Source organism: Lolium rigidum, chromosome 5, assembly GCF_022539505.1.
Source record: "Lolium rigidum isolate FL_2022 chromosome 5, APGP_CSIRO_Lrig_0.1, whole genome shotgun sequence".
NCBI lineage: Eukaryota > Viridiplantae > Streptophyta > Magnoliopsida > Poales > Poaceae > Lolium > Lolium rigidum.
In genome coordinates, this window is record NC_061512.1 from 183,022,336 (window position 1) to 183,094,424 (window position 72,089).

Below are 72,089 nucleotides of genomic sequence, written 5' to 3' on the forward strand. Positions count from 1 at the left end.
TTTGATGAGTGTGATATTTTTAGTCCCCCAAGTTTTGAGGAGAAAATTTTCTTTGATGATACTTTGCCTCCTATTTATGATGATTATAATGATAGTGGTATTTTGGTGCCACCTACTATGGAGGATAAAGCTTATTATGATTATACTATGCCTCCTATATTTGATGATGAGAATAATAATGATAGTTACTTTGTTGAATTTGCTCCCACTACAATTAATAAGAATGACTATGCTTATGTTGGGAGTAGTAATTATTTTATGCATGAGACTCATGATAAGAATGCTTTATGTGATATTTCTATTGTTGAGTTTGTTCATGATGCCACTGAAAGTTATTATGAGAGAGGGAAACATGGCTATATGCATCTTATTAATATTAAGTTTCCCCTCTTTATGTTGAGAATCTTGAAGTTATTCGTGTTTTATCTTCCTATGCTTGTCACTTTGCTCCTCATGAATTTATTTGTGTACAAGATTCCTTTTCATAGGAAGTGGGTTAGGCTTAAATTTGTTTCATACTTGCTTTTTGATGCTCTCTTTGCTTCAACTCTTATTTCTTGCGAGTGCATCATTAAAATTACTGAGCCCATCTTAATGGCTATAAAGAAAGCACTTCTTGGGAGATAACCCATGCTTTTATTTTGCTAATGTTTTGTTGTGTCTTGGAAGTTGTTACTATTGTAGCAACCTCTCCTTATCTTTATTTTATTTCATTGTTGTGCCAAGTAAAGTCTTTGATAGTAGGGTTGATACTAGATTTGGATTACTTGCGTGAAACAGATTTCTTCTTGTCACGAATTTGGGCAGGGTTCTCTGTAGGTAACTCAGAAAAATCTGCCAATTTACTTGCGTGATCCTCAGATATGTACGCAACTTTCATTCAATTTGAGCATTTTCATCTGAGCAAGTCTGGTGCCTCTAAAAAATTCGTCTTTACGGACTGTTCTGTTTTGACAGATTCTGCCTTTTATTTCGCATTGCCTGTTTTGCTATGTTGAATGGATTTCTTTGTTCCATTAACTTCCAGTAGCTGTGGGCAATGTCCAGAAGTGTTAAGAATGATTGTGTCACCTCTGAATATGTGAATTTTTGATTATGCACTAACCCTCTAATGAGTTTGTTTTGAGTTTGGTGTGGAAGAAGTTTTCAAGGGTCAAGAGAGGAGGATGATACAATATGATCAAGAAGAGTGAAAAGTCTAAGTTTGGGGATGCCCCCGTAGTTCATCCCTGCATATTTTAAGAAGACTCAAGCATCTAAGCTTGGGGATGCCCAAGGCATCCCTTCTTCATCGACAAATTATCAGGTCACCTCTAGTGAAACTATATTTTTATTCCGTCACATCTTATGTACTTTACTTGGAGCGTCTGTGTGCTATTATTTTCGTTTTGCTATCTTAGTTCTCTGAATAAATTGGATCATACCTTGTTTGGGAGAGAGACACGCTCCGCTTTTTCATTTGAACACTTGTGTTCTTCGCTTTATTCTTAATGTTCATGGCGAAGGTTGAAACTGCTTCGTTCATTATTATTTGGTTGGAAACAGAAAATGCTTCATGTGGTAAATGGTATAATGTCTTGAATAATTTGATACTTGGCAATTGTTGTGCTCATATAGATCATGTTTAAGCTCTTGCATCATGTACTTTGCACCTATTAATGAAGAACTACATAGAGCTTGTTAAAATCTGGTTTGCACGATTAGTTTCTCTAGAGTATAGATATTTTCTGGTGAAGTGTTTGAACAACAAGGAAGACAGTGTAGAGTCTCATAATGTTTGCAATATGTTCATATGTGAGCTTTGCTGCACCGTTTTATACTTGAGTTTGCTTCAAACAACCTTGCTAGCCTAGCCTTGTATTGAGAGGAATTCTTCTCGTGCATCCAAATCCTTGAGCCAAAAACTATGCCATTTGTGTCCACCATACCTACCTACTACATGGTATTTCTCTGCCATTCCAAAGTAAATTACTTGAGTGCTACCTTTAAAATTCTATCCTTTGCCTTTACAATATATAGCTCATGGGAAAAATAGCCTTAAAAACTATTGTGGTGAAGAATATGTAGCTATGTATCTTATTTCTTATAAGTTGCTTGTTGAGCGGTAACCATGTTTCTGGGGACGCCACCAACTATTACACCTTTGTTGAATATCATGTGAGTTGCTATGCATGTTCATCTTGTCTGAAGTAATTAAGGGCGATTTTCATGATCAAATGGTTTGAGTATGCATATTGTTAGAGAAGAACATTGGGCCGCTAACTAAAGCCATGAATCATGGTGGAAGTTTCAGTTTGGACAACTAATCCTCAATCTCTTATGAGAATATTATCTGTTGTTGAATGCTTATGCATTAAAAGAGGAGTCCATTATCTGTTGTCTATGTTTTCCCGGTATGGATGTCTAAGTTGAGAATAATCAAAAGCGAGAAATCCAATGCGAGCTTTCTCCTTAGACCTTTGTACAGGCGGCATAGAGGTACCCCTTTGTGACACTTGGTTGAAACATATGCTATGCAATGATAATCCATGTTAATCCAAGCTAATTAGGACAACGTGCGAGCACTATTGGTATACTATGCATGAGGCTTGCAACTTATAGGATATCTTATACGTAACACATATGATTTATTACCACCGTTGACAAAATTGTTTCTATGTTTTCAAAATGAAAAGCTCTAGCACAAAAATAGTAATCCATGCTTCCCTCTGCGAAGGGCCATTCTTTTACTTTATGTTGAGTCAGTTTACCTACTTCCTTCTATCTTAGAAGCAAACACTTGTATCAACTGCGTGCATTGATTCTTATATGTTTACGTATTGCACTTGTTATATTACTTTGTGTTGACAATTATCCATGAGATAAATATGTTGAAGTTGAAAGCAATTGTTGAAACTTATATCTTCCTTTGTGTTGCTTCAAAGCTTTCTACTAAGAATTTATTGCTTTATGAGTAACTCTTATGCAAGTCTTATTGATGCTTGTCTTGAAAGTATTATTCATGAAAAGTCTTTGCTATTTGATTCAGTTGTTTATCCATTGTCTTTACCATTGCTTCGAATCGCTGCATTCATCTCATATGCTTTACAATAGTATTAATCAAGATTATGATAGCATGTCACTTCAGAAATTATCCTTGTTATCGTTTACCTACTCGAGGGCGAGTAGGAACTAAGCTTGGGGATGCTTGATACGTCCCAAACGTATCTATAATTTCTTATGTTCCATGCTACTTTTTTGATGATACTCACATGTTTTATACACATTATATGTCATTATTATACATTTTCCGGCACTAACCTATTGACGAGATGCCGAAGTGCCAGTTCCTGTTTTCTGCTGTTTTTGGTTTCAGAAATCCTAGTAAGGAAATATTCTCGGAATTGGACGAAATCAAGGCCCACGATCTTATATTTCCACGAAGCTTCCAGAACACCGAAGAGGGACCAGAGGGGAGGCCCAGGGCCCCCACACAGTATGGCGGCGCGGCCAGAGGGGGGGCGCCCCCTGGTGTGTGGGACCCCCAGACCCCTTCCGACTCCGTTTCTTCGCCTATATAAGTCGTCGTGACCTAAAACTTCGACACCAATAAGCCACGATACGAGAAAAGTTCCAGATCCGCCGCCATCGCGAAGCCAAGATTCGGGGGACAGACGCCGCCGGGATGGGGAAGTGCCCCCGGAAGGCATCTCCATCGACACCACCGCCATCTTCATCACCGCTGCTGTCTCCTATGATGAGGAGGGAGTAATTCTCCCCCGAGGCTGAGGGATCTACCGTAGCTATGTGGTTCATCTCTCTCTTTGTGATCTAGTTGAATATCATCTATGTGTTACTCTGGTGATGTTATTAAAGTAGTCTATTCCTCCTCCATGATGTAATATTGACAGTGTGTGCATCATGAAGTACTTGGTATAGGTTATGATTGTGATCTCTTGTAGATTATGGAGTTAACTATTACTATGATAGTATTGATGTGATCTATTCCCCCTTTCATAGCCGATGTTGACAGTGTGCATGCTATGTTAGTACTCGGTATAATTGCGTTGGTCTATCTTGCACTCTAAGGTTATTTAAATATGAACATCGAATTTTGTGGAGCTTGTTAACTCCGGCATTGAGGTGCTCTTGTAGCCCTACACAATTAATGGTGTTTGTCATCCAACAAGAGAGTGTAGAGTGGTTCAGTTATGTGATCAATGTTGAGAGTGTCCACTAGTGAAAGTATGATCCCTAGGCCTTGTTTCCAAGCACCGAATCTCCGTTTATTTACTGTTCTGTTGCATGTTTACTCGCTGCCATATTTTATTCAGATTGCTATTACCACTCATATACATCCATATTACTTGTACTTCACTATCTCTTCGCCGAACTAGTGCACCTATACATCTGACAAGTGTATTAGGTGTGTTGGGGACACAAGAGACTTCTTGTATCGTGATTGCAGGGTTGTTTGAGAGGGATATCTTTGTCCTCTACCTCCCTGAGTTCGATAAACCTTGGGTGATTCACTTAAGGGAAACTTGCTGCTGTTCTACAAACCTCTGCTCTTGGAGGCCCAACACTGTCTACAGGAATAGAAGCGTGCGTAGACATCATTGTGTCATCTCATCTCTATCAATCACCCCTTATCAAATTTTCTCTCTTCTTATCGATCCAAACATAATCCTTATTTTTCTTTTGTCTTACCCAAGAGCAAGTCATATAATTTCTTCATCAAAAAACAACTTATCCTAGCTATTCTTACTTACGCTTATCTTTATGTAATGAAATCACAGGAAGCCCTATTTGATAAAGAAAAAGAAAAAATGCATTCTTCAGGGTAGTATTTCGATAGTTTTCAGCAAGGCCTCATCCTCATTGTGTGAAATCGCAATGTTGATAGTCCATGGGACTTGGCAGTCATAATTTTCTTCAATACAAAGAAATTTCACAAGATTTTTAGGGAATTAATTGGAAACCTTAGAAATTTTGTTGTATAGGTTGTTTGTTTTACATGTTTGAATATCTTAGGAATATTTCTCAGTACTCCTTGGCTTATATTTTGGAGGGAATTTTATATCAACTCAAAGTTCTTTCTTCATTGTGCTTCCATGGGGTGTGAAACATTCTTTCGTGTTAATCATGTAGTTTACAATCATGTGAATACACAAGAGTATATGACATTATAGTTGTCCCATTTTCTTATTTCTACGTACAGCAATCAAGTGAAGATAAAGTGGAAATTATCTAAATCTTCACAACTTTACCATTGAAAAGAGAGATCAAATGCTTATAGTTTTAATATAGCAGAAGGACCAAGAAGAAATGTTGCTTGATGACATCAATTTCATCGGAATAAACTAAGCATGTCACCACTCACTAAAATCTATATATAAAAAGCTTTTTAATATATTATAGGAAGACAAAAAGCTTTCTTCTAAATTTATCCGCCGTAGATATTTCTCGTATAACTTGTATAAACACAAAATAAGCATAATGCAATCAAACTATAGAAATTTTTATGTGGGAATGTATGTGGCATGCACTTGTTAGATAATGCCTTCTCCAGGCGGTGTTGTGTTTATCCTGCCGTGACCTACTTTGGGTCCAGGTTTACATCTTACATAATCAAATAACTAAAGAGATGATATGGAGTCTTCTAGTATAATACACGGATCGAGATGAAGTGCATGCTTAGAGCATCTCCACTCGTCCCCCGAACAGGCCCCCGGCGAGCGTTTTTTCCATCCGGACGGCGTAATTCGGCCCAGTCGCGCCCCCGGTTCCTCGTTTTCGTCCGGATTTGGGCCTAAATCCATCCGGCGATCCCACGCCATCCCCGGCCCCCGGGAGCGCTCGGGGACTCCGGACGAAACGCAGCGCGAAACGGCGAGGAAACTTCCCGCGCGTCTGGTGGCCCCAACTTGTCGGCGAGAGAAGCCGATCGTCGTCCTCATCGCATCGTCTTCCGCGCGCTGTAAAAGCCTGCCGCCGGTCTGCATTCGCCGGCCACGCGGCGAGGTTAATGTCGTCGTCTTCCGCGCACGCATCGTCTTCCGCGCGCACTAAAGGCTGCCGCCGGTCAGCTCGCCGCGGACGCGTCGCAATCCACGCGGCATTTAATCCCCGCGCCAGCCACGCCTATATACGCCGGTCCGATCACCGCGAGGCGTACCCCGTGCTCCACTCTCCCTCCACTCTCCCTCTACTCCCAAGATGGCGTTCTACGGCGACGACGGCGCAGCCAACAACGGCTTCCCCGCCGGTCGCTGCACACGTGGGAGGGGCACCTCCTCCACCGGGCGGGGTACCCCTGCCCGCCGGACACGAGGCCTCCCGGAGGCGGCTGGCGGCTAAGTGCTGGCGGCGTTCCGATCCCGCCGCCGCCGCAGGGCCATGCCCTCGACGTCGCCATCGAGGAGGCGAGGATGACGATGACCGACGAGGAGCGCGCCGACCCGCGCCACCACCCCGACAACTACACGCGGTGGAACTCCTACTTCCTCCGGCGGTGGGAGCGGGAGCCGGCGGCCTACGACGGCCCGCCGCCTCCACCTGCGCGCAACAACGCCGTGGGCCGCCGACGGTGGTGGAGCGCGCCGGGCCGGACACTCGAGGCTGTCCTCGAGCACATCGAGGGCGGCAACTTCCGGTGCTCACGATGCCCCTCCATCGGCATCGAGGGCATCGGCGAGCCGCCGTCGGGAAGCGTCCGGCAGCCACGGCGCATGGTTGCCAGCTCGTCGTCTTCCGGATCGGCGCCGAGGTCATCCTTGGCGCCGGTGAAGAGGAGGAGGCGACGTCGCCTTCGACGCCGGTGCTCGTCAAGAAGGAGCCGGCGTCTCCGCCGGCGACCCGGAGGGCGCAGCAGCCGGCGCCCTCGTCATCCGAGAGAACAGCCTTCCGCGCCGCGAACGGCCGGAAGAAGAAGACGAAGAAAGAGGCCGCCGCCGCAAGCCAGCTCGCCGAGGAGGAGGCGAGCGCGCGGAGGACGCCGCGATGGCGGAGGCGATCGCCGGATCGCTGCACGACATGGAGGAGGAGACGCGCGGACGACGCCGCCTGCGGACTGGGCCGGGCGCGGCCGGGAGCGCCGGGAGGAGGAGCAGCAGCGGCGGCTGCCGGACCTGGCCGCCGCACGCCAACTCGCCGCCCGCGCCACTCCAACCGCCAACGACGACTTCGCGCGGTACCGCCGTCCTGCGACACCTCCATCCGGCGTCGCTCGTCCCCGTCGTCGACCTCGAGTCCTCCGACGACGGCCGGTACAAGCCATCCCGGGGTGGGGAGACGCCGGCCGGGGCAGCAGCAGCCGGGCCGCGCAGCCGAAGGCCAACGACGACGGCTCCGACGACGACGGCGACGGCGACTACACGGTGTTCTACCGCCATTTCGGCATGTAGAGCGCCGTGTTTTAAAATTAGCGTTTACATTCCCTAGCCGAATTCGAAATATAGTCGGATTCGGCCTCTATGTATGAACTCCTCCCGTTTTAGTCTAAATATCATTAAATTTAGTCTATATTCACCCGAATTTAGCCGTAGTTTGTCAAGTTTCCGTTTTTAAAATTCGCATCGTCGACTTCGCCCGGGCACGCGGCTGGGAAACTACTACTCCCCACGCCAAATCTTCCTCCAATCCGGACGAAAATTTCGCCGGATTTGGGCGTGGGGAGCGCCAACGAGTGGGGATGCTCTTAGAGATTACAAAAAAAATCTATAAAGAATGCTTAGAGATAATGGGTTTAACATGATAACTTCTTCCCCTCCCTCGCTCCATGGTTATTATGTTACTCTTCATGTAGATGTATATTACCCTATTTTGTCTAAAATACAAGCCTTGCATAATTTTATCATTTGAATATTTTTAAGTTCGATCGTGTATAATATATAGAATTATTACCATCCAAACATTAATTTGGTATGACTAAATCTATCTTCAAAATAAATGTATAATGTACAGTCATTTTTATGTGAAGCGCCAGTTTTGCGTAAAAAACTGATTGTCATGGATTTACATTGCAGACTGTTTTGTCCTAAAAGAACCTTTACATTTTGGATCCGTGCAATAGTATATGGCCTCATAGGAATGGCAGATATACACGACAATGCCATGTAAAACCAGTGCTTGGATGCTTGGCTTGTTGCCTAGGAGGTTCCATTGGGAGTAAACAAGAGAGTCCCACATAGAAGAAATCACTAATCACATAGATTCTCCTAATAACCAAACCTATCACCTCAGGACACAAAGTACAAGATTCCAGGCACCAAGCCACCAACGACTCGGCGCACAACACCAGCCACGAGCTGTGTTTTTTAGGAGATAGGGCCTGGCTTTTCATGCTTGTCAACAGCAGCAATTCCTGAGACAGTGAGAGAGGAGAGGGGAGGACTATGTCCAAGTTGCCCTGCTTTTTGTCTTGTGTCTCGCCGGTAACCCACTTGCATATATAGTTTTATCGATGAATTGTGAATGGTTAGTCGTCATCGGCCACACAAAGGAAGAAATGCTCTTGTCTGATGACACCGCGCTCACCGATTCCCATCCGCATTCGAATGGATATAAGCTCTTTACGTGTCCTAGAGGGTAAAGCTCCCATAATTGGAGCATATCAGCAGGAAAATCACTGTCCACCTTTCGATTTGAGTCACTTTTCTTAACCCTGTGAGAGTTATGAGCGGGGTACTTATCTCTAAGCATAACTGGAGTGTCATGCAAGCATGTATTGATGCATATCCATTCGTCCGCGGAATGGTGTGTGTGTTCCCGGTGGTTACGGCTCTTTTAGTTTGAGTTTGCTAACCCAGTGCATGTATACTACGTACCACTTCCCTTCCAAAATGTAACATGTTTTACTAGGTTACAAGAGCATCTCCACCGGCGCTCCCGATAGCGGTCTCAATAGCATTTTAGGGGTCGGTAGTGAAAATGGGCTCACACCGGTGCAAACGGCGCCGGCCAATTTTGGAGCTCAATAGAATCGCCGGCAACCCCGTGCCGGCCCCTTCACCAAGGGCGCGAATCGGGCGCGCCGGCACCTCGCGGCACGTCTGAAAACGAGTGTGGGCTCCGCCTGGCAGCCAGACACACCGTTTTTCCACCTCCTACACACACCCAAGATGACTCCCACCCCTCTAGATCGCCACCATCGCCGTCGCCGCCGCGCCCACTCTGCTTGCAATAGACACCGCCGACCGTCTAGGAACCGCCGTCCATCGACACGGCCACCACCCCCTCGAGTGGCGGCTGTTGTTTCGCCCAGAACAGAGCTTGCCGCCACCGCGATAGTATCGCCCCGCCCGCAAGGTGTTCGTTCGATTGCCACGATGGACAGCAACGATGAGATGATTGTGCAGCTGTTCATGGAGGAGCAGAATGCTCAGGCTGTTCGGCAGCAACAGCAGTAGCTGATTCTGACAAACATGTTGCGCGTTCGCCAGGCTTTCTTCATTGTGCCTCGGCGCGACGGCTCAAAGCCAGGCAAGAGGAGGAACATCAACCGGCATCGTGAAGCCGACGCAATGCTGCTTGACACCGACTACTTCAACGACGACGCGACTCATTCACCGAAGGAATTTCAGCGCCAGTTTAGGATGAACAAGGACCTGTTCTTGAAGATTGTCCACGTCGTCAGGGAGTACGACACGTACTTCATGGCCAAGAAAGATTGCACATGTTTGTGGGGCTTCACCTCAATTCAGAAATGCACTGCTGCAATGCGCTGTCTTGCATACGGAGCTCCTCCAGATACAACCAATGACTACCTACGGATGGCAGAGTCGACATGCACAGAGACTCTCTACAGGTTCTGTCGAGCCGTCATAGCGGTGTTTGGTAAAGACTATTTGAGAGCACCAAGAGCAGATGATACAGCTCGAATCCTGCAGAAGAATGCAGCAAGAGGATTTCCTGGGATGCTCGGAAGCATTGACTGTATGCATTGAGGCTGGAAGAATTGCCCTTTCGCTTGGCAGGGGATCTACAAGGGTCATACTGGTGAGTGCAGTGTCATTCTTGAGGTGGTGACAGACCAGGAGCTTTGGATTTGGCATGCATTTTTTGGCATGGTAGGAACAAACAATGATATCAACGTGCTGCAACGCTCTCCGGTGTTTGCCAGGCTAGCTGAGGGACAAACTCCTGCCGTGAACTTTGAGGTAAACGGCCACGCATACAACAAGGGGTACTATCTAGCTGATGGTATCAATCCGACGTATGCTATATTTGTGAAGACAATTTCCTCTCCATCAAACGAGATGGAAGCCTATTTTGCAACATGCCAGGAAGCAGCTCGCAAGGATGTTGAGCATGCTTTTGGGGTGCTTCAGCAGCGTTTCTCCATTGTTAGGTACCCTGCTCTCACTTGGTCCGAGACACAGATGTGGGAGGTGATGAACGCCTGTGTGATCATCCACAACATGATCATTGAGAGCGAACGTGACGCACCTGCAGGATGATCATCCATTTGATTATCAAGGGCCACTAGCTGAGGTAGAGCATGTGCCCCAAGAATTTGCTGCTTTTCTTCATATGCACAATGAAATTCGAGATGCGGGTGTTCATGCACAGCTGAAGACGGATCTAGCTGCGCATTTGTGGGCGAGGAGAGGAGCAGCCAACAATGCATGATTTTATTTCTATTTGTTTGCCTGGACGAATAATTTAAGTACTATTTGTTTGTTGGGTTGTACGAATAATTTAAGTACTATTTGTTTGTTGGTTTGTATGAATAATTTAAGTACTATTTGTTTGATTGATTGTATGAATAATTTAATTCTATTTGTGTGATTCTATGAATAAAATGTGATTGATATGTTGTTTCAAAATATTGTAAAAAGAAAAGAAAACTTGGGGGCCGCCGTTTGGGAGGCGCCGGTGTGGGAACAGCGTCCCTAAATGGAGGATGCACTGCCGACGCCCCCCATACAGCAGTGTCGGTGGCCTGCCGGCGACTATTTGGGAGCCGTCGGTGGAGATGCTCTAAGATACTAAGGTAGCATATCATACTATGCTTTTTGGGAAAGAAAAAAAGATAACATACAACGTCTAAACAATTTAAAACAGAGGTAACGCATCCGAATAACCAGGATCAGTTCATCTAACGGTTCAACGAATACCACTAGAATTTCCGACGGATCATTGCTTCCGACAAGAGAAATTTTATGTCATATAGTAGTATTAGTTATACTAGAGGATCTGCAATTTTACTTTTGCACAACGATACAAGTTCTGGTGAGTTAACATGGGACCTCTAAAAACGGATTAAGTAATCAACAGATGCACTGCACGATTGCAGCCCCAAGAGAATATAGATGCATCTTTCTTTTTCTGGTCGCTCTCTCGCTAGTGTTTCTTGTCCCAGTCGTGGACTTAGGAGTAGAAAGAGACGCGCGAGCCAACTTGAGCCCCTCGTCTTGTGATTAAGACGGCGCTCAACATATACTCCGTTAACTGTATAATATACAGACCAGTAAAATTTATTTTTCGCCGTGGATTGCATTGTGAGGTGTAACTTGTAGTGACAAGGTAAGGAAATCAAGCAAGCAAGAAGGTTCTAGAGTAATTCCATCGGACAAGGTACCGGTGCATATTTTATTTGTGGTCATATTGCTTGTCGTAAGGACACTGGCGAGGCAGAAGCAACACCAACAAGCTGAGAGCTTCCCGACCTACACGTCTATTTTGAATTTTACAATTCGATCGCTTCGACAAGAGAATTCTGCGTTTTTCCTTCTTTCTAAACGACAACCTCTTGATTGTTGTTTGCCATGGTACTTTTTTTCTAGTATTTTCACCTGCTGATTTCGATTGTTGTACTGTGTTTATTTGAATAGTTGCTAAAATAATTCCTCAAATGTCTGCTGGTAATTGAGAGGGTAAATCTAACTTGTAGATAGACTATTAGTATATATGTTCTCCTCGACTGATTTTCTTCTTCTAATTATTGGTCGATCGATATCCTTCTTTGTTTCCCTCATCTATTGCTTAGGGCTTTAACATACTAATTAGAATCCCAATAACAAGTTCAAGAAACAAACAACTACAAGCCTAATTACAACTTAACATGAAATAATTAAGTAAAAATATTAAATTTAAATTTTAAAATCGTGCATATGTATACTATTACTCATCCATGTGCAAATGTGCAATTGCACAAATATCTGCTAAGATCAAACAACTACAAGCCCCGTTACAAGTTAACATGCAAAAAATTAAATAAAGGAATATTACATATATAATTTAAAATTGCACACTATGCAGATTAAAAAATCACAGGTGCAATTACATACTATTTAATATTCAAACGCGGTTACACGAAGGTTTTATCTCCCATTACAATTTGTGTCAACTGCAGGTCTGCAGTTCACATACTACTACTTTTAGAAATTGCATTCTACTGTGTAATTGCATGCTACCTGGCATACTTATGTGGCAACTGGACTAAAGAGTTCATCTGCACTTGCTTGCTAATGTACAATTGTGTACTCCCTTTGTCCACAAATAAGTGTATATGCGGATTTTTCAAGATAAATTATCAAGTGGAGTGAAAAATGCATTGGGAAAATGCATCTCTCCTCTTTAATTCTTTCACCACCAATAAGCTAAGTGCATGTATAAAAACAATGAGGATATGTGCACCATATTATTGTGTTCAGTGGCGGAGGCAGAACTTAAACTCTACGTTGTCATTTTAAATTTATGATGTCAAACACATATATTTTGACCTATTTTAAATATGTTTGTACTATTTTTATACCAAAATACAAAGGATTTGCCAGAAACCTGTGTGGTCAATTGACCACACATGCCACAATGTGGCTACGCCACTGATTGTGTTTGATTTCCATACGATGAGAGGGAAGCAATTAAAATGCATTGAAAAGATAGGAGTACACTCTTTTGTGAATAAAGTTTAGAGTTAGATGTCCACTTATTTGAGGATGGAGAGAGTACTATTTAATGCCCCAACAAATAGATAAAGTAACAAGAAAATATCTCTGAAAAGAAATGAGAAGCGCACTAACAAAGAGAAAAGCATCCCAACAAAAAGGCCAAACATCTTTCTTAAAGAAAAGGTCAAATAACAAAACCGACTCAGCCCAACAAAAGAAGCCCAAAAGATGACAACCAAACGGACAAAAATAAAACCACACACGAAAATTATCAATCGAGAGCTACTCCCTCCGATCCCTTATAATTGACTTGGATTTTGTACTAAATCCGAGTCAATTAAATGAGATTGGGGTAGTTTAATTCTCAGCTAGCTGACAGTTTTTTTTTCTTGTGCGAAATACTCATCAAATCCAACTTCTATTTGTGGCATTGAAATTTTATGTAGATGAGGAAATGGCGAAGCGAGGTAGTGGTGAAGAGAGCCATTGAAGTGGTTGCCTGAAACATTCTGTAGATGAGGAAATGGTCTGTAGATGCAGTTAGCTTTTCGATAAAGGATGCTTTCATTACTTTTATAAGCAATTACATCCAGCCTCTGCATAACCAGGATGCACACAGCCGTTTATGTTGTCTCAGGTTCGAAAGTGATAAAAACAAAAAACTAGGCGAGATACACATCAAGATGAAACATATAACGCCTAAGAAGTAGGTGGGGCATCTATCCGTAGACTATGCTGCCACCCATGTTGGGAAAAAGTATCCCTCGCCGCAGCCTCCAACCGTGTACAGACCTCCGTAAACAGGTCTCGGTTCTCCACTCGCTGAAGAGGTAACCACGAACGGAGAATACCTGTACATCTGTAGATGACCTGCAACAAAGAGCAATCTTTATCATTAAAAATCTTGTCGTTTCTACATATCCAAAGCGCCCAGATAACTGCTAGCGCCCCCACCCTAAGAAGCAACTTAAACCTTGAATCAACACCATGGAGCCAATTACCAAATACATTGGCAACACTAGTCGGAGGATACAGGGTAGACGCTACTTGTATGACTGACCATATAGATCTCGCGAACTGGCACTGGAAGAACAAATGCTTGATTGTTTCGTCCTGTTGACAGAAAACACATCGAGTACTTCCATGCCAATTACGCTTAACAAGATTATCTTTGGTGAGGATTACTCTCGACGAAGATACCATCCAAAAATTTTAATTTTTAATGGTATCTTCATCTTCCAAATCTTTTTATTATTATCAACTGGTAGATCGAAAGAAGGATCGCGTTGTAGAAAGATTTCACAGAGAAAGCACCGTTGGCATGAAGGTTCCATCTAAATTCGTCCGGTTCGTCCGATAATTGAATATCCCCGAGCCGTTGAATTAAGGTATTCCATGCCGCAAGTCTTTGTCCAAGTAAAACCCGTCCGAACGTCACATTCGGGGTGAGGTAGCCATTACAGTAGCAATGGTATCACCTTGACGACGAACAATCCTATAAAGAGCTGGATACTGTTCACTTAGGGGTGCGTTGTCAAGCCAAGCATCTTCCCAGAAACGTATTTGTGCTCCATTTCTGATTGAGAAAGTGCCATGGCGAAAAATTTCATTTTTAGTCGCCATTAGCCCGGCCCAGAAGTGAGAATCCCCTGGTTTCCAAACCATTTGGGATAATGTCTTCGAACCGATATACTTTCGCCGAAGGATAGTCTGCCAAGTCCCATCCTCAGTGAGGAGCTTAAACAGCCATTTTCCCAATAGGGCCGAATTCTTGACTTCCAAATCATGAACTCCAAGCCCACCTTGGTCTTTGGGACTACAAACTATACTCCACTTAACCAGTCGATATTTCTTTTCTCACTCGTCCCCTTGCCAAAAGAATCCGGATCGATAATAATCGAGTTTATGCAGGATTCCTTTTGGTAAGATGAAAAATGATAACATATACAGTACCATGTTTGTGAGTACCGAATTAATGAGTATCAATCTTCCACCTAGGGACAGACAACTTGCCTTTCCAGCTACTAAGGCGTTTTTGTAGTCTTTCTTCCACTAATTTCCATTCCGCGATTGTAAGTCTCCGATAATGAATCGGAATACCCAAATAACGAATCGGAAATTGGCCTTGCCCACAACCAAACAACTCTGCGTACGAGTCGCATCATTTTGGGCATCACCGAAGCGAACAATTCACTCTTATGGAAATTGATTTTCAATCCCGACAATTGCTCAAAGGCCGCCAAGATTAATTTCAAGTTTTGAGCTTTTTCAAGATCATGATCCATAAATAGAATTGTATCATCGGCGTATTGAAGTATAGATAAGCCACCATCAACTAGATGTGGAATCACACCTTCAATCTGGCCATCAGCCTTAGCCCGCTCTATGAGTATAGCCAGAATATCCGCTACAATGTTAAACAACATCGGTGATAACGGATCCCCTTGGCGTAACCCTTTTCGTGTTTGGAAATAGTGACCGGTGTCATCATTGACCCGGATTGCGACACTACCACCATACACAAAATCATTTATCAGAGCGCGCCACTCGGAGAAAAACCTTTCATCCCGAGTGTTTGCCTGTAGAAACGACCACTTAACTTTATCATACGCCTTTTCAAAATCTAGTTTCAAAATAACCCCATTTAATTTCTTAGAATGCATTTCATGTACCGTCTCATGCAAGACCGCCACTCCATCAAGGATGTTTCTTCCTTGCATGAAGGCCGTCTGTGATGGCTGGACAACATGATCCGCGACCGTATTAAGTCTAATGGTGGCCACTTTCGTGAAAATCTTGAAACTTACATTTAATAGGCAGATAGGTCTATATTGTTGAATCCTTTCTGCCTCATTAACTTTCGGTAACAAGATTACTTCACCAAAATTTAGATGAAATAATTCTAGTTGTCCGAGTGTAGGTCACCGAACAAATCTAGAAGGTCCGATTTAATCGTGTCCCGTAAAGTTTGATAAAACTCAGCTGGGAAACCATCAGGACCCGGTGCTTTATTGCATTCCATTTGGAAAACTGCCTTCTGAACCTCTTCCTCAGTATAAGGTGCGGTTAGTAGACCATTTTCCTCAACGGAAACTTGGGGTATATCGGCCGTTAAATCCTCATTAAGAGAGAAAGTACTTTCCTCCGAAGGACCAAACAAGCCTTTATAATAATTAGTAATGTACGATTTGAGCTGCTCATGGCCTTCAATCACCCCTTCATCTTGAGTAAGAGAATGGATACGTTTTTTCCGATGTCTTCCATTGGCTAAAGCATGGAAATATCGCGTATTTGAATCTCCCTCTAAAATGAACTGGGCTTTGAGATGCAGTTAGCTGTATTTGAATCTGTTTCTCCAACTAGCATTTGTGCAATTGCGTCAGATGATGCTCGGAAGCAACACCACAGTCTAGTGTCCGAACGGAGGTCACTCACAAGATTACAATTCATGATCTATCTCAAGTACCTAGCTCCTGAGAGTAGGCCAAACCAAGGACTACAGATCGACCTCTGTCACTTGAGACTAGAGGTCTACAGCAAGACACATTTTTTGGATAAGGTACAGAAAGACACATTTTTTTTGGATAAAAGTACAGCAAGAAACATAATGACACAGTGCATACTAACACATGATAATTATTCTCCTCAAGTTCACAACAAGCAATCCTTATCCTTCATAGACAGTTTCACTTTCACCAGATCATCTCACAATTCACCCATGCAACATCAGTTTCATTCAGAGTTCAGATATCTCCCTCTCTCACTTATTCAGCTACTACATGGTACTCTCAGTATTCAGATCTGCCAGTTGAAGGCAACGGGGCTCCTCACCCGGTGCTTCCTGTTCTCCCAGGAAATGTGGCCGAAGTCCCATGTCCCGGCCGGCCTCACCTTTCCCTGCGCCTGGACGCTGAACTCCACCGTGTAGCTCCGCTTCTCGTTCTTCCTGATGAACTCCAGCGTCGTCGGCGTCACGGTAACCGCCACGCCCTCCGGCGCCGCGAACGTCACGTTGTACGTCTCCGGCTTCGCCGACACCTTGGTCACCGTCCTCGTCAGCGTGCGGATGCCCCCGTCGGCGCTGAACACCACCACGAAAGACGGGTAGTTGACGTTGGCCACGCCCCCGGGGATCCTCGACCTCGCGCCGCACCCGGTGCTCATCTCCGGCGCGAACTGCCGCATCTGCTTCGCCGTGTAGTTGAGGGTGCAGAGGAAGTCCACGTAGTCCTGCGTGCCAGCGTCGTACACCAGGCCCGGGTCCATGGCGAGCCGCGGAAGGACTAGCCCCGCCCCGGCTGACAGCGGCGTCGCGTCCATCGCGGCGCCGCCGAAGACGGTGCCGCTGTCGACGATGTCCCTTCCGTTCTTGTCGAGCGGGCCGGCGGTCGTCATCAGCGCCGACCGCACCATCGCCGGCGTCCAGTCGCCGTGCACCTTCTTGATCAGCGCCGCCGCGCCGGCGACATGCGGGCACGCCATGGACGTCCCGGAGACGATGTTGAACTCGACTCTCCGCGTGTCATTGTCCCAGCTCGACGGCGGCGCGTCGCCCGACCAGGCCGCCAGGATGTTCACGCCCGGCGCGACGAGGTCCGGCTTCAGGATCTCAGGGGCCAACACGCTGGGGCCCCGCGAAGAGAACCCGGCCACTATCGGCGCCCGGTTCTCGCCGGTCACCGTCTCGCAGGCGAAGGCGAACGACGCCACCGGGTACGGCGACGACGCCATGTAGTCGTTCAGCTTCTTTTCGGCAGTGTGGCTGATCATGACCCCGGGGAGCGTGAAGGTAAGGGCCAAGACGGCATCCGAGAACCGGTTCGTCCCGTCCGGGGACACCATCCCTGCTCCGCCGGCTTTCTCCACGTAGAAGCCGGTCCGGGGTCCTGCCATCCGCGTGCACACCACCACCTTGCCCATGACCTTGTCGAGCGTCAGGTCATCCTCGCCGCAGGAGCTGTACACGAGCTGGAGCATGCTCGTGCCCTTGGACTTCAATGTGTACAGGGACTGGCCCGTCAGCTCCACACCATTGCCGAGCCTGAGTGTCGCCGGGAACACCCGGTCCGTGGTGGTGGCGCCGACGGTGGTCATCCATGGCGCGACGTTGGACACGGAAGACGCCTCGGGACCGCTGTTGCCACCGGCGAGGACGACGAACACGCCCCTGCGAACTGCGCCGAATGTGGCGACGGCGAGGGCGTCGTTGTAGAAGGGATCGTCAGCGCGGCCGCCAAGGGAGATGGAGATGAGGTCCACGCCGTCACTCACCGCGGCGTCGATCGCCGCCGTGACCGCCGAGTCGGGGCATCCTACAAGCGGGTCCGGGACGCACGCCTTGTACATGGCGATCCTCGCATTGCGCGCCACGCCGCTCGCCCTCCCGCCCGAGAAGCCGTACAGATCGGCCCGGGGAACCTCCGCGCCGGCGGCCGTCGATGACACGTGCGTGCCATGCCCTTCGATGTCCCTCGGGCTCGGGTCGTTGATGGTGAAGGACTTGGCGCCGACCAGCTTGTTGTTGCAGGATAAGGTGGCGTTGAAACCCGCGGCGTCGACGCAGTTGCCCCTCCATGTGGAACGAACGGGGCCGAGGCCGGTGTCGTTGAAGCTGGCGCGTTCCGGCCAGATGCCGGTGTCGATGAAGCCGATGATGATGCCGTCGCCGAACTCCGAGTCCGGCCAGGCGCCGAAGTCGTCGTGGAGGCCCATGAACCAGGGCGACCTCGTGGTCTGGGTGTGGTACACGGCCCTGTCCTTGTACACGTGGGTCACGCCGGGGACGGTCGACATGCGCCGGGCCTCGCCGTCGGTGAGGCTGACGGTGAAACCGTGCATGACGGTGCCGTAGGTGTACAGGATGCGGTCCGTGGCGGTGGTGGCACGAGGTGAGTAGGTGTCCACCATGGACGCGTACCAACGCTCGAGGGTGGCGAACTTGGATGGCTTGGCCAGGTGGTTGGTTTGGACGATGTAGGTGTGGTCCGAGCTCCAAGGACGATCAGGCTTGGGCTCGGCAATGGAGTTCTTGGGCTCTGGGATGATGGCTGAGTGTGTGGACTGGACAAGGACGAGAACTAGCAGGGAGTAGAGCGAGAGGAGGGAGATCATTGAAGCCATTGTTGATGTGTGTGACTGATCTTGTGGTGGAGGAATGCATGAGCGTGGTACGGCTTTTTATAGAGCGTGAGCCTGGTTGGGCAACCGGCAACCTGCGACGCCACCGTACAACAGGCAGGAGACTTCATCGCTGAGAGAAAAAATATTTCATCACCCACACATGCATGTGAGAGGCTCATCTTTTGCAGTATAGCTTTTGGAATTTTGCAGCCACTGATGTGCCTGCATTGCCATGTCAAGCTATCTTCATGGGGTCTCAGCTAGTGGGAGCTAATTTTGATTTTGGCCGGGAACAATTTTGATTTTGGACGACGACGAAACGTCCTTCCAAACCAAACAAGGAATGAAACGGCCTCCACTCTCCTTTTGTCTCTTCCTAAAATCAGAACTTTCTTGTCTCCACTGAGGTACACTAATATCCCAATTTTCAGTTAACATTCTAACTTAGTATCAGGGATGAAATCAACTGCCCCTCACAGAGTACCAGTAGTACCACATGAGAGCAGACAAGGCAGTTTCGGTCCCTAAATACAGACACCAAAATGTTTCACTGCAGCTCTCGTGAAATTCAGGTTGAGATCACAGTCATCCAAAACAGAGACCTAGTGGATGCTACTTGTGAGTTTTCTTCATGCACAATTCTCAGATAGTGGGAGCTAAATGCAGCAGCGAAACAAAACTGAATGGTGTATGTTTGCCCAAGAACAACTTTGATTTCGGACGGCGATGCATGAAACGTCCTTCCAAAACCAAACAAGGAATGAAACGGCCTCCACTCTCCTTTTGTATTTCCTAAAATCACAACTTTCTTGTCTCCACGCTGAGGTTTTTTTGATTTTCAGTTAAGATTCTAACTTTGTATCAGGGATGATATCAACTGCCTCTCACAGAGTACCAGCAGTAGCACATGAGAGCAGACAAGGCAGTTTCAGTCGCTAAATACAGACACCAAATGTTTCACTACAGCTCTGGTGAAATTCAAAATGAGATCACAGTCATCCAAAACAGAGATCATGTGGATGCTACTTGTGGGGTTTCTTCATGCACAATTCTCAGCTAGTGGGAGCTAAATGCAGCAGCTAAACAAAACTGAATGGTGTTAATTTTAATATTTGCCCAAGAACAACTTTGATTTCGGACGGCGATGCAATGAAACGTCCTTCCAAAACCAAACAAGGAATGAAACGTGAAAGAGTAATAATCAACTGTATGTATGCATACTGTATTCGTCCTCGTGGGGTTCAGTTATATAGAAGAGTTACACACGAGGGAGGAGAGGAGAGTACAGTTGAGATCCAGCTAAGTAGGATCATGCACAACGTGCGATATGCACAACGTGTGCGGGAGAGGTGGAGAGAATAGCTGCTGTAGAATCGGTCTTCAGTGGAGTCCGTTATCACATGTCTAACATCCCCCCGCAGTCACATCGTCGGCCCGACGAACGGTGAGACTGGTACGGAACTCGTTGAAGACAGCAGTAGGAAGGCCCTTGGTGAATATATCGGCAAACTGAGAAGTAGTTGGAACATGCAACACCCTGAATTCGCCCAAAGCCACTTTATCCCTGACGAAATGGATGTCGATCTCGATGTGCTTGGTCCGCTTATGCTGAACAGGGTTAGCAGACATGTAGACAGCAGAGACATTATCACAGTACACAACCGTACACCGAGTAACAGGTCGATGAAGTTCCTGCATTACCTGTCGAAGCCAACAACACTCTGCAACAACATGGGCAACAGCTCGGTATTCAGCCTCAGCACTGGAGCGGGACACGGTAAGTTGCCTTTTGGAGGACCAGGAAATCAGATTATCGCCGAGAAAGACGCAGAACCCTGATGTCGAGCGACGGGTGTCGGGACAACCCGCCCAATCCGCATCAGAGTAGGCCACAAGGGAGGAATCGGAGGTGGGAGTGATGGAGAGGCCGTGATCAAGAGTGCCTTTGACATAGAGATTTGAGAGAAGATATGATAGTCTGAAGTAGAATGGTGGAGGATGCCGTGAGCACTATGTCGTCTACATAGAGAAGTAAATAAGCAGTGCCGGCCGAGGAATGATGGATAAAAAGAGAAGTGTCGCAGCGAGATGATGTGAAACCGGCGGAGGTGATGAAGTGGGCAAAACGCTGAAACCAAGCACGTGGTGCTTGCTTTAGACCGTATAGGGATTTTTGGAGAAGACAAACATGATCGGGGAGAGCAGAATCTTCAAATCCCTTGGGCTGCTGACAGTAGACTAGTTCGTTGAGGGTGCCGTGAAGGAAGGCGTTTTTAACGTCCATTTGATGGACGGGCCAGTGAGAGGAAACGGCAATGGAAAGGACAAGTCGAATGGTGGACGGCTTAACGACGGGGCTGAAAGTTTCGTCGTAATCGATGCCATGTTCTTGGCTAAAACCGCGAACAACCCAACGCGCTTTGTAGCGAGCGAGAGTACCATCGGAGTTGTATTTGTGGCGATATACCCATTTGCCGCTAACGATATTGGCACCGGGAGGAGATGGAACGAGACGCCATGTATCGTTGAGGAGAAGGGCATCGAACTCTTCACGCATAGCGCGAGCCCAATGAGGATCCTGGAGAGCAGAGCGGTAAGTGCGAGGGATAGGTGAGATGGAGGGGGTGGTGATGAAATTCAGATGCTTGCGGGGAAGCTGAAAACCAGATTTGGCGCGTGTGCGCATGGGATGAGGATTGGCTGGAGGTTGCACGGGAATGGCATGAGAGGGGATCACCGGAGACGGAGTGGGGTGATCGGAAGATGAGGCAGAAGAGGCGGGCGCCGGAGAAGTAATAATCAACTGTATGTATGCATACTGTATTCGTCCTCGTGGGGTTCAGTTATATAGAAGAGTTACACACGAGGGAGGAGAGGAGAGTACAGTTGAGATCCAGCTAAGTAGGATCATGCACAACGTGCGATATGCACAACGTGTGCGGGAGAGGTGGAGAGAATAGCTGCTGTAGAATCGGTCTTCAGTGGAGTCCGTTATCACATGTCTAACAAAACGGCCTCCACTCTCCTTTTATCTCTTCCTAAAATCACAACTTTCATGTCTCCACCGAGGTACACTAATATCCCAATTTCCAGTTAACATTCTAACTTAGTGTCAGTGAGGAAATCAACTGCCTCTCGCAGAGTACCAGCATTAGCACATGAGAGCAGACAATGCAGTTTCAGTCCCTAAATACAGACACCAAATGTTTCACTACAGCTCTGGTGGAATTCAGGATGAGATCACAGTCATCCAAAACAAATACCTATGTAAAAATAAAAATAAAAACCATTCCAAGATGTACGTATGGCACAGTGGGTGTTTAGATGGATTAAGATTTTAAAATGGGTATAGATACAAGCTCTGCATTGTCTTGAACAATGTGACCTTAGCCATATTTTACAGTTACAGGGTATCGGAGATGAATCTGCACAGTTATGTTATGACCATTAGCTACCAGGTTTCTACTTTGGCATGCACGGGCATAACTTTTACATCTCATCAAGTCGCCACTGGGCTACATTTCACGGATCGGGTCAGCGTTAGTAGCAGGACTGTGATTTACGTCGTTGAGGCGATTGAATTGGTTTGCGTCATTCATATTAGCAGATGAAGAGCTACCCAGCAACACAATCAGCAGTGAAACACAATTTTCGTTTTGATTTTGGACGGCGATGAAACGGCCTTCCAACCCAAAACAAGGAATGAAACTGCCTGCATTACCCTTTTGTCTCTTCTTAAATATCCAACTTTCTTGTCTCCATTGACGTACACTAATTAAACACACACACAAAAAAATTAAGATCCGCAGGAGCCAATTTTAAAGATAAAAACACCTCCACAACACCAACATAGAATTTGTTTTGTTTGACAACGGCAGAAAGAACGAATATTTAAAAATAAATAGACTAGTCAGAAAATTCGATACAATTGGGCTTAAATAGAATTTAATAATGCTCGGCATGTTTTTTACTTATTTTCCAGCAAACCCATGTATAAAATCAAATAGTGAACAACAAGGTCCCAGAAAAATAGCTACTCTATAAATAACAACATGAAATAAGTCCCAATAGAAAAACCTGGAATTTCAAATTCACATCATAAACCAAAGGGTGACTTGAATAACAAAGAGGAAATCTTTTTTTATGGAAAACAAAGTTCCAAATATCTCCACAAAACATGGAGCTAAGAATAAAAATAGGTTCAAAATAATCAACCTGGAGATAGTTGAAATGTAGGGTATCCCCAAGATTATGGTTTTCCTAGCTCTTGTATTTTTCATCTCCCATCATCTCCATTTTTTTAATCAAACCTTAAGAAGATTTTACCCTCCCAGAAACTTTTATTGCCTACAAAATGTTTAGTTTTCCAAAAAGATTATAATTATAACATCAAATATTTAGCAATAATTTATAATGAAGGCTCCTTAATTCTAAATAGTGGGTCACATACAAAATTGAGCTTCATGTCACACAAACATTGGAAAAAACAATAGAAAAAATAAAGTGAACTTAAAATTATATTTTCAGCAACCCTTGGCACAAACTTGATTCTAAAATAGAACTTTCACTTGTGTGAAAAAAGTATAAAAAAAAGATACATGTATGCAAAAAAAATCCATGTTCTCATAAGATGCTAAATTTTTTGAACACTAACAATTATGTTGGAGATTTTCGCAAACAAGTAACTAGTTTGTAAATTCTTGTGCTAAAGTTGATTATTTGAATAACATTATTATGGCAACCAATATAAGTTAAACAAAAGAAGATTTTTTTTAGTTTTTCGGGTATTTTATAATGATGAAATATTTGCATAGATTCCATAGGCATGAACAAAACGTTCAAGGTCGACCTCTAACTATCGAATGCTCATCTTTCAAATGGTAACTTTAATTTTCTATCCCAATTTTTCAATGTAATAATGGTAGCTAAATTTATAAAATATAAAGACCCCAATTTTTTTAATACAATCAAGGTAATAAAGATTTTGAACCAAAGTAGAGCACGCCCAAACAGAGAACATGCAACAAAGAAGTGTTGCTCTCTTCCTATTTATTAGTTTTCATACATGAATAAACTGAAATAATAGAGTGGATACTGATGTATCTCAAACGTAGACACTTGCAATGTAGCTAAATTGAAACATAGGGAGACCTCTATATCCTCTTCTCTTCGTAATAGTTGCAAGAATTAGAAACAAACATAGAAATATAATTTGCGCTAGAATCTTCATGAGAAAAAGCAATTGCAAACTACAAATATAATCCTAAGCACATGCACAGTTCTCATCTAATACTAAAAGAATGTAAGGCATACCCCCCCCCCCCAAAAAAATATGTGGGACGACACATCCCTAAAGTACCTCAATTTATTTTTCCCGTCGGATATGTCGTGGTATTATCGATACCAGCACAAAAGTGTACCATGGTAGGTGACAGGCAAGAGCGGCATGATTTGATGACGTGGTTGAATGGACGCATGTACTTTTTAATTGCGTTGTGGATTCTACATGACCTTCACGGTGGACCCAATGCGGGTGATTGGTCAACCGCGTCATATTGACGGGTAAGCCCGCGTCATACTGATTGGTAAGCCCTACCAAGAAAGTTGAAGGATTGGCTTGTCAGTTTTTAATAGCTGACCTAGCATAGCTGTATTCTCCAACAACTCCATTTCCCTTCAATCCTGAAAGGACAAGATGTCGCCTAGAGGGGGGCTGAATAGGCGTTTTAAAAACTCTTACGAATTTGGCTTGTAAGAATGCGGAATTAAACTAACGTTTAGTTTACAAGCACAAATCCTAAATATGCTAGGCTCATCTAAGTGAAACAACAACAACTAGAGCTAAGCAAGATAGACACAAGATATATGTAGCACAAGTGATAGCAAGATATATGTACTTCAAGCACGATGGCTATCACAAGGAAAGTAAGCTCGGGTATAGAAATAACCGAGGCACGCGGAGACGAAGATGTATTCCCGTGTTCCCTTCCTTTGCAAGAAGGTCACGTTTGGAGAGGTGGAGGTCCCACGAAGGATTTCTGATGTCTACGCACGCTTCTATTCCTGTAGACAGTGTTGGGCCTCCAAAAGCAGAGGTTTGTAGAACAGCAGCAAGTTTTCCTTAAGTGGATCACCCAAGGTTTATCGAACTCGGGGAGGTAGAGGTCAAAGATATCCCTCTCAAGCAACCCTGCAATTAAGATACAAGAAGTCTCTTGTGTCCCCAACACACCTAATACACTTGTCAGATGTATAGGTGCACTAGTTCGGCGAAGAGATAGTAAAACACAGGTGGTATAGATGGTGGTAATATTGCAGGAAGTAAAGATGCAAGAAAACAAGAAACAAGCGATGTTTGCAGTATTTGGAAACAAGGCCTAGGGATCATACTTTCACTAGTGGACACTCTCAACATTGATCACATAATAAATAAATAACTTCTCCTCACTTGTGCTACATACACTCTCTTGTTGGATAACAAACAGCATTCATTGTGTAGGGCTACAAGAGCTCCCTCAAGCCGGAGTTAACAAGCTCCACAACATTCGGAGTTCATATTTAAGTAACCTCTAGAGCATAATAGACCGTTGCAATTTAGACCGAGTACTAACATAGCATACACACTGTCACCTTTAAGCTATGAAAGGGGGAATAGATCACATCAATACTATCATAGTAATAGTTAACTCCATAATCTACAAGAGATTACAATCATAACCTACGCCAAGTACTACATGATGCACACACCGTCACCTTTACATCATGAAGGAGGAATAGACTACTTTAATAACATCACTAGAGTAGCACATATATTAATAGTGATACAAAGCTCATCATATGGATCTCAATCGTGCAAGACAGTTCATGAGATCATTGACAGTTCATGAGATCATTGTACTGAGGTACATGAGAGAGAGATTAACCACATAGCTACCGGTAGAGCCCTTAGCCTCGAGGGAGAACTACTCCCTCCTCATCATGGGAGACAGCAGCGGCGGTGAAGATGGCGGTGATGTCGATGGAGATGCCTTCCGGGGGCAATTCCCCATCCCGGCGGCGTGCCGGAACAGAGACTTCTGTCCCCCGAATCTTGGCTTCGCGATGGTGGCGGCTACGTAACTTTTCTCGTCCCGTGGCTTATTCCTTTAGGATTTTCGCGACGGAGGCTTTATATAGGCGGAAGGGCAGCCTCGGAGGAGTCCTGGTGGAGCCAGACCATAGGGGGGCGCCCCCCCTTGGCCGCGCCGCCAGGTGGGGTGGGGCCCCCAGGGCTCCCCCTGGCCCCTCTTCGGTGCTCTGGAAGCTTCCGGGAAAAATAAGATACTGGACGTTGATTTCGCCCAATTCCGAGAATATTTCCTTTGTAGGATTTCTGAAACCAAAAACAGCAGAAAACAGGAACGGGCACTTCGGCATCTCGTTAATAGGTTAGTTCCGGAAAATGCATAAAAACGATATAAAGTATGAACAAAACATGTAGGTATTGTCATAAAACTAGCATGGAACATAAGAAATTATAGATACATTGGAGACGTATCAAGCATCCCCAAGCTTGGTTCCTGCTCGCCCTCGAGTAGGTAAACGATAACAAGGATAATTTCTGAAGTGACATGCTACCAACATAATCTTGATCAACATTATTGTAAAGCATATGAGATGAATGAAGTGATTCAAAGCAATGGTAAAGATGATGATTAAACAACTGAATCATATAGCAAAGACTTTTCATGAATAGTACTTTCAAGACAAACATCAATAAGTCTTTCATAAGAGTTAACTCATAAAGCAATAGATTCAAAGTAGAAGGCATTGAAGCAACACAGAGGATGATTAAGTTTCAGCAATTGCTTTCAACTTGCAACATGTATATCCATGGATAGTTGTCAACATAAAGCAATATAACAAGTGCAATAGGTAAACATGTAAGAATCAATGCACACAGTTGACACAAGTGTTTGCTTCTAAGATAGAAAGAAGTAGGTAAACCGACTCAACATAAAGTAGAAGAATGGCCCTTCGCAGAGGGAAGCATGGATTACTATTTTTGTGCTAGAGCTTTTATTTTGAAAACATAGAAACAATTTTGTCAACGGTAGTAATAATTCATATGTGTTATGCATAATACATCTTATAAGTTGCAAGTCTCATGCATAGAATACCAATAGTGCTCGAACCTTGTCCTAATTAGCTTGGATTAACATGGATTATCATTGCATAATATATGTTTCAACCAAGTGTCACAAAAGGGTACCTCTATGCCACCTGTACAAAGGTCCAAGGAGATAAATCGCATTTGATTTCTCGTTTTTAATAGATCTCAACATGGACATCCATACCGGGACAACATAGAAAACAGATAATGGACTCCTCTTTTAATGCATAAGCATTCAACAACAGATAATATTCTCATAAGAGATTGAGGATTAGTTGTCCAAACTGAAACTTCCACCATGATTCATGGCTTTAGTTAGCGGCCCAATGTTCTTCTCTAACAATATGCATACTCAAACCATTTGATCACGAAAATCGCCCTTACTTCAGACAAGACGAACATGCATAGCAACTCACATGATATCCAACAAAGGTGTAATAGTTGATGTCGTCCCCGTAAACATGGTTACCGCTCAACAAGCAACTTATAAGAAATAAGATACATAGCAACATATTCAATACCACAATAGTTTTTAAGGCTATTTTCCCATGAGCTATGTATTGCAAAGACAAGGAATGAAATTTTAAAGGTAGCACTCAAGTAATGTACTTTGGAATGGCAGAAAAATACCATGTAGTAGGTAGGTATGATGGACACAAATGGCATAGTTTTTGGCTCAAGGATTTGGATGCACGAGAAGTATTCCCTCTCAGTACAAGGCTTTGGCTAACAAGGTTGTTTGAAGCAAACTCAAGTATAAACCGGTACAGCAAAACTTACATAAGAACATATTGCAAGCATTATAAGACTCTACACTGTCTTCCTTGTTGTTCAAACACCTTAACCGAGAAAATATCTAGACTTAGAGAGACCAATCATGCAAACCAAATTTTAACAAGCTCTATGTAGTTCTTCATTAGTAGGTGCAAAGTACATGATGCAAGAGCTTAAACATGATCTATATGAGCACAACAATTGCCAAGTATCAAATTATTCAAGACATTATACCAATTACCACATGAAGCATTTTCTGTTTCCAACCATATAACAATGAACGAAGCAGTTTCAACCTTCACCATGAACATTAAAAGTAGCACTAAGAACACATGTGTTCATATGCAACAGCGGAGCGTGTCTCTCTCCCATACAAAGAATGCTAGGATCTGATTTTATTCAAACAAAAACAAAAACAAAAAGCAAACAAACGCTCCAAGTAAAGCACATAAGATGTGACTGAATAAAAATATAATTTCACTAGAGGTGACCTGATAAGTTGTCGATGAAGAAGGGGATGCCTTGGGAATCCCCAAGCTTAGATGCTTGAGTCTTCTTGAAATATGCAGGGATGAACCACGGGGACATCCCCAAGCTTAGACTTTTCACTCTTCTTGATCATAGTATATCATCCTCCTCTCTTGATCCTTGAAAACTTCCTCCACACCAAACTCGAAACAAACTCATTAGAGGGTTAGTGCATAATTGAAAATTCATATATTCAGAGGAGACATAATCATTCTTAACACTTCTAGACATTGCACAAAGCTACTGAAAGTTAATGGAACAAAGAAATCCATTCAACATAGCAAAAGAGGCAATGCGAAATAAAAGGCAGAATCTGTCAAAACAGAACAGTCCGTAAAGACAAATTTTTCTGGGGCACTTAACTTGCTCAGATGAAAAAGCTCAAATTGAATGAAAGTTGCGTACATATCGGAGGATCACGCACGTAAATTGGCAGATTTTTCTGAGTTACCTACAGACGGGACTGCTCAATTTCGTGACAGTAAGAAATCTGTTTCTGCGCAGTAATCCAAATCTAGTATCAACCCTACTATCAAAGACTTTACTTGGCACAACAATGAAATAAAATAAAGATAAGGAGAGGTTGCTACAGTAGTAACAACTTCCAAGACACAACAAAACAGTAGCAAAATAAAAACATGGGTTATCTCCCAAGAAGTGCTTTCTTTATAGCCATTAAGATGGGCTCAGCAATTTTAATGATGCTCGCGCAAGAAATAAGAGTTGAAGTAAAAGAGAGCATCAAGAAGCAAATTTAAAACACATTTAAGTCTAACCCACTTCCTATGAAAAGGAATCTTGTAAATAAACAAGTCATGTAAGCATGCAACAAGCATAGAAAGGCAACACAAGCGCAATTTCAATATTCTCAACATAAAGAGGGGAAACTTAATATTATTAAGATGCATATAACCATGTTTCCCTCTCTCTAATAACTTTCAGTGGCATCATGAACAAACTCAACAGTATAAGTGTCACATGAAGCATTCTTATTCACATGCATAAAAGTATCATTACTCTCCACATAAGCATAATCAATTTTATTAGTAATAGTGGGAGTAAAACTACCATAACCATCATTGTAATCATCATAAATTGCAGGCATGGTATAATCATAATAACCTTTATCCTCCATAGTAGGTGGCACCAAAATACCACTATCATTATAATCATCATAAATAGGAGGTAAAGTATCATCAAAGAAAATTTTCTCCTCAAAACTTGGGGGACTAAAAATATTATTTTCATCAAAACCAGCTTCCCCAAGCTTAGAATTTTCCATAGCATTAGCAACAATGGTGTTCAAAGCATTCATACTAATAACATTCCCATTAGTATGCATATAAAGTTCCATGGGTTTTTTAATTCTCTCTTCAAACACACCATGTCCTAATTTAAGATAAAGTTCATAAAGATCTCTCATTTTGTTGTTGTTTTCCATTAAGCCTAACTAGTGAAAACAAGAAACAAAAAGATATAATTGCAGGATCTAAAGGAAATATCTTCGAGCACTCACACACCGGCAACAGTGCTAGGAAATAACTTAGTAGTCGGAGGATGTGAATACCTTTTACCTTACCTTCCCGGCAACGGCGCCAGAAAATAGTTTGATGTCTACGCACGCTTCTATTCCTGTAGACAGTGTTGGGCCTCCAAGAGCAGAGGTTTTTAGAACAGCAGCAAGTTTCCCTTAAGTGGATCACCCAAGGTTTATCGAACTCAGGGAGGTAGAGGTCAAAGATATCCCTCTCAAGCAACCCTGCAGTTAAGATACAAGAAGTCTATTGTGTCCCCAACACACCTAATACACTTGTCAGATGTATAGGTGCACTAGTTCGGCGAAGAGATAGTAAAACACATGTGGTATAGATGGTGGTAATATTGCAGGAAGTAAAGATGCAGTAAAACAATAAACAAGCGATGTTTGCAGTATTTGGAAACAAGGCCTAGGGATCATACTTTCACTAGTGGACACTCTCAAGATTGATCACATAATAAATAAATAACTTCTCCTCACTTGTGCTACATACACTCTCTTGTTGGATAACAAACACCATTCATTGTGTAGGGCTACAAGAGCTCCCTCAAGCCGGAGTTAACAAGCTCCACAACATTCGGAGTTCATATTTAAGTAACCTCTAGAGCATAATAGACCGTTGCAATTTAGACCGAGTACTAACATAGCATACACACTCGTCACCTTTAAGCTATGAAAGGGGGAATAGATCACATCAATACTATCATAGTAATAGTTAACTCCATAATCTACATGAGATTACAATCATAACCTACGCCAAGTACTACATGATGCACACACCGTCACCTTTACATCATGAAGGAGGAATAGACTACTCTAATAACATCACTAGAGTAGCACATATATTAATAGTGATACAAAGCTCATCATATGGATCTCAATCGTGCAAGACAGTTCATGAGATCATTGTATTGAGGTACATGAGAGAGAGATTAACCACATAGCTACCGGTAGAGCCCTTAGCCTCGAGGGAGAACTACTCCCTCCTCATCATGGGAGACAGCAGCGGCGGTGAAGATGGCGGTGATGTCGATGGAGATGCCTTCCGGGGGCAATTCCCCGTCCCGGCGGCGTGCCGGAACAGAGACTTCTGTCCCCCGAATCTTGGCTTCGCGATGGTGGCGGCTACGTAACTTTTCTCGTCCCGTGGCTTATTCCTTTAGGGTTTTCGCGACGAAGGCTTTATATAGGCGGAAGGGCAGCCTCGGAGGAGTCCTGGTGGAGCCAGACCATAGGGGGGCGCCCCCCCTTGGCCGCGCCGCCAGGTGGGGTGGGGCCCCCAGGGCTCCCCCCTGGCCCCTCTTCGGTGCTCTGGAACTTCCGGGAAAAATAAGATACTGGACGTTGATTTCGTCCAATTCCGAGAATATTTCCTTTGTAGGATTTCTGAAACCAAAAACAGCAGAAAACAGGAACGGGCACTTCGGCATCTCGTTAATAGGTTAGTTCCGGAAAATGCATAAAAACGATATAAAGTATGAACAAAACATGTAGGTATTGTCATAAAACTAGCATGGAACATAAGAAATTATAGATACATTGGAGACGTATCAATTCCCCAACGGCACGAAGGCTCACCTTCTTCTCGGAGCCAAACCCGCAAAGGATAAAGACCCTTTCCTTATGGTTAGCTTTTCCTCCACTCCGGAGATGGCAAGCTCCACAACCACTTCACAAGCTCCACGAAGGAGAAGCCCGGGCCTCTTCACAATCTTCCACGAAGAGGTCACCGAGACAGCCACCAAGCCAACTAGGAGGTCACCCTCCAAGAGTAACAAGCTCACGGTCTCTCACTCGAACTAATCGTGGTAGAGAGCTCAACACTATGCAATGATGCAAAGCAAGAACACTAGAGGTGTTCAAATCCTTCACACTCAAGTCCCACCAAAGCAACAAATGTTAGGGTGAGATTAGAGAGGAAGAACAAAGAGGAAATCAACAAATGACTCCAAGATCTAGATCTAAAGAGTTCCCCTCACTTAGAGGAGAGATGGATTGGTGGGGGTTGTAGATCTAGATCTCCTCTCTTAGATCCCCCAAGAATGAGCAAGAATCATGGGGGGAATCAAGAGATAGGGCAAGTTCTTCAAAGTCAACAATGGAGGAGAGAGAGTGGAAGAACTTATGCAGCCCAAGGTGGAAGAAAGCCTATTTATAGTATAGGGAGAAATATAACCGTTGGGTGAGTTACAGCTCAGCACAGTCGAGGAGGCTGGTCAACCGGGCCTGGGGCCGGACCGTTCGGTCCAGGTGCCGGTCAGACCGGGCCACAGGCCGGACCCGGCCGGTCCAAACCGGGCCTGTGACCGGGCCATGACCGGGACACTTCTGTGTCTTACAGTACATGGCCCCGGTTGGAACCGGGCCATCCGGTGGGACGGTCGGTCACGCCGGGCGAGAAACCGGGCCAACAGGAAAACATGTTATACAAAAACCGTGATAACTTTTGTGTCCGGACCCCGATTGTCATGAAACCAATTTTGTTGAAAAGATAACGACGAATAGAACCCCAACAAAATTGGAAATATGACAATTTTGTTGAAAATATGGAGACTCCTCACAGGATATTTTTAGATGTTTTTAGAGAGGGAGTCTCCCACCGTCAAGAAACGGTGAAGACGTCCAAACTCAAAAACGCAATAGAAGATGCATGCGAATTTCGTTTGGATGAACTTGGGCTTGTTCTAAAGCTAGCAACAAGCTCAAGAACCTCTCAGAGAGAAACACCAAGAAGCAATAGGGATATGCAAAGTATGCAAAGGATTGAGCTCCCTAAGACGATGTGATCAAGTTACCCAACCGAAAGTCCCTCTTGATAGTGCGGCTATCTATCCTATAATCCGGTCTCCCATCAACCACCTTGAGACCGGTAAAAGGAAAACCTATCAAGGCCATACCTTTGCCTTGCGCATCCCGCTTGATCTTGATGATAACTCTCCAAGCTCCACTCAAGCCGGAATGCCTCACTTGATCATTGTTGCTTCGTGAAGACTCACAAATGCTCCCCCATACACTATGATGGGAAATATCCATTGAGCACATCTTCACATGTCCATTATCACCAAATGGACGGCAAACTTCAAGCATATGATCCTCTCGAGATGATCAACTTGAAGTTGCCCAACTCAACCTTGATGACGATCATAACTTGACGTCATCCTCTCATGGGCTATATGAGATCTCACTTTTGATGCATGCCCATGGAAAGATACCTAACACACATAGACAACACAAGGGAACATATATGATGGGTTAGTTCATAAAGGATGATTGACACGGCTTACCATACCACATGACTTCTCGTGGCACATTCTTCACATGCTTCATGTGTTGACCAAACTTGAATCTATTCTTCACTCTTTGTATTGGTCAACCTTGTATCTTCTCATGCTCTATCATACTATCTTGAGGTGTATAAAGAATTCTTCATTTGTTTGCATGCTCTAAACCTTAGTCAACCATAGCTCAACTTATGAGACTATCATGACACCGACTTAGAGCCATAACTTGAATTCTTCACTTGGAATCAAGCTCTCAAGATCTTGATCATTCATTGCTTATCACATAAGCTAGAGCATGGCTAATATTGAGTTCCACATAAGAACTCTATCTTCATTTCTTCTTCTTGATCATATCACATATATATCTTCAAATCGATGATCTTGATACCAATACACAAGGTATATCTTTATCTTCATGGCATCCATACCATACTTGAATCCAACACATGGAATACAAGTTGTACCTATGGAATATTTCTTCATATAAACTCAATGAAAACATTAGTCCATAGGGGTTGTCATTAATTACCAAAACCACACATAGGGCAATATACCCTTACAAATCCCTCTTTGGAGGACAACTTAAGTGGGTGCGGTGGGCGAGGCATTAGTGCATTTTTTGGCTTATGAATTTCTATTTAATATAACATTTACGTTCTTGATCAAGATCGATCTGGGTTTTCACATTTGGGAAAAAACTCGTTTTTACATAGTTCATCACCCTCTCATAATCTCAATACTAGTTTGCGCCCGATGCTATTGAATATTGATGATGACCTGCAATGGAATGATGTTAGCCCGAACCCAGTGCTTTAGTGGAATGGCGACCTTCCACCATGTCGCTACGTTGCGTGCAACAGGTATAGGCCATCTGACACTGGATGCAGGTTCCTTGGATGCAGAGTTGAGGTTGTGATTTGCAATTTCGTGATATGACAAGATCAGAGCATAACTCTCCGCATCTTAAGAGTGCGTTGCCTGCTCTGTGAAATCGAGTAAAAATATAACACAAAAGCAAACTTCCAAGAAAAGATCCTCCAGTGATATGTAATCAGCGACAAAGCACATGATGAGGCAAAGAAGTGGATGAAGATTATTACTAAATTAAGAAAAGTATATTATTGTGGGGAGGAATGCATGAGATGTGGATGATGAGGATGAGGATGATAGTGTGAACGGGAGTGTTTATCAAGTAGTATCGAGTATTTAGACATGCATTTTTATTAATATATGATGTATGAAGGATGAGAGCGACCAAGCATACCCAGTTTTAGATATCAACCTAATTACACCCTCTGATTCATAATAAGTTAACTAATTTGAATCAAAACCCCGATACTTATTATGAATCGGAAGGACTAAAAGAATCCCCGACCTATCATATAAATATGGGAATCCCTAACCAATTTCCACCCTCGAACTCTCTGGTGCGATGCACACCTCTGTGACACCCTTGACCTCGACTCAAGGCAGTTTTTCGACGACCATTGTGGGCATGGCACATGTCTAATGACCTCGACCGAGGCGGAGTGCACCCCTCGAAAAACCTCGACCGTAGTGGCATCTAACTATATATCCACCATCGATGGACCGCGCTGTCTGCCTCGAACACACCTCTGGTTGTACTAGCAGGACCCTAATCATTAAAATTGGCCATTTGTTTCAAATAAATTAGGTTTATTTTATGTTGGGTGATGATTAAATAGCCCTTGTCTAAACAGTTCGCAATATATGGATCCCGTCTGTTGGTAATTGGTTAGTCTATATGTTGCCCACGATGTTATTTGAGTTGGTCGATGACAATGTCAGTTTCCGATTCTTTATATTATCTTTAAACCGACTATGATAAACGCGAAGAACAACTGATGACAAGGTACCTAGTTCTACTATGTCCTGCCCTCTAAAATATGAGGTAAGCTGGTGAGACTTCATCAAAGTTGTAATAACATGTACATATATGTATGCAAAATAATATTGGTTTCAGATCCATATGCCACGTACATCCTTCACTATATATGACATGAAATCAACATCATGCAAGTCTTACATGGGCAGGAGTGTGTTTAGTAACTTGGTAACTAAGTTAATATTTCTTGGTATGTATTATCTATAACATATATCCTGATAAGCAAGTGGCTAGCCTGGCACCATCGATATTTAGCTGGGGCTAGGCCTCCATCGAAAAAAAACTATGGAGATTTGTTAAAAACAAAGTGAATATTACTTGGTAACCAAGTGACATAGTACTGTATATGCTCGGGCAAGTAGGTGACTAACCTCACAACTATTGACAATTTTTTTTTCGCGAAACGACTTTATAAACACATAATATGTCAAGATCGTACATGTTAATTTTATGTTTGATTTTTTTAATTTTAAAAAACCTTCAGAAATCATTTTAAAAACCTAAAGCATAGCATGTGCATATTCTTCTGGTGCAAAAACGCCTCGTCGGTGAAAATTGTTCTTTTTTTTGACAATCAATACGACATATATTTATAGTAACAAATAGTACGTGGTAATGAGACACCAGCTGACTTCAGCTAGTACAAAATAAAGTACGAAAGAAATCAACAAATTTTGAGGTCTTCAAACTCTTTCTTCTTTCATGATATAATCTTGTAGTTTTCTCGAGGCAACCGAAGATACAAACCAAACCACGGACCTAAAAATAGCAACGATGATTCTTTCATAATTTGAATTTGAGCCGCAATGCCAAGGCTTACCGCTCAAGGAGCGGGAACTGCCATTCTAACTCTTCTTGGGGGATTTCATCCACAAACTTCATGCACACGCGCAACCATTGAAGTAGTCAATGGCTATTGGCAAGAGTACGAACACTAGCATGTCAGCAGGAGCACTTATTCGGGAGCACAGGGAGTGTTTGTCGCTGCGTCATGCATATATATTCCGCACGTATCGTCGGTGATGATGGCGGAAGCAATGACAATGCGTCATGGACTAACTCTCGCGAACTCTATAGGATGTAATATGATTGAAGCCGAATCAGATTCATCTGAAGTGATCAGCTAGCGGAGAAGAAATTTGGAATGAAGCCACAACGGTTTTTTCGGACTATTTTGCTTTTGCAGCTCAGATCAGGAAGGTTGATTTCAGGTATTGCTCAAGAGAGATAAACAAAGCGGTTCATGAAATAGCTAAGATCTATTATATAGATAAGTCTTCTTGTAATTGGGTCAATGAGTCCCGTAGTTTCATTTTGCAAACTCTCCTAGATGATGTAACTATACTTTGATCTTGGAGCAGCAAGTTTCAGATGCACTATTTTTCTTACCGAAGTGCCTAAGGGCTTGTTTGGTACTAGTGTTTTAGTGGGAATTAGTGGGGATAATACTCTAGAGTATTGGGTGAATCACTTTTGTCACCCAATTCCCACAAAACTCCAACCCCAATCCGCTAGGTAGGGGTAGAGTATTGGGGATTGAAAAAATTACACTAAACTTTGGGGAAAAGTGGGGATAAGTGGGGATTAAACTCGCTCATACTCTAGCACCAAACATGTATTGGGGATAAGTGGGGATTTGAAGTTTGGAGCGGATCATCCCTGCTAATCCCCACTAAAACTCTAGTACCAAACAAGCCTTAAGGAGGCTGGAAGATTTTTAATGAGGCGGCTTGCTAACTTAATATATTATATGTTTACCTTAAAAATACTACTAATATGTCAGGGAAAAACAACTGAACAGCTAAAAGGGTTCTTGTTTGATGCACAGCTGAACCACATGGACTGCTGTCCCAGCCTATTTGACTAGTCAACCAACTCTCAAGTGGGTCCCATATCGCCGTTTCACTTCCCGCCTACTCATCTTCTCCCAAACGCCAAATCCCCATCCCTGCCGCTCGCAATCCCTAGCCAGCCATGGAGCCGCCGCCGGAGGCAACCGCCCCTCGCCGGCTCGCCGTCGCCGACCTCCTCCTCATCCGCCTTCCCACAACTGGTGCATCCTCCCTCTTCTCCTCCTCCCCCTCTCCTCCCCGCGCCACCTCCACCTCGCAGCCCCGCAAAAAGCCCAAGCTTTCCCCTCCGAATCCTGCCCCTACCACGGCCCCCTTCGCGCCAATCCCCCACCCCGTCCTCCTCGCCGGCACCCTCTCCCTCCCTCCCGCCTCCTGCTCCGACGGCTGCCGCAACCACTGCCTATCCCTGGCCGACCCATCGACCGCCGTCTCGGTCTGCTGCTACCTCCTCGACTTCGACCCCGCCGCCATCGGCCGCGAGATCCTCATCCTTGCCTGGAACTACCTCCCATCCATCCGCCACAACGAAGCCGGCGTGCTGGAGGTGGTCCGGTGGCGCCTGGCCGAGGTGTCCGGCCCGGCCCCCGGCCCGAGCTTCCTAACGTCGATTCTGCTTAACTGCGTGGATGCGGAGCCTGATCCGGCCACCCGCGGCCGCGCTTTCGGGGTGGTGACGTCGGTGAGCGTGGTGTTCAGCGTGCCGCATACTGCACAGAAGAGTAAGGCCGGCGACCTGGTCGGGTTCATAGCAGAGATGATGTGCTGTGGGTGCCGCCAGTGCAAGGCATCGCAGCCGGAATCCGGGCAGGATCACAAGTTTGAGGTGGAGAAGTTTGTCTACTTTGTGGATTTGACGAGCAGGTGGCGGCCCGTGCTGGCGAGGCTGATTGGGAGGCCGGTCTCTGTCACGGGGCTAAGGAAGAAAATGGTTTCTGTTGGGAAGAAGGGCTCGTACACCATGCTGGTGTCATCTGCAAACACCATGGTGGCATGGTGCCCATCCTATGCAGGCGTTCCACAGTCGGATGAGTTGCCAGGGAAGTGCGCTGGAGTGTACTGTGGGATTGTCTCTGGAATTTACATGCATGGCATGTTGGTCGAGCTGGATGGGATCGCGTGGCTGCTAATTGATGATAAGCAGCTTGTGCCGCCGCATTCTCTTCGGATCGGTGCTGTTGTACGTTGCTAATTTACAGTTTTGAACACTTTTTTTTGCAAATTATTCATCTTTTTCTTTAAATAGTATTAGATTCCAGTGTAACTGTTCTTGTCCTCTTCTGTAGATTTCTGTGAAGAAACTCCGGTTGGTTCGTCTAAAATTTGCTTGGACGACAGTTGTTCTACTTGGAACATGCAGTAAAACTAGCATCACTATAAATTCTTTCTCCCTGATGGACTCCAAGTAAGATGAAACTTTTCGCATATCAGTAATTCAGTATGTTATGTTACTGGAATTACTCAACAGTTTTTGCTGTTGCTGCAGATTTCATATGAGGGCAGAGAACAAGGGTCTGTCGGGGAAGTACCTTAACTCTTTGGATCTGTCTGCTAGATTTTGGTATGGACTTATGATACTAGTTCTACTTCTCTCAGATACTTTAACCATGATTGACAAGAATACAAGATACATATTTTTTTTTTCTCATCTCATGGTATGGCCTTTTTGTTCCATCATTTTCCAGGACATTACTTTTGACATCATGCTTTAAGCAGAAATTCAAGTTAGGCTACGAGAAAGAGATTTGGGGCTCAAAAAATGTAACTTTCGCTAATTTTTACTGCATTGTATAAAAGTTTATAGACCAGAGTAAATAATATACCACTCCGTTGCATTTGCGGCTAATTTGTTTAACTGAAACTCTTGAACTGCAAGGTATTAACAGAAGCAAGGATTGGCTCACATCTATGCTGCTAAAGTTCTCTCTTCAAGGGGATTTGAACCTCAGGCATGTTCAGCAGTTGTACATGTGTTTCAATGAACCATATCCGAAGAATTATGTCGTGTGTCCACATACTTGATAGTCTGATTGTATTGTTGCTTTGTTTTGCATTAACTGATCTTGGTTTCACAGCATGCAAAGTAAATTATCTCACCTTTCTTACTGCCTTTTAAAATTGTCGCAACATATATTTGCTCTACTAGCTCAGTTTTCTTGACAATATTTTCCCCTGAAACACATGTATGAGTCATGATAACTATGGGCATCTTTTGACTCACACCTCATATGGCTTATACAACACCCAGGGCTTGATAGGATACCATGCTAACAAGATGCATCTTCTTTTCTGGAAGCTCATCTCGAAAGAACCTCTGGGTTAAGTGTGCTTAGCCCGGAGTAATTTGGGGATGGGTGGCCTCCCGGGAAGTTTCGCTGGCTGTGCAAGGTTTACACGAATTAGACATAATCTTGAATATTTCTTCTGTAGGTAAATTCTGGATTGTGTCCGGCCTACTCATAGGATGTGAACTGATTCGTCTTTTCTGGAAGTAACACGGCTCTTAGGCATTAGCGTGTTTCTTTTGTTATTATTTCTTCGATTATAGTTTGGTACTTACATGGTAATAGAACTGAATGTTGCTCTACTGCTCATTGTATTAACCCTTTGTTATGTTTTAAAGCCTATTTTCCTTGTGGTTTACTTACCTGAATCTGATTGCGCAGCATGATGTCCTTGTGAAATTCTGCAATCATAATTGTGACATTAAAAGCTCAGGATCAAACTTGGAAGCCTGTAAATTGGTAATAGTTCTCCTTTAATTGTATGCAGTATACATGAAACTAAATTTTGTTTTTATTTCGTTTATCCATCTAACCATTTCTTTTTGGTTAGGTAATACCCTTTGCTAATTTCATCTGCAAGTGTGAATCATTGTGGATATCAATAATGCTCAAATGTTGGAACGGTATGGAAAAAGTGGGTAACAACCAGGGACTTAACCAGTTTCTATGTGATGGGCTTCCTTATCCTGGTACCACCAAAAGGATAATTTCAACTGCGGATCTGGGCTTTGTATTAGTGGGTAGCATGAAGGTGACTTCAAAAATTTGATGACACCTGCTTCAAAAATTATGATGTTGGTTTTTATTCAGTCCACAAATACTAGAAGTACCATTCATGGAACGTGTCCTACATTTTTTTTAACGATTTCTAAAACTCCAGCATTCTTCACTGCTTTCATGTCGCCAATCGGAGGTGGCAACCCACTTAATTAATTTATTTGGTTAGAAGTAGAGACTTAATTTTTCTTGCATCTTATGGGGCATCCCTGAAGCTTGCTATAAACAGTCCATTGATTATAGTTGGCAGATGCTTTTACTTGTGCAGCCTTATTGTTGGATATAATTTGCATGTTGACAAGCTTATAAGGGTCACTTCTTTTGAGCTTATGCTTATGAAGAAGCCGGCTTATGGATTTCGGTGGGGAGAAACTCCAGTGTGGAGAAGCTCGAGAAACTGTTTTGGACCCTTCTTTTCAGCTTATGAAAATTGAGCTTATCTTTTGTATTGTGTTGTGTAAAGACTGTAAAGCCCCTAAAATTGCATCCATACAAACAGAACAAATTTGCAATGCTTACAGTCAAACAACGATATGTGCAGGTTTTTGAATTGCATTAAACATGATCAAATTGCATCCATACAAACATAGTACCGGCCCAAGTTTTGCAAAAACTAGGCCGAATGTCGACCGGCGGCGGTGGCTGGGCCGAGATGTCGACCGGCGTTGCGGAAGAGCGGGGGCGGTAGCGGGAGAGGCTGCGAGCGGCGGCGGCGGGGTAGGCGGTGGTGGAGCGGTGGCGGCGAGGACAAGGTTGGTCGGGGACGAGCTGGATGTCGTCGGTGGGTAAAGGCAAGATCGAGGCCGCGGCGGAGAGCAGCGACTGCAGGAAGCCGCGGATCTGGGGGAGTGGCGGAGGAGCGGCAGCGTGGAGGAGCGGGGTTGGCCGAAAAGGAGAAGGAGATCCGGCGGCAGGAGCGAGGAACCCTGTGTCGCTATGTCCAGATCTTCGATGCTGGAATCGCTATGTGCGATGCGGGAGCAGTTCCCCTGGAATCGTTATTTTTTTTCTTTGATTTAAGATGGCTGAACCGTTATGTTGTGGAGGGGCATTCTGCTGTAAATAGAATTTCAAACAGGGGCAATTTACTACACCGTTTCGCTTTGCTAACTCAGAAGCTCGGGAAACTGGTGCTGGGGAGATTCTGCAATTGCACTACAACATGGCTTCCCGGTGAAAATAAGCTCGCAGGAAGCCAGATACTTCTTTTCAGCTTCAGCGGTTCCCGACCCCGAAGCCATATAGGAAGCCCAAAAGAAGTCAGCCTAAACAGATTATGTCAATTGATTTGATGATACAATGTTGCCAAGTGTTTTGTTTACTTAGGCTTTTGAAGTTTTTAGAGTTATAGCAAATAAAAGTTGCTAATTTTGATTAGAAAAAAGAATTATACATTTTTCCTTTTTGGATGATCTATCATTATTTACACAAACTGCAGAAAAAGTTAGTTACGTAGATGCCTCGTTTTCATGACCTAGTGTTGAGATCTTGGATTATTACATTTTGTGACCACATCTTTTATGAACACAGATATCTTCACTGCCAAGGAGGCTCCAGTTGGTTGATGACACAGGATGCATAGATATTGTTGTACCTGATCTTCCGCCAAATGTTTGCTTAGATGGCATCTATGAGGTGATGGTCATAATTTACTTACAATATCCACAAAGTGATGCATTTTGTGTATTAATTTCATTATCGATTGACTGCATGTGCATGTCACTCACTTGAACGTCAGAACTAAGACCATACTGTTCATTTGTTAAGAAATATGGCATATGTTTGAACTCTGTCCTGTACAATTGCCTTGATCTTGTTAGGCAGGTTGATGATTCATGAATTCTAACTATATTAGCAGCACAGCAAAATGCTGATACTGCTATTGCCATGTACCAGTAGGGTTCACCGAAGCAACACAATATGCAGTACAATGAAATGATACACTTTCAACTGTAGGGTTTCTTGGCTTACGTGTTGGCTTATTATATAATTAGAGAACTCAATAGCCTTACATTGTACAGCTGAATAACTCTTTAACATCTACGGTTTCTGTAGTTGTGTTTTCTGTACTGATTTTTTTCACATTTATGTACACTGAAATGAAGAAGTGTAGTAGAACTGGCGCTATTGATATTACTCAATAACCAACCTTTTGAGTTTGTTAGGCTATTTCACACATTCATTCAACCATTTTTTGTGTGTTATATATATTCAACATCCTGATTTTCCTATTGCCACCAGATAAATGATTGCAAACTAGCCCTTGAAGGTCCAGTGGCTTACCTAGATCATTATGGTGTTTCTGATCCACTATCCTGCAAGGCTGTGTTTCAGAACCTCTCATTCCGAAAAAAATTGCATCATCTCAAGATCTTTGTTATAGTCAACTGGAGTGAATTGAGTCGCATTGGCCCTTCCTCAGAAATTTCTTCGCAAACTAATAATCGTGGCAGGCTGTTTCACCTGCTGAAATTGTCGCACATTTTTCCAGCAATCAATAACGTGAGCACTTCTTTCGCTATCCATTGAAAATCTCGAGGTTTTTAGCATCATCATGCTCATAAGTAACGATGTTCCCATTTTGCAATTTTCCTCTTGCAGCATCAGGACACTCAAGGTCCTAGCATGTATGCTGAGGCTATGATACTGCCGTACAATTTGAAGTTTACTGGGCAAGATGATTGCATTGAGCATGCTGAGAGCTTTAGAATGTCCAGCACTCGTTCACTTTGTGATTCCAAAGTGCCTATGGAGAAACCATGTTATATTCCATGTTCCCTAAGCTTCAGAACCACCAGTCTATCTGGCACTCTAGTGTCTAGCTATTCCTGTGGATCTGATGGTACTATTCTAATTGATACTAGTTGTGAAGAACAAGGTTGCCCATCAAGGATTTTATTGGAGTTCAAGGAGGGGCGTTTACTGGAGTATCAGGTGTAGTTTTTATATGAAGCTTATTTACAACATTTAGCCCTAGTTTATTGCTAGATTTACTGATTTATCTGATCAAACTGCAGTTACTGCGGATTGGTGGCTACTATCTGCTCGAATGTCCTAGTGATAGTTCAAGTTTTGCCATAAAAGGCTGTGGATGTTTTCAATGCGGCAAAATTTCATTAGATTCTCAAGATAAACTTTGGAGCCTTGCCATTTCCTTCAACGGAAATGGAAACATTAAGCAGGGTATTGTAGATCAGTATACTGGGGAGGTGGATCAACCATTTTCCAGAAATACCTTCCATAATGAGATAAGATTAGTACAATCTTGGAATAACTTCCATCAGCATTTGGATTTTCTATTGAAGTTTTATTGTGAAGCAGTGAGCGGAGAGATGGAAGAATATAATGCCTTGTGTTCTGTATTAAATGGATTGTGCTCTTACTCAATTGAAGTGATTACTGTCTCTTCATGCACTGATATTATGATGCGTGAAAAGCCTTTTGGTTCTTCTAACTTGCAAAGTGAAAAACTTGTCCAAGGAGATTTAATATCATTACACGGGAAAGTAGAAAATATCCATTCACATGACTGTAAGGATCGGCGACTTACACCTGGTAATGAGGTGCACAACATATGTATCCATCTTGCTGATGATAATCAAACGGTAAATGACTAGGTTATCATTTGAAATGAATGCTCAATTTGGCATTCTATTTAATGAACTTCATTGCAGGTGCGGCTCCGTGGATACTTAAGCAAACATTGTTATCCTGTTGGCATAGGACGAGGGGCATCAGTGACATTCCACCGCGTCCTCTTGACACGGTGTGTTGTGCTCCTTCCTTTCCTGGCTTTCCATTATCATGTTAAGTTGGCTGTAAGAAAATTTCGTCTATGCAGAATTGTGGCTTGCCTGCATAATTGGCATGGGAACTTAGCTACGAACATAAAAGGGCCTCTGCATCTGCATGTTTTGTACTAGATGTTAGGTTGCACACATCCTTAGTAGAGTGGAGTTGCACTCCTTTGTCAGTAGAAAGATATGCATTTCTTATTCATACTTTGATTGCCCTCACTGAGGGTGTAGTCAGTAGCTATACTTGGCAATTTTGTATTATTTCCAAGGTAAGTAAGCCCCGTAGAATGGGAATTAGTGTATGCAGGATCTTCGTATGCAGCTAGTGTGAGAGCTGACATGAATTTCAGTGTAGATGACCTATTTATTGTCAACCAATAAAACAAGTTGATGCATTATTCCTCCAAAACTATAAAGTTATTGTTTTCAAGTCTTACTTGCTAAAGGCGACGAATAATAATGATTGATGATCCATGTTATTACTGATAATAGAGCTGATGGTCTTTCCGCATAATGTTTAACTGAAAGTGAATCTTATGAAATGCTGCAGCATATTCTGTGTTGTGCAAATTTGAAGTGACATATTCTGTGCTGTCTAAAGTTTTTTTTTTTTTTTTGCTACAGACATGAACTGTTGTTAACCCCAGTAACATATATTCAAGTTACATCCATCAGTCACACTGAACTGAATAGAGAACGTGCTACTTCTCCACTCATGCCTGGTGGCTTAAAGGACAGTTCACTGAGCACAGTTTTGCCGTGTCCGATCTTACGCGAGAAGCATTTTAAAGACAGTAGGCCCATGCAGTTTCAGTGCAGGGTAGGTTATATTTGGCTTGTATTTTGGCCCATTTGTATGTCTCAGCTGTACCATGTTTGCCAACATCTACATTTGACGGGCAGTGAATAAATTATAGTTTAGTCATAGTTTATGGTTTTAGGCTCGATAATTCCCTCATTTGACGTCTCATTTCTTTATACAGGTAGTTACCATCCATTTGTTGGTGTTGGACAGTTGTTTACATGACTTGCAAACTTCAGAAGCAGCTAACAAGAGTAAAATACTAGCAGTACAAGTTCCAGTAGCTGGGTTTATTGTTGGTAAGAGATAGTATTTTTATATCCTAAATCAAATTTGTTAATTTATGCAGAGGGATTTTTGCTTTTATGTTTTATGTACTTGGAGAATCATGTATAAAAATGGTACTTCTCCTTTTGAACAGATAATGGAACATCTTTATGCTGTTGTTGGGCTGATGATGCAAGGGCTGAACTTTTGCTCAGGCTCCAGGAAATCGCTGCCTTAGATGCTTCTGCTGGTTTGAAGTTTTCAAAAGATAGAAAGAAGGCAAACTTACAACAGACTTTTGGTTCTTGCCTACTAAAAATGCTGAAGAAGCACAAAAATGTCATTGTAAAAAACTATGGAATTCCTCCGGACACCTCATGCCGAGACTTGGAACTATCTTCTGGTATTGGTCACGTCTTAAATAGCCTGGAACAGAAACTGCTGAAATTTATCATCCTCAACGCTTGTTGCAAGGGAACTCTGGTGAGTTTATGCTTTTTTAATCAGTTATTGGTTGAGTTATTTGTCAGTTGCATAGGATGTTTGCAGCCAGTTATTTTTAGAGAACATAAGGGCACTGTACACCTAGTGTTATTGTGGAAGATTATGCCCTTGTATTGTGCGGTTATAGGTTGTTGTAAATTTTATGGATCCACTACTTCAGTCTTGCCAGATGCTTTTGTATGTTGCCTGGTCTCTCTTACTAGCAACTTAGAAAGCTGCTGCATGGTTAGCTTACTCAGGCGTTGAGTGATTGAATATATTATTACTCTACTAGGATTGCCAGAAGGGAGTGTGGTTTAATGAGTTTTTATACCTTTGCAGAATGTTATCGCATCAGCTCTCGATCCAAACGCAATAAATGCATCAAATGTAGGGTTTCCTGATGTATATCCAGTACAGAACATGCAGAATTTTTGGATTAATGAATCATTTCAAGTGGATCCTTTGGAAGAGGCCAGAAGATTGCTTACCACTTTGAAGAACAGTTGATGTTATTTTGACCAGTGAACTGTGAGGTATTCAGATCCCTGATCAAGAAACAAATGGAAAATTCCTTTTTATAATTGTGAAGAATGCAAGAGGGGCGGGTAGTTCATCGTTGGGTCAATACCCAGTCTGACCCCCGATATTTTAGTCATCAGGGTGGCGGCGGCTTCCAGTTTGGTGAACACATTGAGTTGCAAGTATGTAGCGAGAACCATGTGGTCCTGCAGGGAATAAATGATTCTTTTTGGTAGGAGGGGGTGGTATTTGACTACGTTAACAAATGGACGGGTGAGTAAAGCTGATTCCATTCTTTTTTTTGAGGGAAAAGCTGATTCCATTCTGTGGTTGTCACTTGGAAGATGTCATGATGATATAGCCCATGGCGAAAGTTGTTTTTGCTGGTAGTTAAGTTCTCTGATAGTCATTGTATCTGGTGCCAAATTATGATGCCAAGGGAAGAGTTGTATAGTTACTGCTTATTCCTTTAGGCAGTCGATGATGTACACTTCTGTTAAGTGTTAATATAATGAAACCAGGCTATTATCCTGGTCTGTTCATGTTTATACACCTTGCGCAAGCTGATGAAATTGTGCCAACCAAAGACCAAAGTGCTAGTTCAGATAAGAAATAGCCTCCTTTTGCAGGTTTGGAAACGCAAGAAGATGGTTCCTAGAGTGAAGACTTTTGCATGGAGACTGTTACGAAATTTATGTTTGGAAACGCAAGAAGACGGATCTTGATTCTTGATCGTTAAATCATGAGGCTTCGCTGCGTTTCAAAATTCAGGTTCCTCCTCGCTGGATGACGTCTCGAAGGCGTCCGTGGGTGACAGCGAGTGCACCAGCTTCTGGCTGGATGACTGGCTTGACACATGAATCACTTTCAAATCTGGGATTGAAAATTTACGAGGCGTACTAATAGGGTGTGCCTAAGTCTTAGTTGACTGAGACTTAACTTATGTCTCAGTCAAGTTACATCAGTGTGGACCTAAACAAAGTACAAACAACAGTAAACACGAATCTTCAAACATGAACTAAATCCAACGATGGAGACTGTTTAAGTGTATAAGTAGATTGCCTAGCCCTTTCCATCAGTTCGGATTTTTGGTTCAAGTGGCTAGTGCATGAAGCTTAACATGGTATCAGGGCCCTAGGTCTCGAGTTCAAATCCTGACTTTCATAATTTATTCTAAATTGCCTGGCCTCCAGCTGCCTCTTTGCCTCTCTATGCGTGTTGTTGTCTTCTCGTCTCCCCGTCACACGTGAGAGGGGGTGTTAAGTGTATAAGTAAATTGCCTAGCCAAGCTGCGTCTCAGCTAGCTGAAACTTAGCAGCCGTGTGCAGCGAATGTGTTCCAATTCTGTATGTTGTTTCATTGTGTTTCTAAACCTATCGTGGTGTTTCCATATTTCTGTTTTCAAACATGAATCACTTTCAAATCTGGGATTGAAAATTTATGAGATGTACTAATAAGTACCAGCCGTGTGCAGCCATAGCCCATATAGCACAACGTGCATGCAAAACGGCATAAAGTAATCAGAGCACCACAATACTATCAGCATCAGCTAGAGAATCCACGCACGAAGCAGTCTCAAAGTAATAATCCTAGTAGAGTAATTAAAGCGCATCAATAAGGCACGGGGGTATAGGGTGCACGATGCGATTCGCGCGACGCGTCTCTGCAAGCGTGGCAATGAAGAAGAGGAGGAGGAGGAGTCCCAAGAAGAGGAGCGAGAGCAGGGAGAGCAGGAGCGCGGCGCCGATGACACCGATGGCGGCGGTCGGAAGATGCGGCAGGAAGCGGTCGTGGTTCAAGGACTTGAGAAGCAGCGACACAAGTGCGCCGGAGACGCACATGAGCGCGACGCCGGCGCAGCCGAGGACGCACGCCATTGCCGGCCACCTGCTCCGCTCTTCAGGCTCCGCCGGCGGCGGCTGGTGGTGCTCCTGCCCACCGTCGGCCATCGTAGTTGGCTGGCTAGGTCGGGTGTAACAGATTGTTTGGTTTGATCTGAGGATTGATTAGGTTGGTGACTATTTAGATGGGTGCGTACGTAAGGTTTTACTGTGGCGCGTGAAATCTGCAGCGATAGTTTGGATAGGTGGTTGCTGCAGTACAACCTATACTTCAGGGATCTAAGCTGGACGATCAGGCTCATGACGGCCCTCAACATCTTCAATTCATGACCACCGTTGTGCTACTGTCTTGGATCGTTTTTGGAGTATACAAAAACACAGGCTTTAGCTTGTGTTCGAGAAGAAAAAAAAGACCAAAGCTATGCTACAGGTTTAGCTCTGGATCCGCACAACTGCACATCAAACCATCAGGTGCGGCTTTTTTTTTTAGATGAAACCACCAGGTGTTGCCTACTCCAGGAACGACATTCTCATATCCATGGAATTCCAGGCACAAAGATCTTTACAGATGCTTCATGGACGCAAATGTGGCATCAGGGCAGCCCTCTGTCGCAGGTGTAGATTTAGGGGCTGTTTGGTTTAGGGGTTATCGTCAAGTGGATAGGGATAGCCACTAAAAAAATGGCTACCATCCGTTTGGTTTGGAGGGTGGCAGGGGATAGGGGTAACCAGATTTCACAAATTTGGCTCAAAACGGTGGCTCAGCGCCTCAGCCCATCCGCCAAAAAGTGCTGGATGTGGCCAACCACTTCTGGCTCCGCTGCTAGCCTTACCCTGCGCTCGCTTACCAGAGGCAGGACCGCTCCGGATGGCGGCAGCGACAAGGAACTGAAACGCGGCACCGCAAGACCAGAGGCGCCCGCTGCTGCCCCTGGCCGCCCGTCCTCCGGCCACGCACAGCCCACCGCCGCCATGCCCGCTCGCAGCCGCGAAAGCCTGGTCAAGCCCGCCCGGGCAGTCGCGCTTGGCCGTCGTCGCCGCACCATGGCCGTGCTTCCCGCTCGTCTTGGCCACCGCCGTCGCGCCATGGGCGTGCCCGCTGCTGCGCTTGGCCGGGGAGCCCTTCCCGCTGCCGATCCTTGGCCGCCCCCCTCCCCAGCCCCGTCGGGGTGCTCTGCCACAACGCCAAGAGCATGAGGGCGAGGGGGTCGTCGGTGAGCACGGGCCGCGCGGCGGCGGCGCTTGGCCGCGAGCTTGGGGACGCGGCGGCGGCGCATGTCCGTGGAGCTTGGGGACGCGGTGCTCGGCTCCTAGCAGGGGGCGCGGCGGAGGCACTCTGCGGTGGCGAGCACGGGCCACGCGGTGGCGGTGCATGACCGTGGAGCAAGGGGTCGCGGCCCCTATGGCGCGGACGCGGTGGCGGGATCCAGGCGAGTCCCGCGCCGGCGGAGGCACTCTGCGGTGGCGGGCTCCAGGCGAGCCCCGCGCCGGCGGTGGCCGCCTCGAAGGAAGAACTCGCCCGTGCGCCGCCCGACCTCACTCGTGGGACCCGGTTCACCACTTTCTAAGATTTTTTTGTTATCCTGACATGTGGGACCCAGTCATCACTGCAATCTAGCCACATCTCATCCCTCCAACCAAACAAGAAATTGGTTATCCCTAACCACATCTCATTTTACCAACCAAACACAGAAATTGGCTATCCCTAACCATGTGGTTGGGGATATCCTCAACCCCTAAAGGATACCCTCTGAACCAAACAGCCCCTAAGAACCCACTGTGCCCATTTCCAAGCAAAGCTTGCTGCTAGGATTCAGGTCCAGGATATGCCTTTCTCCTGCATGTGTTTCGCTCTCCTTCAGATATGTAAAATCTCAGAATTCAGCGATGCCTTACAAGACATGCATTTGTAAAATGTTGTTCAACTTAATGGGAAATCTTTATGTTAAAAAAAACTGATGAATTATGGAAGGGCCAGCACTAGGCCGTGACCCCCTGACAAATGCAAATTGTATGGAACGGCATCATGTTCAAGTGTAGCATGCAGGAAGGTACCAATAAATTTGATCTTATGTCCAATTTACTCATTTCCACGAATGAATGGTCAAGAAGTCAAAGCAACTCCTACTAGTGATGATAAATCCAGTAGCAAAGATGCACACAAGGAACATACCAGAGAACCTCTGACCGCAAGCATAGTGGCATAACTTCACGTTCATACAGAAAAAGCTTATTCGCGAACTTGGACCAAAATTGATTTCAGTTTGCTACCACATACCAAAAGCCTAAATCACATATTCAAAGCCCCAGACTGGGGGGAATTGAACATCACAGAGAGAGCCCCAGGAGAACCTTCGGTACATAATATATGGCATTCCGATCCCATGCACGACCAACAACTATCCAGTCAAAGTTCAGGGCTCGACCCTTTCTTGAACAGCTTGATTTGGTCGCCGTAGTAGTACGCGCTGCCAACCATCAGAGCAACCGTTACGCCTTGAGCAACCACACGGGCCCTCATCAGCTTCTGTCCTAGTCGAGAATTCCCGTACCGGAAGCTGACTAGACCAGCAGTCAGGACACCGGCAGTGACCAATGCACCTGAAATAAGAGGAATTTGAGTGAGGTTATCCATAGACAAATCAATACCGACACTAGTATTCCAGCCACGTTTCCATTTGCTCTGACATGGATATAGTTAAAGTAGAACACAGAAAGGGAGGGGCAAACATGAAGCAACGCTATACTTCTAGTTCAATAAAAAACATATGAAGTGGACTCAGTAAATGATCGCAGGATCCAAAATATGCAAGTTGACATTCAATTATTGAATGTTTAAAGGAGATTTGAGCAAAGCAAGGCATGAAAAGATCATAAGTGATTCTAAAGGTCATAGGGATATCATCTAAATCGAGACTTGAAGCCTAGCTGATATAGCTTACAACACCAGTGGTTGCCCAATAAGCTGAACCGTGATAAATGCCACAAAAAAGTTTTGTAAACACCAGCCTGTATGTTCTATCTTCTATGACCAGCCACCTCTTGAAGAAGCTTCATGTATAAGCCAGAAAATAGACATGTCAGCCACAGGCAGTAAGGCTCTTTCAACTTATGAAGGCATTTTCAACTTCAAAGTGGTTGGTTCTGGTGATGCTCAAGGAGGCGAGAGTGTGATGAACACTATCCTTGGCACTTTTGAGCTCTGATTTCCCTTGACTGGATCGGTTAACTATTTTCATTTATACCAAACAGTCCAATGACCATGCCATTGCCTGAATTATCATACACCCTAGCAAGTGAATACTTCCACTATTCCATAACCCGCTTTACATATTTTGGTAACATGAGTTTAAGTGACTTTACAATCTAGAACTCGATGAACAATGAACCAAGTCACACCCTATAAGACTAAGAATATCTGAAACATACAAAAATCAAGCTGATAAGTCCCTTGAACATGTGCTGTGCTGACTGCTCAGCATATTATTCTTGCCATACATCCACATTGAGCTGGATCACCTCAGCTGAACTTAAGGCTCCGCTGTCTGCCCCTAGACTTGTATCTTAGAGCGATAAAAGGCATAATAGTAGAAAAGGAAAAAAACTACCCATGAGTCATGACACAGCAATATACATTCGATCTACTTGATGAACTATTCAAATCCAACAAAGCAATTCGACAAACCCAACACATATAGCATGACAAAACGGCCAGTCGTTATCCTTTAGTCCTATGCTACATTGATACCAATACGACTATAATACTTTATAGTCTATATCCAATTTTCCATTAACCTGTAAGCGTGATTGCCCATGAAATTCAAGCAGAACTCCTAAACATCAACGGGAAGTTGCCCCTGTAATTTCAAACCGATCGAGTTCACGCGTCATTCCAACTTACAGGAAAATTTGCAGTTCCATCAATTCATCACAGATTCGTACACAGCACATGATCAAATGCCAAGATACTAACAGCATTTCATGATTTAAGAAGATATTGTACCAGCACATTTCACCAATCGTTCTGTTTTACACGATCTTAACTCTTCACAGCTGCTGATTCATCAAACGAGATTTTTCTCAATCCTAGTATCATTAACAGCCCCCATTCATGCCGAAAGATCCCAACAGCAACAAACACCATACAAGAATCACTAGTACCAAGCATAAAAGGGATATAACTACCCATGAGTCACGACACTGCGATATGCATTTAATCAGTTAATGAACCATTCAAATCCAACAAAGAAAATGTTGAGGAACACTATAAATATAGCATGACAAACTACTGTTATCCTACCCTGTACATTTAGAACTATCCTATTATTAGTCCGCGATTCATAGAGGGCCACCAAAAACCAATTGTTAATTTTTAATCCTGTGCTAAATCGATAACGATACAACTATAACACTGTACAGTTTATATACATTTTTCCATTAACCTGTAAGCGTGGTTGACCATGGAGTTCAAGCAAAACTCCAAAACATCAACAGGAAGTTGCCCCTGTACTTTCAAACAGACCAAGTTCACGCATCACTCCAACTTAGAGGCAAAATTTGCAGTTCCACCAATTCAACACAGATTCATAGCGCGCTTAACAAACAAGCATACACAGCAAATGATAAAATGCTAGGAAACCAACAAGATTTCATGGTTTAAGAAAATATAGCACGGGCGCAGCTCAGCAATCGTTCTGTTTTACACGACCATAACTCTTCACAGCTGCTGATCCGTAAAAGCAGTTTTTTCTTCTTCTTAATCCTAGCATCACTAACAAAATATACACGATCCTTAGGAACCAATAGCCAAGATTCGTTACCCCCCGGCCCCATTCATGCCGAAAGATCCCAACAGCAACAATCACTAGTACGAAGCAGGCACGCACAATTCACCATAAATTCGAACGGAATCTACAAGACCACGAGGCAACCCGGCCGAGCCCAGGACAAGGCGACCGATCCACGATCCTACCAGTTCCCAGAGCACTCTGTAACACAGCGAGGGCGCGCGACGCGTACCGATGGGGACGAAGGGGTTCTTGACGGGCTTCTTCCCCTCGAACGGGAACTCGTCGAACTGCGGCATCGGCGGCGGCCGCGCGGTGCCTCCCGCGGCGGCGCCTGAGCCCTTCTCCATTCGCGTCGCCTGGGAGGAAAAAGGAGGACGCTTTGGGGAACAGCGGTTTGCAGGAAGGCTGGTTTGGCCCGCTTGCACGGTTCAGCCGGTCTTTGGTTGGTCTGGGGTCGATGTACAGCCGTCGGATCGAGATCTGAGGGTGGAGGTTTTTTGGGGTTAGTTGGCGAGTGGAAATGTGCGTGTGCGGTGCTAAACGTGCCAACCGTGCGCACTTTATTGACAGGGGCTGATTGCGACCCAGAAACCTCTGAAGAAACTTGCTTTGAAAATGTTTGAGGAATTTCGTCAGTATTAGTATTGATTTTGGCTGAGAGTTCTCTTAGATTTTGTTGGAAGTTCAACACAGGTAATAGAAGTAAGACTATTTATACTAGGAGTAACTTCACTAGTAACTAAGTGTCTAATTCACAAAATTTGCTTATGTGGCAGTGAGTTAATGAGGAGAGAGGAGGATAGAGTAACATAGCTAGTTATGGTAACATCACACTTTTCAAGATACAATGAGTCTACAAACTAATTAATGAAGATATCTATGATACTACTACTTTAGCAGTCACAAGATTATTGTCTCTGTTTTGTGCACAGTGGTGCTCATCAGTGAAAGTGATAATCTGGAATCTACTTGATCTTGTTGTCTTTGCTGCATACAATAGCCAGGGACAGTTCTCCCAACCACACTTTGCCCTCACTCTATCAACCTCTGACTTCACAAATTTGATGCTTCTCTTGGTAACAAGTCCATATTTCTTCAGTGCCTTAACTAGCTGACCCTTGCTTCTAAACACCATAGTCAAGAGAAAGTGAGGAATTTCAGTTGCACTGTTGTACCTTGGGTACTTGCTTTTCCTCCTAACAGTTTGCCCATCTGAATCTTCATCATATGAAAAATCTTCATCAGATGAATCAAAATCCCAGTCTTTCTCTTCTTCTTCTTCTTCTTCTTCTTCTTCTTCTGTTCTTCCATGTTTGCAACAAGCTCAATTGGAATTGGAGCTTTAGATTCCATTCCAATCCAACTCTTTGTATCTTTCATCCTCTTCTTGAATTTCCTAGCATGCCTTCTGAGCTCCACAACCTCTAAATTCTCTCCACTATCTTCACTGTGTGGCACATATTCAGGGTCTGAATCAGAAGCTTCACTGTCAGTTTGCACTTGCTCTCCTGCATTTTCCATTGCATCTGCCACTTGCTCTGCTCCTGATGGATTCACAACTTGAGAAAGAGGATCCTGAAAATACATGCCTTGATCAGTACCAACATTTCTTCTTCTTGATGTATCAGGTTTAGCTGGACTCCTCCTAACCTCAGTGACAACACCACGGTCATTTGTAACAAATACATTCTCCTCATCATTTGAACTTTCAGCAGGTTCAACAGCAATGACAGCATCTGGTTCATCTTCACTCATATGCAGCAGCAGTTCATCTTCTTCAAAGTCACTCCCACTTCTGTTGTCCTCAGTATCTTCCTCTCCATGATATTCTACATAAACATCTGCTATTCCTCCAACACAAATGTAATCTGCCATCCTCATACATCCACTGTCATTATACAAGAAACACTAGTCCATCTGACAGAGTTTTACTAGGCACCAGGAAATGAAACTTCATTGATTCCTTCAGCTGAATATGGTCTTTCAAATACCCTTTCAATTCTTGTAGTGACAACTTATCCCTCTCAATCTCGGACATTGCTTCATCTCCACCAACATAATCCACATTGGGACCAATGCGGACGAACTCGCCACCAATGTGGAATCTGACGAGCAAAATCTCCATAGGGTCCATGTTACAACTAAAATAAACATAAAGTATTCACTATTCGGCACTCTTACGAACAAAATCAACCAGAAATTCGACCAAAATCTACAAAAATTCCTACCTTTACCCACAAAAGAAACCCCGCCCAAAATTCGCGCATAAAACCCTAACCCTACCGACTATTAGAGACTATTCCATACGGCTACTGGAGGCGGAGGAGGTCGGAGACATTACCTGGAACGCCTCAATGCGCCGCGCCGTCACGATCGTTGCCGCCGTCGATCAACTGCCCGTCGCCATGGCCGTCGTAGAAGCCAAGGAAGAATACCAGACGACGCCACGACTGACCTGGGTGGGCTGCTTGCTGCGCTATATGGCGACGACAAATGGGCCTGACTCACGCGGCCCAATTTATTTTGGCCCAGATGCGCATCCGCTCGCTCACTTGTCTCTTCCGAACCCAAATCCCAGCCACGTCACCGAACCCCGTTTGGCAAAGGGACTCAGGGTCCTAAATAGACCAGGATTAGAGAGCTGAGAGTACAAATTTCAGGGATTTCGACTTTGGGGTTTGATTTAGCTTCTGCCTACAACTTCAAGGTTTAAAATGGACCCTTTCCTTCAAAGAATGGAGTAAAGGAAAGTCCAAGAAATTTTCTTTAATCTTGCTTTTAAAGAAAAAAAATCACATGGATTGTGCAATTGACCTGGACGTCCTTTTAGAATTCCTACCTCAACCCGTTCATGGTTTGGTGTCAACCCAAGCACACCGTGGAACCAACCCGACAAAAACTGCCTGTCGAGTTTTAGCGCTCTGCTCGGTTTGAAACCATCCAAACATTCTTCAATCTACAACACGAGAAGCTGTGCATGAGGGGATTGGTGCACCATCCCTATGCAACTCTACTGATCTGCTCCTATCTAGTCTTCCTCATGTTGATGGGATCATGTGAAGAAGAGGTAAGTGAGGACGAGTGTGCATCAAACTTGAGTTGTGCATGGGGATTAGTGCGCCATGCCACGGTGGTTCCTGGCGTTCTTGCTACTCTGTTGCACCGGCGTATGTAATTTTGTTCCTGCTCTGTGATGGCGAGCTCGGCTCTCGTAGAGGTGGGGCTTTATCAGGTGGTGCGGCGGGTTGAAACCGTGTAACCAGTCGAAACCAAACCTTCTAAACCGCCGATTTTATGTTGGTTTGCAGGAACCCATCCAAAACCAGCTAAACCAGCGATGCACACCCTTATTCCTACCCATGAAGTACGGGACATGATCTTTAGAGGTATACTAATGCCCTAGTTATACCTTTTCATCTGGATTGACTATGAGTCATTAATGTTTATTATGATTCTTTTGTTTTTTTCCTATTCATGCGAACTAATCACATAATTTTATAAGGAACAAAGTATATTCCCCCTCCACACTGTCAAACATTTTACTTGGCACATATTCCCCCTATTCTTTACTTGGCTCACTAAATCTCTCTAAACTAGGAGTAATGGTCTATTTAACCGACTCGCCCGGCTCAAAAGGCTATTCCAAATCTTGAGTTAATGGGGTTAAATGGACCATTACTGATAGTGTAGGGCGGTCTAGTGAGTCAAGTAAAGTTTATGGAGAATCAAGGTGGAAAGTTTAGGGGGTAGGGGATAAACTTGTTCTTTAAAAATTCAGTGTGTTTCTTAGTCCTCTATTTTGCAGATATATTCATATCTTTTTTTTTTTTTGAACAAGGGAAGGGTCTGGAAGGACCCAGCTGCTGCATTAATTTGAAGCGGTGGGTTTACATATTACATGGAGGATCTCATAAAAACTAGAAAAATAAGTACAGTCCTCAAATATTGCAAAAAGGGCCCTAAATTCGAGCTGAAGATTGCAATTGGGTCCTTCTCCAACGATCTCATTTTGTAGGGCACAGCCACCTACGCCGCCGCCGGGGACAACACCACTTGGGGCGGGGTAGATGATGGATGCTGAAGATGAGGGGCCTCCGCGTTGGCCAGCCGACCTGGAGGTTGAAGAAACCATGGCAGCTGATAAAGAATGGAAGAGATGCTAGCGCCATGGCCTGGAGTGGCTGCCTTGCCAGCCAGAAGATGCAGCGGCATGACCGCAAAGGTTGTATTTGTGCCGCTGGGGATGAACTCCAAAAAGGATATGTAGCTTCGACCGATTCCCAGGGAGCTTCAGATCCATACCGATTGGGATCGATTTCCTCTCTAGCAGCTCTTCCCATCATCAAGACGGCAAGACATAGAAAGGCAATCCCCAAATCGCCTAGAAAAGCATCTCCCACGATCTTATTTTGGAAGCCCTTGCCAGATCCGCTCCCCATCCTTTGCCTCCACCATGGAGGACAGCCAGAGGAGGTCGCTGACGACTCTGTATCGCGGCTCGTGCGCAGCAACGAGGGGCTCCGAGATAACGACATATTATTGTCGGAGATTCCTGAGCTCAACCTCCTCACCTGCAGCAACTCCTGCCACCAGAGCAGCGCATCAATGAGGACGAAGCTCAGGACGCTCCAGATTGAGCCGGAGAGATCTGGAAGCCTACTCCCAAACGCCATAGAGGACCAACCACAAAAACTAAGCCTAATATCTACACTACTAGGACCGGCACCTCGCCTCAGCCAACTCCTGACGGCATCGCCACCAAGGAGAGCCTCGGGTTGGTCCGGAATGGAGAAGGGGACTCTCAAACTACTGTAGCGATGAAAGAGAAGAGGAGAAAGGAAATGAGCCCTCCCCACATTCATATCTTATTTATATATTTCATTTCCATTCCAACGTTTTCAAAATCATGCACACCAAAGAGACCTTAAATGGAACTTAATGATTTTGTAACATGGAGTCACTCAAGTGTATGGTTCATGTACCAAAACAAAGTGGGTGGAACAAAGTGGTTTCACCTTATTAAAACACATACCATCAATATGCAAAACTAGTATGTTCATCTTGCTTTGCTCAGGTTGTGGTCTTGCCGGTTGTCGGTGCCAACAATTCTAGATGAGACAAAAAAAAGGTGGGAGGAGGAGGCAAGGAAGCTCTTAGTATCCTTTCTTACCATGTCGCAACGTTCTCCCAAGTCCGCTCCAAGAGACTCATGAGACCGTGAGAAGTAATTAGGGGACCGTTGATAAAAATTAATACTTCCCAATGCTCTCGGTAAAAAGTTAATTTGGTTAAGCAAAACAAATTTTTAGATCACATAAGGAACCAGTAGAAGTAGAGAAGAAACCAACCACAAGTTATGGTCAACAGAACAAATATGAGCCAAAAACTAAACCCGTGTAGTATAATGGTACATCTTTTCTACACAAAATAGTTGAATTGCGAGTAGTATGATTCTGCATGTGAAAACACTAAGTTATGTCCTGGTACTTGGTGTGTTCGTATTCGCTTAAAATTATAGTATTATAACAAACTCAGGCAATGGTGTAACAATCCAAGGAAAAACCCCTATTAGATTTGTTTGTTCTTTTCTTTTTGTGCATCATCATGATATCATGCATCATATCATCCACAAGATTTTATCAAATAATATTATTTTAAATAAAACTATTTTGTGTGTTCCCTCTCATATGGTTTTAATAAAACCTCTCTTGTCTTTTCATTTAACAAACCCTAAAACAAAGCTATTAAAACAAAATAAAATTATTTCAATATTTTTTTATTTCAAAATAAATCTTGTTTTGATTTAGTTGAAAAAAGGTTTTCAGAACCAGTTTTAAAATCAAAGAGAAAACAATTTTCTAAATTAATATCTAACCCTAACCCTGGCCTGCTCCTCTTCCTCTCTCAGCCCAGCTCACCCCGGTGGCCCATCTCTTCTCCTTTCCTTCTTTCCCGGTCCAGCCCATCTCCCCAGCGGCCCATACCCCTTCGGCCTCGTTCTTTTCCCCTCCATCCTGGTCAAGCTCGACAACGACGGGAGCACACACATGGCGTGCGCTGCCCGTGGTCCTCCACCTCTCTCTCTCTCGCCTCAACCTCTCCCTCCTCCCTTTTAATCCATCTCCAAACCCTAGCGTCTCCCCTCTCTTCTCCCCCATCCTCGCGCCGCCACCCCTCTCCCCTATCTCTTTTCTCCGTGATCAAGCGAAGAATAGAAAACCCCACTGCCACCATCGTCTTAACCATGGCGCGACCACTACAGACCGCCCCTCGCCGAGATAAAACCATCGGGAGATGCGCCTCATCCTCCTCTTCAACCTGGTACAATGAATCGAGCCGGGAGAGCTCCAATTGACTGCGAATTCGCCTATTCCATCTCCGACCTGCCGACGAACTTCTTCGATTCTGGCCACCTCCGACCTCCCCCGACCATGCCGAGCCCCTCTCCACATTCCTGCTAACCTCCTCTTCCTCCCGAGACTCATCTCCGTCTCCCTCTTCCTTTGTATCGTGCTCCCATCGTTGCCGTTGCCCGCCGCCGCAGGTAACTGTCGTCGTTGTCGCTCCGGTACCTCCCCGGCTCCAAGTCTTCCATGGCTAGACGCCCCATGTTCTTGCGCTTCGAACGCACCCCCTCCCGCGCCCCGATTCAGGCGGAATCGTGAGATCGATGCCGGACCTGCGAGCTCCGCCATGGCTGTTCTTCCCAGATCTTCCGCGCCGGCCTAGTTGAAAATGTTGCGCACATCAGGCGCATAGCGCAGCTGGTTCGGCCTTTGGTCGCTTGCCCAGTAGATCCCGAGTTCACTTCCCATGGGATGTGAATTAACCAACCTTTTTCTGTTCCTTTTCACCAGATCTGGCACCTACTAGGCCTTGGCCCATTTCTCTCCCGGTGTAGACGTCGCCCGCGTGCATCATCCTGCTATCTGTCGCTGTTTCGGCCAGGTCCGGGGCCCAGTTCGTCCCCTGCCGTCCCTTTATCTTTTGTTTTTGCAGAAAATGTTTAAGTCTTGCGAAATTCATATCTTATATCTGTTTGCATCTCGCACCATGTTGTGCTGTGACAGTTTGTGCTTGTCGCCTAACATATATGCGGAGTATTTTGGGATTCTAAATATGTTTTCCCCCCTTTGTTTAATATTGAAGTACCTCACCCTTGCCATGCTACTGCCATGTTAACCAACATTTAACTTTGTCGGTATAAAATGCAACTCCAACCTAATTTTCTTGTTCGGGGCTCCGATCACGCTTAAATTTGATAAGTTGCATCGCATCATAACTTCCATGCCATGCATACCATCTTCATCATGCCAGTTCTTCATCCGTAGTAGTAAGATTTGCATTCGTTGTTTTCTCCAGTATTTGCTTCTTCCCGGATAGAATCACGAAGTGTTGATGTGAGATACGACGAGTTCTCCGAAGAAGTTCTTCTGCAACTTTTCACAGGCGAGCCCACCTCCTTCACCTATTTTACAGTTTCCTGCTCCTTGTTCTCTTGCTATCCATAAGTTGCGATTCTGTTGGTCACGTGTACTATTCCACTGTTACCCATATGAGCCGTGTCAAATATCCGCTACCTATCGTCGTTGTTTGTTGATTGAGCCTTGCGAGTTGTAGCGCATATTAGGGATCTGCTGTTATCTCTATATCTGTTGGGTTGTTGGGAGGTTATCACATGCTATATCGGTTGTTGGAGATACTCATTTACTTAATTGTTAAAAACTAAAATTGTAAGAAGTGGCATCTGTGAGCTCCTTTGCGAAAGCATCGAATCTTTGTCTCGCTAATATTCCCTAGGACCCGAGTTCTTGTTATCTGTTCCGAGATTGAGCGCACTACCCTACATGGGGGAGTGGGACCCCCATCACCACTACCTTTCCTCGAGTCTGTTTGTTGGGAGCCACAACTTTGGTTTTATTTGCTCATATGCACGATATGCACGGTTTACTTCTTGTTGCCTTCGGGTGTTTATATTCTGTACTGTACTCATATTGCGGATAGACTTATCATGTGCCTGGTCGTTAGTGCCCGCCTGGACTATGTTGCAAACCTCTGGGTCCGTATCGGAGTACGGCCGAACTTTGTCACGGGTAGCTTAGTTGGGTGGCTCCCATTAAACTTTCTCTTGCATCGGGAACGGTCTTGTTGTGAGATTCCACCTGTAGTAAGTGGGTTCGAACATGCGTATGGTTACATTTGGGCAACCCCTGCAGGGTGTACATCTTATCGATAAGCCGTGTCCGCGGTTATGGACGACTTGGAATTGTATGGCTTGATCATAGAACAACTTACACCTTATACTTGTTGTTAATAATTTGTTAATAACTTACTTAGTAATATAGCATTACTTCAATCAATATCTAATAAAACTTGTCCACCGTTGAGTGCCTTTTACATTGCTTCTTCGCTTTGTTGAAGGGGATATGTGTAATCAGCTGGGTTATGATTGTGTAGCCTTTAGTTGTTACCTTATGCGCTCTCTTATCTTCTCTGATTAGACGAATGTTGTAGCATGTCTCTATGGGTTAGTACAAGCCTTGCTGCCGTTAAACTCCACCATATAGCCGGGCGATGTTTATACCGCCCACCAGCGAGCACTGCTGGTCTTGTCTCACAAGTACGTGCCAATGGTACTTACCCTCGCATTTCTTTCTCTTTTGTCTTTTCTCTCCCTTTTGTCGGCAACCCTTGGTCCGACTTTCGCAGGTTTGAGATGACAACATTAGCAAGGTTACCCTTCTGGCTTGGTCTGGGCAGGGATATGGACGCCACTGGTTATCTTCAGGACTTTTAGTCCAATCTGCATCTTGTCCATACTCGGATGTATTCGATCTTCTGTATGATTTGGATCTTTGTATTGTATATTTGTATCTTGACTCATTGGAGTCGTTGTTGTAATATAAGTTTCTTGTGGGCCCTATTTGTAAACCTGTTGTAATGTTCCTGCTCGTGGTAATTCCTCTGGCATCACGTGTGTGTGATTCGTCGCACATGTCGTGTCGGAGGGCGTCTCAGAATTGATACATGCGGATTTTGGCGGAATCGCTAGAATCCTCATGGTACCGGTTGCGGGGAATCACAAATGGTTATTGACTTTGCCTAAGTAGACATTTGGTAACAACATACATGTTGTTGTTTTATCTTTTATAACCCTAAAGCCTATGCCGAGATTTTGTGCTTTATGTTTTCTTTATTTTTGTTCTAAACATTTGAAATCAGCTATCTTGCTGCATCTTTGTCATTCTTTTTTGTTCCTCTTCACATAATGAAGTAACATTCTCCCACAATTCGTACCCGAGAACATACCCCGTGCACGGTGCACCCTAATGTCGAAAACCTATTTTTGCATGTACTAAAACTTGCTGAAAATAATCAACTGTATAGACATCATCTAACATGCAACAGTATTTCAATTACAAGTTCAACTTACATCATGAGAAAAAACATTTCAGCTCTAGTCATGTTAACGGGCCCAATTCATAGGCCAACTTCAATTGTTTCATGAGCTATGAGTAAAATTTATGATTTTTTTACATGGTAGATAATAGTATGTCAATGTATTCAATTATTTAAGTTCTTTTGGTAGAATTATAATCATGGGTTTGGATGCACCAGCTGCACGATAACTTCCAGTTCACGGCATGAGACCACACATGACCGAATTACAACAGAGTCCAGCAAGTCTCCACACAAAAGATAAATATAAATGCAACCTGTTTCTTTAAAAAACAGATGTATTAAAAAATTGTATTGCCAATCCATCACTGGTACTAATTTGTTAGTGGTACAATGATAATCATTCGAAGCGTGTATTCGGGTACTACATTTTTAGTACATAGTTTATCCCCGGTGTCCTTCAATCCTCCATGTACCTAATGTTGCATAATAGCTTGGCCAGATTTTTTGTTAGTGGCTGAACTAATCTCGCTAGATCAAAAACTAACGTTATACTCTTTATATGCTAGACCATTAGTGTTAGAAGAATAGTAAATTGTATTCCAATGAATAAAAAATCAGTATACATACATGCACAACACATGTACAATAGTACAGGTGCAGTAAATGTTGGAGATATGCCCAAGAGGCAATAATAAATGGTTATTATATATCTTTGTGTTTATGATAATGTTTATATATCATGCTATAATTGTATTAACCGAAACATTAGTACATGTGTGATATGTAGACAAACAAAGAAGTCCCTAGTATGCCTCTTAAACTAGCTTGTTGATTAATGGATGATTAGTTTCATAATCATGAACATTGGATGTTATTAATAATAAGGTTATATCATTATATGAATGATGTAATGGACACACCCAAATAAGCGTAGCATAAGATCTCGTCATTAAGTTATTTGCTATAAGCTTTCGATACATAGTTACCTAGTCCTTATGACCATGAGATCATGTAAATCACTTATACCGGAAAGGTACTTTGATTACATCAAACGCCACTTGCGTAAATGGGTGGTTATAAAGGTGGGATTAAGTATCCGGAAAGTATGAGTTGAGGCATATGGATCAACAGTGGGATTTGTCCATCCCGATGACGGATAGATATACTCCGGGCCCTCTCGGTGGAATGTCGTCTAATGTCTTGCAAGCATATGAATAAGTTCATAAGAGACCACATACCACGGTACGAGTAAAGAGTACTTGTCGAGAGACGAGGATGAACAAGGTATAGAGTGATACCGAAGATCAAACCTCGGACAAGTAAAATATCGCGTGACAAAGGGAATTGGTATCGTATGTGAATGGTTCATTCGATCACTAAAGTCATCGTTGAATATGTGGGAGCCATTATGGATCTCCGGATCCCGCTATTGGTTATTGGTCGGAGTGAGTACTCAACCATGTCCGCATAGTTCACGAACCGTAGGGTGACACACTTAAAGTTGGATGTTGAAATGGTAGAACTTGAATATGGAATGGAGTTCGAATATTTGTTCGGAGTCCCGGATGAGATCCCGGACATCACGAGGAGTTCCGGAATGGTCCGGAGAATAAGATTCATATATAGGAAGTCATATTCCAAGTTTGGAAATGATCCGGTGCATTTATGGCAGGTTCTAGAAGGTTCTAGAAAAATCCGGAAGAAATCACCATGGAAAGTAGAGTCCCGGAGGGACTCCACCTTGCATGACCAGCCAACCCTAAAGGGGAGGAGTCCAAGGTGGACTCCCCTAGGGTGGCCGGCCAACCCACCTCAAGGAAAGGTGGGAGTCCCACCTTGGGTAGGACTCCCTCCTTGAGTAGGTTTCCCACATATGGGAGGTTTTAGTGTTGGGGTCTTATTCGAAGACTTGGACTAGAACTCTTGGTGCTTCCACCTATATAATGAGGGGCATAGGAGAGGGGGCTGATCACTTCAAGCCTCAGCCTTGGCCGCACCCCTTAGAGGGCCGGCGCCCAACCCCCTCTCTCCCCAAACCCTAGCGGTCTCTCTCCTCCACCACATCCCGCACGCTTAAGCGAAGCTCCGCCGGATTTCTCCACCACCACCGACACCACGCCGTCGTGCCGTCGGATTCAAGAGGAGCTACTACTTCCGCTGCCCGCTGGAACGGGGAGGTGGACGTCGTCTTCATCAACAACCGAACGTGTGACCGAGTACGGAGGTGCTGCCCGTTCGTGGCGCCGGAAGCGATCGTGATCAAGATCTTCTACGCGCTTTTGCAAGCGGCAAGTGAACGTCTACCGCAGCAACAAGAGCCTCATCTTGTAGGCTTTGGAATCTCTTCAAGGGTGAGACTCGATACCCCCTCGTTGCTACCATCTTCTAGATTGCATCTTGGCTTGGATTGCGTGTTCGCGGTAGGAATTTTTTTGTTTTCTATGCAACGTTATCCTTCAGTGGTATCAGAGCCGTGTCTATGCATAGATGGTTGCACGAGTAGAACACAATGGTTTTGTGGGCGTTGATGCTCTTGTTATCTTTAGTTTGAGTACTTTGCATCTTTGCGGTATAGTGGGATGAAGCGGCTCGGACTAACTTTACATGACCGCGTTCATGAGACTTGTTCCTCGTTCGACATGCAACTTGTATTGCATAAGAGGCTTTGCGGGTGTCCTGTCTCTCCTACTATAGTGAAGATTCAATTTACTCTTCTATTGACAACATTAGTATCAACGTTGTGGTCCATGTTCGTAGGTAGATTAGATCTCTCTCGAAAACCCTAAACCACGTAAAATATGCAAACCAAATTAGAGACGTCTAACTTGTTTTTGCAGGGTTTGGTGATGTGATATGGCCATAATGTGATGATGAATATGTATGAGATGATCATTATTGTATTGTGGCAACCGGAAGGAGCCTTATGGTTGTCTTTAATTTTCATGTTGAGTAGTATTTCAAAGTAGTTGTAATAGTTGCTACATGAGGTGAACAACCATGAAGACGGCGCCATGAACCTTGACGCTACGCTGACGATGATGGAAATCATGCCCGTTGATGATGGAGATCATGTTCGTGCTTTAGAGATGAAGATCGAAGGCGCAAAGCCAAAAGGGCCATATCATATCACATATGAATTGCATGTGATGTTAATCCTTTATGCATCTTATTTTGCTTAGAACGCGACGGTAGCATTATAAGATGATCCCTCACATTAATATCAAGATAATAAAGTGTTCTCCCCTCGTATGCACCGTTGTAACAGTTCGTCGTTTCAAAGCATCTCGTGATGATCGGATGTGATAGATTCAACGATTCATATACAACGGGTGTAAGCCATGTTGCACACGCAGAATACTTGGGTTTGCTTGACGAGCCTAGCATGTACGAGACATGGCCTCGGGACAACGGAAACCGAAAGGTTGAACACGAGTCATATGGATGATATGATCAACATGTTGATGTTCACCATTGAAGCTACATCATCTCACGTGATGATCGGTTTTTGGTGTAGTGAATTTGGATCGTGTACCACTTAACAACTATGAGGGATGTTGTATTAAGTGGGAGTTCATTAGTAATTAGATTAAAACATGAACTAATTATCATAAACATAGTCACGGGTAGTATTTTGAATTAATTTTGTAGTATTGGCATCCGTTTACTACTATGCGCTAGTCTTATAATTGAGATAGAAATACTGTTAAAATCTGACTAGAAACTTTACGGATTGGTACCGTATTGTTAATGAATCAAGAAATGATTAAGTCCTATTGCAAACTTTTAGTGAAACTCACTTTGTTGATTCTGAGAGCTATGGTTTCAATTAGTACCTAAAGTTATCTTGTCTCCAGTGAAACTTGAAGTTCAAATCTGTTTGAAAAGTAAGGAGCTGAAAATTTAGTTTTCAGAAATAATCAAGGTACGAGATATATGTGATATCTAAGACCTTATTGCAAGATGATAGAATATAAATTTGGTGAGACTACATAAACTCATAAGGTTTATGGGAATGTACGAAGGTTGAAGACGCAAGGCGTCCCAATCCTCCAACTATTGGGGCACTAACGATATTCGCATATCCATGAAGTGACCATCCTTAATATGCACCGTTGCTAAGACTCGTAGTTTCGAAGCATCACGTGATGATCGGGTGTGATAGATTCTACGTGTGCATACAACAGGTGCAAGCCAGATTTGCACATGCAAATACTAAGGTTAAACTTTATGAGCCTAGCATGTACAGACATGGTCTCAAAAAGTTGTCATGAATTGATGGATAAAATTATGAGTGAAATTGTTCATCATAGTTACTAATAAGTGAAATCTAGAACACTTGTCATATGATGATCAACTTCAAAATAAGAACCTCAAGGTTATTGGTATTAGACCAACAAACCTAGAAGTTATTAATGTTGAAGTGTTTTTCTGAATAATGAGGAAAGCTAAAAGAAAAACTGCAAAAGATATTTTGGCAGAAAGAAAGAAAAGACTAGAAAGTCTAGCTCGGTGTATATAAATGATATACATGTTATGGTTGTATTCCTAGTTAGGTCACACTATGAAATTCTTGGATATTATTACTATATTGGTTGGTATGAAGTGTCATACAAAACAATGCAATACAAGAATACAATGGCCTAAGTGACTGACAAGGAATATGATAGAAATGTACATCTGGAACAAAATAAAGTGTTATTATGTTCGTCGTTGGCATTCTATCTAGCCCTTAGAATTTATAATAAAGAACTTAATAATTGTTATTTTGCTCTGGTCAAATGAAAACAATGAGTTGTTCAAATTATGACATTACTCCATATACGATGGATAAGTTATTATAAATCTTAATGGTGAAACACACATACATAACACCGACGCTAAAATGCCATAAGGCAAATGATTTGAATTCCACTTATTTGTGGAACCGCCATTTAGGTCATGTTAGAAAGGATCGCATGAAGGAACTCCATGCAAATGGATTTTTGGAGTCATTCGATTTGTTGAATCGTTTGGCACTTGCAAAATCTTTTCTAAAAGGTAATGACTGAAATACCATTCATAGGCCAAAGAGTTGAACGGGCAACTAACTTAGTGAAAACATACATAATGATATATGTGGTTCACTGGGCATAGTTGTGTGCGGAAGATTCTTCTACTTCATGAAAACTTTCAAACAATGAATTGAGTATATATGTGGATATATTCAATAAGGAAAAGTTTGAAACATTTGAATAGGATTCAAATAAATTTCAGCATGAAGTGGAAATCATCGTAATAGAAAAATCAAATATCTATGATTGGATCATGGTGGAAATATTTGAATTACGAGTTTTAGCGAACATCTAAGAGAGTTATGAAATTGTTCTACAACTCACATTTCTTGGAGTATCATAATGATGATATAGTATCCGAGATATGTATCCAAACCTTGTTGGATTAATGATGAGATAAAATATTATGACGCCATTATATTTTTGTGGATTATGCTTTACTGACTACCGCTTTTACACTAAATAGAGCATCATCATGATCCGTTGAAATGACACCATACAAGTTATGGTATGGGTATAAACCCTAATAATCTTTTCTTTAAATTTTGGTCTAAGAGTTTACAACCAAAATCGGATGAATGTCTTTGTTGGTTATCCCGAGAGATTTAATTGGGAATTCTTCCCACAAGACAAAGACAAAAGTGTTTGTCAATGTTTCTTATTTCCGAGAAATTGTTTCTAGTGAAGTATTTGAGTGAGAGGACAATATAATTTGATAAGGTTTATGAACACTGAGCATAATGATCGGAGTAGCGCAGCATCGGAATTGGTTTCGGAAGCGGCCATAACGATCATGGCTCCCATGACTACAAAGTGTTTTAGCCATGGAGATCGAAGTACATATTGAACCTTGTAGGTATGGTTTACTTTGTGATCAAATAAATGATTTGTGGACAAAGAATTGATTTTGAACAATGATAAACCAACTACAAACAAAGAAGTTATGATGGGCAGCGACTCCGTTAAAATGGCCATGCACCATGAAATCCATAATAGATGAATACTTTTTGAAAGTAAATGGATCTATAGACTTAGATGAAATATCTTTGAAGAAGCTCGACTTGTTGAAAAATTGTTTACGACAAAGTTCAAAGAGTTGACTACGATAAAGATTAGATCTTCCGTAGCAATGCTTATAGTCTATGTGGATTATTCTAGTAATCACTACATATTTCTTTTATAAGATATGCTAGTAGGATGGTAAAATACATTACTTATCAGAAGTATGTATTAAAGGTGTATACAAGATACAACCAAGAGTTTTGCTGGTCCGTGGAATACTAGATAGGTATACGAACTTCAATTGGATGAAGTAAGTATTGCGGAGTTGGAATCTTCACCGGATGAAATAGTCAAAGAGTTTTTGATTTCATCGGAGACGATGAAGAGGCTTGCATTTGCAAGAAATTAAGTGGGAGCGCTAAGACACATTTATAATACTTTATGTAGGTGACATATAGTTGGTTATAAATGATGTAATTATATACTTGATTAAAAAGGTTTCATTGAGAATTAACTTCAATGAAAGGATATGGACTGAAACAAATTTAGTGTCAAGATCTATGAAGATAGATTGAAACACATAAATAAGTTTAAGTCAAAGTACATATGATGGATATTGAAGTAGTTCAATATAGAAATACTAAGAAAATGTTCTTGTCATGTGAAGGTTTAACAAGACTTGAGTGTATCTGACACTCAATGAGTAAAAACACATGAGTGATTATAGATCACGAATAATATGTACACAATCAGATATCATGTGCTATAAAGTGTTATGAGCATATACCGGAATGATTCATATGATGATCATTGGACAACGGTAAGAATATCCTTGAGTACTTTAGAAGAACTAAGGATATATATATATTTTTTTTGTATGAAGAAATGACAAACAAATCGCTGTAAGGTGTTACACCGATATTGGTTTTGTCACATATAAAATATAATTTCAATCTCAAATTAGACTAAGTGTTGTTTAAAAGGTAGCACAATGGGCTAGAAGTTGTCTATGCTAGATTTAGAAGAGTTCTAAATATTGTGACGGAATCTACAAAAGAAGGCGAGTATGTCATTGTTTTGACAATGACAAAGGATGTTAAGTCAAGAGGTTCTTTGAGAACTTGGTGTATTTCCGACGCAGTCGGAACTTTGAAGCTATATTGTGTGTGACAATATTAGTGACATATTTCAGACCGCGGAATTAAGGTTCCACCAGAAGACCAAACATATTTAATGCCGACTCATTTGGAAATGAGTGATGCGTTGAGACGCAAATGAATTACAAAATACATACGGTTCTGAGCATGTCGGATCCGTTGACTAAAACCTCTCTCGTGAGCCAAACATGATAAAGCACCGGAAGGCCAAGGTGTTATATCTTTACAAATGTAAACTAGATTATTGACTCTAGTGCAAGTGGGAGACTCGTTGGAGATATGCCCAAGAGGCAATAATAAATGGTTATTATATATCTTTGTGTTTATGATAATGTTTATATATCATGCTATAATTGTATTAACCGAAACATTAGTACATGTGTGATATGTAGACAAACAAAGAAGTCCCTAGTATGCCTCTTAAACTAGCTTGTTGATTAATGGATGATTAGTTTCATAATCATGAACATTGGATGTTATTAATAATAAGGTTATATCATTATATGAATGATGTAATGGACACACCCAAATAAGCGTAGCATAAGATCTCGTCATTAAGTTATTTGCTATAAGCTTTCGATACATAGTTACCTAGTCCTTATGACCATGAGATCATGTAAATCACTTATACCGGAAAGGTACTTTGATTACATCAAACGCCACTGCGTAAATGGGTGGTTATAAAGGTGGGATTAAGTATCCGGAAAGTATGAGTTGAGGCATATGGATCAACGGTGGGATTTGTCCATCCCGATGACGGATAGATATACTCTGGGCCCTCTCGGTGGAATGTCGTCTAATGTCTTGCAAGCATATGAATAAGTTCATAAGAGACCACATACCACGGTACGAGTAAAGAGTACTTGTCAGGAGACAAGGATGAACAAGGTATAGAGTGATACCGAAGATCAAACCTCGGACAAGTAAAATATCGCGTGACAAAGGGAATTGGTATCGTATGTGAATGGTTCATTCGATCACTAAAGTCATCGTTGAATATGTGGGAGCCATTATGGATCTCCAGGATCCCGCTATTGGTTATTGGTCGGAGTGAGTACTCAACCATGTCCGCATAGTTCACGAACCGTAGGGTGACACACTTAAAGTTGGATGTTGAAATGGTAGAACTTGAATATGGAATGGAGTTCGAATATTTGTTCGGAGTCCCGGATGAGATCCCGGACATCACGAGGAGTTCCGGAATGGTCCGGAGAATAAGATTCATATATAGGAAGTCATATTCCAAGTTTGGAAATGATCCGGTGCATTTATGGCAGGTTCTAGAAGGTTCTAGAAAAATCCGGAAGAAATCACCATGGAAAGTAGAGTCCCGGAGGGACTCCACCTTGCATGACCAGCCAACCCTAAAGGGGAGGAGTCCAAGGTGGACTCCCTAGGGTGGCCGGCCAACCCACCTCAAGGAAAGGTGGGAGTCCCACCTTGGGTAGGACTCCCTCCTTGAGTAGGTTTCCCACATATGGGAGGTTTTAGTGTTGGGGTCTTATTCGAAGACTTGGACTAGAACTCTTGGTGCTTCCACCTATATAATGAGGGGCATAGGAGAGGGGGGCTGATCACTTCAAGCCTCAGCCTTGGCCGCACCCCTTAGAGGGCCGGCGCCCAACCCCCTCTCTCCCCAAACCCTAGCGGTCTCTCTCCTCCACCACATCCCGCACGCTTAAGCGAAGCTCCGCCGGATTTCTCCACCACCACCGACACCACGCCGTCGTGCTGTCGGATTCAAGAGGAGCTACTACTTCCGCTGCCCGCTGGAACGGGGAGGTGGACGTCGTCTTCATCAACAACCGAACGTGTGACCGAGTACGGAGGTGCTGCCCGTTCGTGGCGCCGGAAGCGATCGTGATCAAGATCTTCTACGCGCTTTTGCAAGCGGCAAGTGAACGTCTACCGCAGCAACAAGAGCCTCATCTTGTAGGCTTTGGAATCTCTTCAAGGGTGAGACTCGATACCCCCTCGTTGCTACCATCTTCTAGATTGCATCTTGGCTTGGATTGCGTGTTCGCGGTAGGAATTTTTTTGTTTTCTATGCAACGTTATCCTTCAGTAAATATGTAGGAAATCCCTCGTACGATGGAAAAAATATACATGCTAATACATGGAACATACCATGCTAAGTTTCATGTACCAACCAATAGAACGCGGGTTTGAATCAATGAAAAGAAGGTGAGCAATCCACATGTATTGTAACACCCCTCTCATGTGTGCCCTTATTAGGCCTGCGCGTGAATAAAAATCCCACGTACAACTTGATAAGGCATGAAAGAGTGAAATGACACCTTCTATTAAATTGCGAAAGTTGAGACTTGAAACCCAAGACGTGTGTGGGATCATGTTAGGAGAATACCAAATTGTATTCCCTGGAGTCAAGTGCCAGTATATACACATATACATGTGTGTTAAATGTGTGGGAAGCCCCTCATACAACGGAAAAATATAAAGGCTAACACATGGAACATACTATAACTCTAACAGTTAGTATGTACGTCCATGTAAAGATCACAACTGACTTTTGACCACACCACATGTAGTTCCCCTGTCATTTGCTTCTATCTTCGAACTCCACCACACCTATGAGTTACTCTGTTCTTGAGATACTTCTTTCTCCTCAACTTGTATCCCCAGAAAGAGGACCAGCATGACATATTTCCTCTGCCAAGGCTACCGAGGGTGAACACCCTACCCCCGCGTCGCCAAACCCTCCTCCTCCCCCTTCCCCTCGTCTTCCCTAGAGGTGGCCACGGAGAAAGCTCGTGCTCTGCTGGTGAAGGGGCCATAGAGGATCTAACATCTTGAGCTTGTGGTGCGACTATCTGCAGGGGCAGGGCACGGAGGCACGAGATAATGTTGATGTGGCTGCTTCATCCGGCGG

At 43.6% G+C, this 72,089-nt stretch overlaps 3 protein-coding genes across 3 annotated transcripts; 1 reads left to right on the top strand and 2 right to left on the bottom strand.

The window, feature by feature from the left end:
- Nucleotides 1-16,670: 16,670 nt before the first annotated feature.
- LOC124656814 (subtilisin-like protease SBT1.7) lies at nucleotides 16,671-18,995 on the bottom strand. Its single transcript, XM_047195490.1, has one exon. The coding sequence runs from the start codon at nucleotides 18,993-18,995 to the stop codon at nucleotides 16,671-16,673; it is 2,325 nt and encodes a 774-aa protein (XP_047051446.1).
- Nucleotides 18,996-21,282: 2,287 nt separating this feature from the next.
- LOC124656815 (CST complex subunit CTC1-like) lies at nucleotides 21,283-46,276 on the top strand. Its single transcript, XM_047195491.1, is given in 17 exon segments — nucleotides 21,283-21,588; nucleotides 37,286-38,203; nucleotides 38,310-38,428; nucleotides 38,510-38,584; nucleotides 38,709-38,784; nucleotides 38,910-38,972; nucleotides 39,690-39,773; nucleotides 39,859-40,059; nucleotides 41,616-41,720; nucleotides 42,327-42,587; nucleotides 42,651-43,019; nucleotides 43,103-43,690; nucleotides 43,760-43,851; nucleotides 44,507-44,702; nucleotides 44,866-44,983; nucleotides 45,106-45,434; nucleotides 45,777-46,276. Coding segments are annotated over 17 exon segments (4,068 nt in total). The 3' UTR covers nucleotides 45,945-46,276.
- A 3,751-nt stretch (nucleotides 46,277-50,027) lies between these two features.
- On the bottom strand, nucleotides 50,028-52,980 carry LOC124654967 (RING-H2 finger protein ATL48-like). Its single transcript, XM_047193941.1, has 2 exons — nucleotides 52,817-52,980; nucleotides 50,028-50,398 (listed from the first exon to the last, which is right to left on the bottom strand). Exons 1-2 carry the CDS (start codon nucleotides 52,932-52,934, stop codon nucleotides 50,205-50,207), a joined length of 312 nt encoding a protein of 103 aa, XP_047049897.1. The 5' UTR covers nucleotides 52,935-52,980; the 3' UTR covers nucleotides 50,028-50,204.
- Nucleotides 52,981-72,089: the final 19,109 nt, after the last annotated feature.

What these genes read in the sequence shown, in the direction of transcription:
- LOC124656814 (XM_047195490.1), bottom strand. Translation starts at nt 18,995, where the DNA reads ATGGCTTCAATGATCTCCCTCCTCTCGCTCTACTCCCTGCTAGTTCTC.
- LOC124654967 (XM_047193941.1), bottom strand. Translation starts at nt 52,934, where the DNA reads ATGGAGAAGGGCTCAGGCGCCGCCGCGGGAGGCACCGCGCGGCCGCCG. An exon ending in GAACCCCTTCGTCCCCATCG is followed by an intron (nt 50,399 to 52,816) that starts GTACGCGTCGCG and finishes CTCTTATTTCAG; the next exon opens with GTGCATTGGTCACTGCCGGT.